The sequence below is a fragment of the Phyllobates terribilis genome, unplaced genomic scaffold (assembly GCF_046119375.1).
Source record: "Phyllobates terribilis strain yellow unplaced genomic scaffold, ASM4611937v1 Scaffold_5__5_contigs__length_657084704, whole genome shotgun sequence".
In the NCBI taxonomy this organism is placed as follows: domain Eukaryota; kingdom Metazoa; phylum Chordata; class Amphibia; order Anura; family Dendrobatidae; genus Phyllobates; species Phyllobates terribilis.
Genome location: NW_027362765.1, coordinates 512,318,975 through 512,391,063, shown reverse-complemented (window position 1 = coordinate 512,391,063; position 72,089 = coordinate 512,318,975).

Sequence of the window (72,089 nt, the reverse complement as noted above, 5' to 3'; positions counted from 1 at the left end):
CCCTCCAGCGTTTTTTTATTTTATTGCTGTAGTGGTGCTACTGGCGGTTTGGCGGTTTGTGACGGCTGCTCAAGTGTTTGCTGGAACGAGCCAAAGGTCACACTTCAATGCAAGTCTATGGGAGCCTCGTTTTTTGCAGGTTGTGATGTAACTTCTGATCCATCAGAAGTTCCCAGGCATTTAAAGCATCTTTTGATCTGTTTAATAGCAGCATGGGTATCTATGATGTAAATTTGGTTTGATAGATCCATGTTTGTCAGTTAATATATGATGATATTTAAAGTCTTTATTAGCATGGATTCACAGGTGTCCAAATTTTCTCACAAATACATTGACTTATATATTTTTTGAGAGAAAAGGGGTGGCTTAAAGAAGTTGTCCACTACTTTTATATTGATGCCCTATCCATAGCAATATTATTATTATAACAATATTTCCTTTTTGTAATGTGTACTGTAAATGTTTATATCTTAGTATTTCTTGTTCAATAAATCATTCAATCTATTTTGCTGTGCCTGTTAACATTAACCCTGGAACTGCCTTTTCTCACAAAAAACATGTGTTGACATGTTTTTTCTTACATACGGCGCTTACACTTTAACCTATAACATTGGGGGTGAAGGGTATGATCGTCTTCTAGCAATTCGGTTTACACAAAGCTAATGGGGAATGTGCCCAGCTTACACATTATCCTACAACCTTACAGAGAATCGAGCCGCTGTTAATAGGGAATGTGCCCAGCTTACACATTATCCTACAACCTTACAGAGACACTGTCGCCGAGCGCATGGTTAACTTTGTAAATATTAGCATTGAAATGTATTGTAACCTATAGATTTGCTTGTATAATGTTGTATTTTTAGATCTATTTACACCTTTTTCCATTTCTTGATTTGTGTATACCTCTAAGTGAATCTACAATAAATGTATATTTTTTTTAAACACTTTTATCACGTCATTATTATGAACACTACAGAATGCTACCATTAACCCTAGGGATCCTGGGGCTGCCTTTTCTCACAAAAACATGTCTTGACATGTTTTTCTTACATATGGCGCTTACACTTTAATCTACAACCTTGTGTGAAGGGCATGTGGGCTGTCATGGGGGACGTAACAGAGGCTGAACATGGGCTGCTTCCGGGGCAGGAACGGTACTGACGTAACAGATATTGACACACCTAGGGGCGGTAAGGGTTGGCTTCCGGGGGCGGGGACGGAACTGACGGAACAGGTATTGACACACACAGGGGCGGAGAATGGAGAGGGGAGGGGTTTAGACCAGAAGTGGAGGCGGAACAGATGCCAAAAAGGGGTGGGCACCTGTCAAAAACCAGAAGTGGGCGTGTTGACGAGAGGTGGGTGCTCTTACTACTCCTGTCAGGTATATATTATTGGAGGCAGCAGAATCTATGGGCTCCTGTCAGGTATATAGTATTGGAGGCAGCAGAATCTATGGGCTCCTGTCAGGTATATAGTATTGGAGGCAGGAGAATGTATGGGTTCATACCAGATACATATTATTGGAGGCAGGAGAATGTATGGGCTCCTGTGAGGTATATATTATTGGAGGCAGGAGAATGTATGGGCTCCTGTCAGGTATATAGTATTGGAGGCAGCAGAATGTATGGGCTCCTGTCAGGTATATATTATTGGAGGCAGGAGAATGTATGGGCTCCTGTCAGGTATATAGTATTGGAGGCAGGAGAATGTATGGGCTCCTGTCGGGTATATAGTATTGGAGGTTGCAGAATGTATGGGCTCCTGTGAGGTATATATTTGCTATTTATCATTTTTGGATGTGCTCTCCTGTGACCCCTGCTGCATATACATTGTTCATATATTGGGGCTATTTGGGTTCTCTGTCTTTTTAACCTCTTTTATTTTTTAATTACGTTCTGATTTTCTTCTTTTTTGTGATTTATTCTTAAAGGACCTTATTGGATTTCTTTCCTGATGTCCAGATATCAGATGCATCTGAACTCTTCTAACAACGATAAATTAAATATATATATCTCTTGGAGGAGTGATTTGCAACAATATATCTGTCTGTGCATCATGGTGTTTGTTATTTGTCTTTGTTTCATGTGTCTTATTTATGTGTATTTATTGTACCATTTTCTTTCTTTGCCCCCTCTTCACTTTTTTATTCCCCTTCTCGTATGTTTATATATATATATATATTTCTGCTATTATTATTTCTTATTTCTTGTCCCCAATTATCCTGCTGTACTCCTGTCTATATTCCCCTATATTTTTACACTGCATAACAGCCCCTATCAGTACGGAGCTGTATCTCTTTGCAGCGTCATATAGGGAACCGTCCTTGGAGTTCTACTGTGCTCATGCGCTGGGCGACTCGCTCCCCCTGCTCTCGCGTCGCCCATCTCCATGGCGCCGGCGCGTTAACCGGATGTCCTCCTGACACTTCCAGGTCGCGCCCGCGTCATGATGGGGGGGGCGGGACTCCGGGGGGCGCTGACTCTCCCAGTGTATGCGCCGCCTGTACCTCTCCGCTGATGGCCATCCTGAATCATCACATGACCCTACACGTGATGCCTATAGGGGGCGGAGCTATACATTTAAAAAGGTCCTTGTACCCTTGCCATTCACGCCTCTTGAAAAAGCACCCGCGAAACGCGCGTCGAGGCTGCCCTCTCTGACAGACACCGGCCCTCACTTGTCCCTAGCCACGTGTGATACTCTGGGGTGAGTTACCTATACCATGTACATGATATGCACTTAGCAATGGAGTTATTGTACAGGACTACGGTATATATGATATCCCCATATATTAAGTGTCACATTCTTTCTTACTCTGCTCTATTCTACTGTTATTTCCATTCTTTTTGATTATCTGGATTATTATTTTTTGGATCTGTTTGTCTGCATCTTACTGTTTTACCATCTATCTATGAATTTTTTAACATGAAATTATAATAAGCTTTTGTACGCCAAGATACTTGCCTTTTCTCCTGTTTTATTATATTTCGTTCAAGTTGGCTACATAATATGGGGTGTGAGTGGTTATTTATCCACACCACCCTATTTTGAATCTCTAAATGTGGGCTATTGTGTTTCTCATATATTATTGGAGGCAGGAGAATGTATGGGCTCCTGTCAGGTATATATTATTGGAGGCAGCAGAATCTATGGGCTCCTGTCAGGTATATATTATTGGAGGCAGCAGAATCTATGGGGTCCTGTCAGGTATATATTATTGGAGGCTGCAGAATGTATGGGCTCCTGTCAGGTATATAGTAATGGAGGCAGCAGAATGTATGGGCTCCTGTCAGGTATATATTATTGGAGGCAGCAGAATCTATGGGCTCCTGTCAGGTATATATTATTGGAGGCAGCAGAATCTATGGGGTCCTGTCAGGTATATATTATTGGAGGCTGCAGAATGTATGGGCTCCTGTGAGGTATATAGTAATGGAGGCAGCAGAATGTATGGGCTCCTGTCAGGTATATATTTTTGGAGCCAGCAGAATGTATGGGCTCCTGTCAGGTATATATTATTGGAGGCAGCAGAATCTATGGGCTCCTGTCAGGTATATAGTAATGGAGGCAGCAGAATGTATGGGCTCCAGTCAGGTATATAGTATTGGAGGCAGCAGAATCTATGGGCTCCTGTCAGGTATATAGTATTGGAGGCAGCAGAATCTATGGGCTCCTGTCAGGTATATAGTATTGGAGGCAGCAGAATGTATGGACTCCTGGCAGGTATATATTATTGGAGGCAGCACAATGTATGGGCTCCTGTCAGGTATATAGTATTGGAGGCAGCAGAATGTATGGGCTCCTGTCAGGTATATAGTATTGGAGGCAGCAAAATCTATGGGCTCCTGTCAGGTATATAGTATTGGAGGCAGCAGTATGTATGGGCTCCTGTCAGGTATATATTATTGGAGGCAGCAGAATCTATGAGCTACTGTCAGGTATATATTATTGGAGGCAGGAGAATGTATGGGCTCCTGTCAGGTATATACTATTGGAGGCAGCAGAATCTATGGGCTCCTGTCAGGTATATATTATTGGAGGCAGCAGAATCTATGGGCTCCTGTCAGGTATATAGTATTGGAGGCAGCAGAATGTATGGACTCCTGTCAGGTATATATTATTGGAGGCAGCAGAATGTATGGGCTCCTGTCAGGTATATATTATTGGAGGCAGCAGAATCTATGGGCTCCTGTCAGGTATATATTATTGGAGGCAGCAGAATCTATGGGCTCCTGTCAGGTATATATTATTGGAGGCAGCAAAATCTATGGGCTCCTGTCAGGTATACATTATTGGAGGCAGCAGAATGTATGGGATCCTGTCAGGTATATATTATTGGAGGCAGGAGAATGTATGGGCTCCTGTCAGGTATATAGTATTGGAGGCAGCAGAATCTATGGGCTCCTGTCAGGTATATATTATTGGAGCCAGCAGAATGTATGGGCTCCTGTCAGGTATATATTATTGGAGGCAGCAGAATCTATGGGCTCCTGTCAGGTATATAGTAATGGAGGCAGCAGAATGTATGGGCTCCAGTCAGGTATATAGTATTGGAGGCAGCAGAATCTATGGGCTCCTGTCAGGTATATATTATTGGAGGCAGCAGAATGTATGGGCTCCTGTCAGGTATATATTATTGGAGGCAGCAGAATCTATGGGCTCCTGTCAGGTATATAGTATTGGAGGCAGCAGAATGTATGGGCTCCTGTCAGGTATATAGTATTGGAGGCAGCAGAATCTATGGGCTCCTGTCAGGTATATATTACTGGAGGCAGCAGAATCTATGAGCTCCTGTCAGGTATATATTATTTGATAATCATGCCCATTGCCCAGCTCCCGCCATATGTCGATCGCCAGCCACATAAAACAAGGCAGCTGGGGGCTGGGATTTGCAGCATCTTAAGACCCAAGCGTTCTTGGCCCCCCAGGCTGAAAATCGCAGCCCACAGCCACCCATGAAAATGGCGCATTCATCATAGCACCATTTCCAGGTGCTTTACCCGGCTCTTCCAGCGGCCCTGGTGGTGAGTGGCACCCTGGGTAATAATAGGGTTAGTACTAGGCCAGCTTTGTATTATCAGCTGGTACTAAGCCCGAAATTTATGGTGTGACGCCAAATTAGTCATAGCCACCATGAATTTCTCGTAAATAGAAAAAAAAAAACACATTTAGGGACTCCATCTTTAACCCCTTAAGGACCAGAGCATTTTCCGTTTTTGCTTTTTCATTTTTTGCTCCCCTTGTTCCCAGAGCCATAGCGTTTTTATTTTTTGGGCAATATGGCCGTGTGAGGGCTTATTTTTTGCGGGACGAGTTGTACTTTTCAACGCAATTACTAGTTTTACCATATCGTGTACGGGAAAACGGGAAAAAATTCCAAGTGCGGTGAAATTGCAAAAAAAGTGCAATACCACAGTTGTTTTTTATAAATTTTTTTACCACGTTCACTGAATGCTAAAACTGACCTGCCAATCTTATTCTCCAGGTCATTTCGAGTTCGTAGACACCAAACATGTATAGGTTCTTTTATATTTAAGTGGTGAAAAAAAATTCCAAAATTTGGTAAAAAAAAATATATATATATATATAGCGCCATTTTCTAAGACCTGTAGCGTCTCTATTTTTCGTGATCTGTGGCTGGGTGAGGGCTTTTTCCTTTGTGCGCCGGGCTGACGTTTTTTATTTATAACATTTTGGGGTAGATCCGATGTTTTGATCGCCTGTTATTGCATTTTATTCCAATTTTTGCGGCAGCCAAAAAACGTAATTCTGGCGTTCAGAATTTTTTTCTCGTTACGCTGTTTACCGTTCGGATTAATTCTTTTTTTTATATTGATAGATCAGGCGATTCTGAACGCGGCGATACCAAATATGTGTATGTGGGTTTTTTTTTAAATATTTTATTTTGAATGGGGCGAAAGGGGGGGTGATTTAAACTTTTATATTTTTTTACATTTTTTTATATTTTTAAAAACGTTTTTGTTTCACTTTTTGCATGCTTCTATAGTCTCCATAGGAGACTAGAAGCTCAACTATCCGATCGCCTCTGCTACATACAGGGGATCAGTAGATCCCCAGCATATAGTAGAATTGGTCCTGTGCTATGAGCGCCGACCACTAGGTGGCGCTCATAGCGACCAGCTCATGACAAACACAGGGTTGTCATGCCCACCCATCGGTGACCCGCGATCACGTGAGGGGTAGCCGATGGGCGGGGCTTAGGACGCGCTTCCCGGAAGCGCGCGTTAAATGCTGCTGTCGGAGATTGACAACGGCATTTAACATGTTAACAGCCGCGGGTGGATCGCGATTCCACCTGCGGCTGTTGCGGGCACTTGTCAGCTGTAAGAATCAGCTGACATGTGCTCGGTTCAGTGCGGGCTCACCGCCGGAGCCCTCACTGAACCGGGGGAGGAGTCCTATGACGTACTAAGACGTCATGGGTTGCAATCCTCACTCCAACGTAATCCATAGGTCTTCTGTCTTCAGCTCGGCTACATCTTTGCCATGAGACAAATATGTCTGCTGACAGAGAAGATCAGACACAGAATGACACTGGAGCACTGTTACTGTGTAATGAGGCACTATGTTTCTTTTTTTGTCATGACATTTCATGTAGAAATCTTGTGAAAAGTGTGGATTGTGCTCTGGAAGTGATCAGTTATAGCTAACTTTGTTATTTTCTGCAGAGATAAGTCCTGCATAGAAGATGTGATGTATCGGTCTGCGGCAGATAAAGAACTTCACCTAGAGACATCACTGGTGAGTATGTGTATTACCTATACACATACACTGACACTATATACAGAGCTCCTGTGTATAATGTCACTGGTGATCACTGTATTACCTGTACACTGACACTATATACAGAGCTCCTGTGTATAATGTCTCCAGTGATCCCTGTATTACCTGTACACTGACACTATATACAGAGCTCTTGTGCATAAAGTCACTGGTGATCACTGTATTACCTGTACACTGACACTATATACAGAGCTCCTGTGCATAATGTCACTGGTGATCACTGTATTACCTGTACACTGACACTATATACAGAGCTCCTGTGTGTAATGTCACTGGTGATCACTGTATTACCCATACACTGACACTATATACAGAGCTCCTGTGCATAATGTCACTGGTGATCACTGTATTACCTGTACACTGACAATATATACAGAGCTCCTGTGCATAATATCACTGGTGATCACTGTATTACCTGTACACTGACACTATACACAGAGCTCCTGTGTGTAATGTCACTGGTGATCACTGTATTACCTGTACACTGACACTATATACAGAGATCCTGTGCATAATGTCACTGGTGATCACTGTATTACCTCTACACTTACACTATACACAGAGCTCCTGTGTATAATGTCACTGGTGATCACTGTATTACCTGTACACTGACACTATATACAGAGCTTCTGTGCATAGTGTCACTGGTGATCACTGTATTACCTGTATACTGACACTATATACAGAGCTCCTGTGCATGTCACTGGTGATCACTGTATTACCTGTACACTGACACTATATACAGAGCTCTTGTGCATAATGTCACTGGTGATCACTGTATTACCTGTACACTGACACTATACACAGAGCTCCTGTGCATAATGTCACTGATAATCTCTACATTATCTGTACACTGACTCTATATACAGAGCTTTTTAAAATTTTCATTATCAGTCACTATCTGGTGCCATTATGTGCCATGGTCATGGCGTGGCGGTATTTGTCCCTTGTATGTGGTATTATTCGGACAGTGACTATGTGGTGGTAATATGTGGTCTTCTCATGGTGTGGCAGTATATATACCTTGTACTTGATAGTATTTGATCACTATGTGGTGGTATGTGTTCTGGTCATGTTGTGGTGGTATTTCTCTCTTCTATATGGTATTATTAGTCTAGGTATAGTGGATTGTTGTCAGTCATTTGGTTTTTCGGATATTAAGAATGGGAACATTCTTTATTTGCAATACATATTAAATACTTGGATGTTTAACCTATCCCTGTGTTGTGACTACCACACAGCAGCAGAGATGCACGTCAGCTCAAGACGCAAACAATAAGCCGTCACACAGCCCCAGATCCAAAAAAATGAGAACACTACGGTGCGCAGAACATGGCGTGAAAAGTAGGATTTTTTTTCTTCAAACTTATGAATTTGTTTTCACTACTTAGATACCGGTAAAGGTATACAATTTGGTATCTACGAACTCGTACTGACCCGAGGCATCACACTGTCACGTCGGTTTTACCATATAGTGAACATGGTGACTAAAAAACCCAATAAACAAACGTGTAATTGCACTTTTTTTGCAATTTTACTGCACTTGGAATTTTTGTTGCCATTTCCCTGTACACAATATGGTAAAATAAATGATTGCATCTGAAAGTACAACTCGTCCCGCAAAAAAAATTGTCTTTCAGCAGCAGAAGGGAAGGAAGGGAGACACAGATTCTCTACTTCGTGGGTAGGCGGAGCCCCATAGGATAGTCACCTCAGATTGGAAAAAGACGACCGGCCCCTCCAGTATATAGGCTCCTCCTACTCCCATGTTCATCAGTCTTTTTATCTGAGGTCTCAGAGGATAGTCGCTGCTTCGGCAGCTCTTCAGAAGAGTTGTTATTTTCTATCCAGCGAGTCCTGGACCCCCCGTGGTCTAGAGGTCTCTGGGGGTCTCGGCGCTGCTGAGACCCCTGACCCTCCCCTGGCAGCTCTGTGTACCCCTTGAGGAGGTTCCCACTTATGCCTGCTGGCCCCGGGGGATACAGGGCGCTCCCTGGCGGAGGCGCACACCACACATCTGAGAGGGTCCCTGCGTGCTCCGCCATAGGGGGGAGCAAAGGGCCATGGCGCCACACATCCCTGAGGATCCCTGTGGCGTTCAGCCAGGTAAGTGCTCTTTGGTCTAAAGAGTATCTTTGACGGCTACGGCAAGTGTACTGCCTGTGTGTTTCTTGTCTATTTCAGACGCTGCCTTGACTGGGGAGCAGAGACGGAGGCCAGTAATTTTTATTTTTTATTTGCGCATGCTTTTTCGTTTTTGCTTCCTGCCTTCATTGAGGCAGGAAGCTCCCTGTATTGGCGCGCGTTTTCTTGCTTTTATTGACTTGCTTCCTGCCTTCATAGAGGTAGGAAGTTTTCTGCCCTCATTTTTGTTGTTTGAATAAGGCGGGGGCGTGGCCTAGCGGGGGCGTGGCTTAGCGTCTCCTGGCTTCCTGCCGTCATTACTTAGGCAGGAAGCGCTTGGTTGAGCGTGCGCTGGCGGTCCCTGCTTCTCCCTCCGGCGTCCAGCGGCGCCTCCTGCTCTCTGCTCCCCGTCCGTCCACACACTTAAGAGGAGCGGTCGCCGCAGTACCGGTGAGTCCCCTCTGCCTCTGGCAGGGGTTCTTTGTCAGTGCTGTCTCTCCAGGCTACCTATTAGGAGTCCTCGTGAGCACTGCCGCTTTCTCTCCTAAAGCTATTTACTTCACTGACCTTTTAGGCTGCGTAGTATTATAGTTGCTGTGATGTTAACCCCTTCTGAAAAAGTGGAACTTTAGGGGAAACACATGATGTTTAAGGGAGTTTCCCCCTATTGATTTTTTGCTTGGCATTTCTGGGGTAGCTCTTTTCTAAGGGTGAGCTTTAACCCTTCAGAGCCTGTCGCATATATATAAAAAAAATAAATACATAAAAAAATAAAAGTGAGTTTTGAAAACAGGCTGTGCAGCATTCACACTTTTTTGCCATCCTTGTTGTACATCCTGGCATCTGGTGTGGGTGGCATGTCGGATCAGGGGCCTGGGAGTGCTCATCGGTCTCCTGATCCTTTTCAGGTTCAGTCGCACGCCTCTGATACACTCAGGCCTTCTACTACATCAAGTTCAACGCTCAGTGATGTTAAGGTGGAGGCGCTCACTCGCTCCATTGATAGTCTCTCTAGTCTCCTGGGACAGTGGGTGTCAGCTAGATCACACCCAATACCACGAGGTAAAAAGCGCCGCAAGACTATGGTGGCGTTGTCTCCCTCGCAGAGCGCATCAGAGGCTTCGGATTCACCAACAGATTCGGTTGATGAAATTTCTGAGTCCGAAGAGGAGGATCAACAGGATCGCTCTGTTTCTCTTTCTGGTCGCATAGATGGGCTTATTAAGGACATGCGGGAAGTATTAGAGCTGTCTGAAGAGCCGACAAGACCGTCTAGGTCGGGCCGTCTGTATCAGAAGACGCGCCGTGTTCGTTCTACATTACCTGCGCATGAGGAACTTAACGAAGTGGTGGAGAAGGAGCGTCAGTGTCCGGATAAACGCTTCCGAGGAACGCGTTTTTTTGATGCCCTATATCCCTGTGCCAAGGAGATGGTTACTAATTGGGTTCCCTCTCCTGAGGTGGATATATCTCTGTCTCAGCTGACCAAGTCTTCCCTGCTTCCTGTTAAAGGGAGAGCCAATCTTCAGGATCCTTTGGACAGAAGATCGGAGTCAGCGGCGAAATCCATCTATGAAGCCGCGGGTCATGGTTTCCGAGCGGCCTTGGGGGCCATGTGGGCCAGTGAGGCTTCTCTGCGGTGGTTGGATCAGCTGCGTGCGGCGTGGCAGGATGGGACTTCGTGCTCAGAAGTGGAAAAGCTTTTTCAGCGAATGGAAGAAGCTATGTGTTATGGCAGAGATGCAGTACTGGACACTGCTTCAATTCTGTCCAGGGCTCAGGCTTCGGCAGTCACGATTAGAAGAGCTCTGTGGCTTAAACAGTGGACCGGGGATGCAGTATCCAAACAGGGATTGCTTAGTCTGGCATATAAGGGCGGTCAACTCTTTGGTTCAGATCTTTCGGAACTAATTGCCAAAGCTAAAGCTAAGGATGTTACTCTGCCTGGGAAAAAGGCAGTCGCATCCACAGCCAGCAGGACAGGGCCCGGCAGAGGTCTTCGGTCCTTTCGGGCCAGGGGACGATTCAGTCAGCCTTCTTGGAGATTGGGTCGTCCCTCATCCTCCAGCAGATCCGCCCAGAAATCTTGTACTCCTTGGAAGCAACGGTCCCGTCAGGACAGACGGGAGGTTGATAAAAAGTCCGCTAAGGCTGACTGACGCTAGGGATCCCCCCGAGGGCTCTCGGGTGGGAGGTCGTCTGCTACAATTCGGGTCGATCTGGGCATCCCACATAGCAGACGCCTGGGTGACACGGGTTATGTCGGCAGACTATTTCATAGAGTTTCATTCACTGCCTCCAGACAGGTTTCGTCTGACGGGCATTCCGTCCGTGCCAAGACTGGCTGCCGCACTGTTTCAGGAGGTCGACTCTCTCCTACAGCAGGGTGTGGTGGTTCAGGTTCCTCCGGAAGACCAGGGAAATGGTTTTTATTCCAACCTTTTTGTGGTCCCCAAAAAGGAGGACAAGTTTCGTCCAGTGCTGGATCTCAGGGATTTGAATATTTACGTCCGGACACGGAAGTTCCGCATGGAGTCTCTCCGATCGGTGATAGCGATCCTGTCGCAGTACGATTTCTTGGTGTCCATAGACATCCGCGACGCCTATTTCCATATCCCTATCGGCAGGGCTCACCAGCGTTTCTTGCGTTTCGCTATAGGTCAAACCCATTACCAGTTTGTGGCCCTGCCTTTCGGGTTGGCCTCAGCTCCCAGGGTTTTTACAAAAATTCTGGCTCCTCTCATGGCGCTTCTTCGAAGACAGGGGGTTACGATCCTCCCCTACCTGGACGACCTGTTCATAGTGTCTCCCACAGCGGAGGAGCCAATAGCGGCTCGCGATCTCTCCCTTCAGTACCTGATGGACTTCGGGTGGCTGATCAATTGGAAGAAATCGTCATTGGAGCCAGCACAGTCCATTCTTTTCCTGGGGATGCAGTTCGATACTGTTCGGGCAGTTGTGTCCCTGCCTCCTGTCAAACAGACGAACCTTCGTCTTCTGGTCCAGGCTATGAGGTCGGCGCTGTCAATGTCCCTTCGGGAATGCATGCGCCTTCTGGGTCAAATGGTGGCAACTATGGAAGCAGTACCATTTGCACAATTTCATTCCCGGGATCTCCAGAGCCTTATTCTGACCCATTGGGATCGATCGCTAACTTCTCTGGATCGCTCGGTCATTATCTCCCGCAGGGTGCGAGAATCTCTTGGATGGTGGTTGCGTCCGGAGACTCTATCCGTGGGGAAATCCTTCCTTCCTCCGAGATGGTCGGTGGTGACAACCGATGCCAGCCGGACAGGCTGGGGGGGGGAGTTTGGAACAACCTCTGGATTCAGGGAGTCTGGTCGCCAAAGGAGTCGTCTCTCCCGATCAACATTTTGGAGTTGAGAGCAATATTTCTCTGCCTCCAACATTGGACGGTCTTATTGAGCGGTCTACCGGTCCGGATCCAGTCGGACAACGCTACGGCTGTCGCGTACATCAACCACCAAGGCGGGACGAGGAGTTCCAGTCTCATGTCGGAGGTCTCTCGGATCCTGGTGTGGGCCGAGTCCAAAGTTCCAGCAATCTCTGCAATTCACATTCCAGGGGTGTTGAATATCTCGGCGGACTTCCTCAGTCGCGAGCAAGTGGACCCTGGGGAATGGAGTCTCCATCCAGAAGTGTTTTCTCTGCTGTGTTCCCGTTGGGGGACTCCTCAGGTGGACTTGATGGCATCCAGGCTGAACGCCAGGGTTCCGACGTTCATGTCCAGGTACAGGGACCCGGAGGCGGTGGCGGTGGATGCTCTAGTGGCCCCGTGGGGTCAGTTCAAGCTGATCTATGCGTTTCCGCCAATGTCCTTACTACCTCTGGTGATCCGACGGATCAAACTCGAAAGGGTATCAATAATTCTGATAGCACCAGACTGGCCGCGGAGGACATGGTATTCGACGCTGGTGTCTCTTCAGGCGGCACCTCCGTTTCCGCAGCCCCTTCGCCCGGACTTGCTCACTCAGGGGCCCATTCGTCATCCGGACCTGAGGTCCCTTCGTTTGACGGCGTGGCTCTTGAGACCGAGATCTTGACCCGTCGCGGTTTTTCGCCCGAGGTCATTGCTACCTTGCGGGCGGCCCGGAGTCCAGCTACGTCCAGGATTTATCATAGAACTTGGGAGTCTTTCTATTCATGGTGTTCTGGATCCTCAAGAAACCCGAGGGTTTTTTCCATCCCCAACTTCTTGGCCTTTCTGCAATCTAGTCTGGCCAGGGGTTTGGCAGTTAGTACGGTGCGGGGACAGGTATCTGCTCTTTCCGCACTTTTTAGGAAGGCTATTGCCTCTCGCAGGGATGTGCGCTCTTTTTTTCGCAGAGTCGCACGTCAGTTTCCGCCACGGAGGGCAGTTGTGGCTCCATGGCGGCTTAATCTAGTCCTGGAAGCCCTTCAGCATAGGCCTTTTGAGCCTATGGATTCTGCTAAACTTTCACTACTTTCTTGGAAGGTGGCCTTCTTGGTGGCAGTCGCCTCTTTGAGAAGGGTATCGGAATTAGCAGCACTTTCTTGCTCACCTCCTTTTCTGGAATTTTTTTCCGGATCGCGTGGTGCTTCGTACTCGTGAAGATTTTTTGCCTAAGGTAGTGTCACAATTCCACATTAATCAGGACATTGTGTTGCCTTCTCTTTGTCCAGGACCTAAGAATCCAAGGGAGCGGGCCTTGCACTCGTTGGACTTAGTGCGGGCATTGAAGTTCTATCTTACGATCACTCAAAGTTTTCGGAAGTCGGACTCTCTTTTTATAATTCCGGCAGGTCGTCGGCGTGGTCAACGTGCTTCCAAAGACACGATAGCTCGGTGGATCCGTTCAGCTATCCTGGAAGCGTACCGGCTCAAGGGCGAGCCTTGTCCGGTTAAAGTTAAAGCTCATTCCACGACAGCCATTGGCTCATCGTGGGCTTTTCGTCAGGGGGCCTCGGCAGCGCAGCTCTGCCGGGCGGCCACCTGGCGCTCCGTTCACACCTTTACTAAGTTTTATAAGGTGGACGTAAGTGCTTCAGCCGATGCGGCCCTGGGACGCAGGGTCCTGCAGGCGGCGGTAATTTAAGTTATCCCTTTACTTAGTTTTCCGTTATTTAGCGCGGTTTGCGCTCTTGCCTAAGTTTTGGGGTATGGAAGCTTCTGCCTCTATTTCCCACCCTTAAGTAGGTACTGCTTTAGGACGTCCCACGAAGTAGAGAATCTGTGTCTCCCTTCCTTCCCTTCTGCTGCTGAAAGCCGGATTTTGGTAAGAACTTACCTGTAAAATCCTTTTCAGCGAAGGAAGGAAGGGAGACACAGCACCCTCCCAGGGCAGAAGTGTTTTTTTGTGTTTCTAGATGCAGCGCGTCTCCTTCCTGATGTCGATCTTCTGGACTGGGTTTAGCGCTCTACGGCTCTCCTTCCAGTTTCGCCAGCTCTACACAATTGTCAGGTCCAATGGGGTATGCCTAAGACTGTGTGTTTCTATTACATAACCTGTTTTCTCTCATTTCTGAAATTTCAGAAGGGGATATGTTGTTCTGCTGGTTGGTCTGCTCTTCCTTAGCTTGTGTACGGACTGATGAACATGGGAGTAGGAGGAGCCTATATGCTGGAGGGGCCGGTCGTCTTTTTCCAATCTGAGGTGACTATCCTATGGGGCTCCGCCTACCCACGAAGTAGAGAATCTGTGTCTCCCTTCCTTCCTTCGCTGAAAAGGATTTTACAGGTAAGTTCTTACCAAAATCCGGCTTTCCTGCTGCTACAGACTTTTATATGACTACAATTTACATTCTGCTGCTTACGCAAACATTTTTGCAGTTTACAAGACACTTCTTACACTTGCTTGCACCCAGGTTTCATGTGAAAGAGTGTTCTCAAAGGTGAAAATTGTAAAAAAATCATCTGAGGTCTTCAATTGGACAGGAGCTTTTAGAGTCACTCCTTCTGTTGAACATTGAGTATGACATTTCAAGGAACTTAGACTATGATGACATTATTAATACGTATGCAATGTCATCTTCTGTTCTGAAAAAAATGCCCCCCTAGTGAACCTTGGCCTACCTCCTTTTACCTTGCTCCTGCTAGGCCGCAGTTCCGCCGGTGACGGTCTCCTTCAGGACCTGGCGTCGCACGCGTCTGACGTAAGCGCTCACTGGGGCTCCTTCCAGGAACCTGGCGCTGCGTTAGTGCGTGAGGCGGGGCTTGGGCTTTGCGCGCTTCCAGCGGTTACGCCCCTCTTCTTCCCGCGCGGCGACCCAGAAATGGCGGACAATGGCGGGAAACAGTGGCAATTGGCGCGAAACTTCACAGTATGCGACACAGTTCTTTAAGGCGCACAGTACCCGGTGACAACGTGCACGAAATCCTGCCGACTACGCCAAAGTTGACGCGCCCCCTGGGCCATGGGGTACCCGGTGCCGGGCCGGTCGATGCTGGGGGTTGTAGTTACAGTGGCGGTGACCCATTCCGTGACCCAGGGCGGTCAATCCAAGGGGTATTTATTTGTATAGGTGTTAATGTCCGACTACTCCACCTGGGGAATGCGGCCAATGGAGACCACCGCTGCGGAACAGTCCTCTGAAGCTGGTGGTTTTGCAGCCAGGGTGGTATAACTCCCCACAGGAAGAGTTAGCTTCAGGGCAGTGTGTGGATGATGGTAGTTGTGCAGGGTGTCAGTAATAACCAGAGAGTCAGTATAGTGCAGTCCCAGGGTCTTTACTGATGACAATTAGACAAGCCTGGACTGGAGTACTGGCTAGAAGTAAGAGTCCGGTCAGCCTGGAAGCAAACATAGAGTCCTCCTTGCCAGGTGGAGTTGTGGGCCTGCCCTTCTCACTATACTCTTTGGCTTTACTGATTGTAGCTGTGTTGTAGCCCACGTCCCTGAGTGTGACGTTCTGTGCTCACCCTTATGGCTGGCAGCCCGGGCTTTGTGCATGCGTCGCTCCTCCGTGGCGGTGCTGGTCCCTCTGTGCTGCTGAGCCTCCGGCGTCTGATGGGGCCAGGAGACCTGCAATCTCCTGCCCTACGGTATCTGCTGCTGGGCCTGCAGTGCCCCCACAGCCTCGGACTCCGGTGTCCGGTCCTCTGTGTATTTCATCTAGGACGAGCTTCCTCAGCTCCAGTCCCTAGCTCCTCTCTCCTCGAAGTCCTAAACTCCACTCCTCACACTAAGACTAACTAACCCCGCCCCCAGATCCCAGTTGCAAAGGGGAGGGGACTCCCCTTGCTGGTCTGGAGCCAGGAAAGTGTTGCATGCTTAGTATCCCTGACTAGGGGATCCCTGCTTGCTTCCAGGCATGGCATTACCTCTTTTGAGGGAGACAAAGCCACTATGGCAACCGGACCCCTAAGGTGCCACATAAGCTCTTGCAATATACAGTGGTGGGCAAAAGTATTGGCACCCCTGCAATTCTGTCAGATAATACTCAGTTTCTTCCTGAAAATGATTGCAATCACAAATTCTTTGGTATTATTATCTTCATTTAATTTGCTTGCAAGGAAAAAACACAAAAGAGAATGAAGCAAAAATCAAATCATTGATCATTTCACACAAAACTCCAAAAATGGGCCAGACAAAAGTATTGGCACCCTCAGCCTAATACTTGGTTGCACAACCTTTAGCCAAAATAACTGCAAACAACTGCTTCCGGTAACCATCAATGAGTTTCTTACAATGCTCTGCTGGAATTGTAGACCATTCTTCTTTGGCAAACTGCTCCAGTTCCCTGATATTTGAAGGGTGAACTCTCCAAACTGCCATTTTGAGATCTCTCCACAGGTGTTCTATGGGATTCAGGTCTGGACTCATTGCTGGCCACCTTATAAGTCTCCAGTGCTTTCTCTCAAACCATTTTATAGTGCTTTTGGAAGTGTATTTTGGGTCATTGTCCTGCTGGAAGACCCATGACCTCTGAGGGAGACCTAGCTTTCTCACACTGGGCCCTACATTATGCTGCAAAATTTGTTGGTAGTCTTCAGACTTCATAATGCCATGCACACAGTCAAGCAGTCCAGTGCCAGAGGCAGCAAAGCAACCCCAAAACATCAGGGAACCTCCGCCATGTTTGACTGTAGGGACCATGTTCTTTTCTTTGAATGCCTCTTTTTTTTCCTGTACAATCTATGTTGATGCTTTTTCCCAAAAAGCTCTACTTTTGTCTCATCTGACCTGAGAACATTCTTCCAAAACATTTTAGGCTTTCTCAGGTAAGTTTTGGCAAACTCCAGCCTGGCTTTTTTATGTCTCGGGGTAAGAATTGGGGTCTTCCTGGGTATCCTACCATACAGTCCCTTTTCATTCAGATGCCGACGGATAGTACGGGTTGACACTGTTGTACCCTCGGACTGCAGGGCAGCTTGAACTTGTTTGGATGTCAGTCGAGGTTCTTTATCTACCATCCGCATAATTTTGCGTTGAAATCTCTCGTCAATTTTTCTTTTCCGTCCACATCTAGGGAGGTTAGCCAGAGTGCCATGGGCTTTAAACTTCTTGATGACACTGCGCACGGAAGACACAGGAACATTCAGGTCTTTGGAGATGGACTTGTAGCCTTGAGATTGCTCATGCTTCCTCACAATTTGGTTTCTCAAGTCCTCAGACAGTTCTTTGGTCTTCTTTCTTTTCTCCATGCTCAATGTGGTACACACAAGGACACAGGACAGAGGTTGAGTCAACTTTAATCCATGTTAACTGGCTGCAAGTGTGATTTAGTTATTGTCAACACCTGTTAGGTGCCACAGGTAAGTTACAGGTGCTGTTAATTACACGAATTAGAGAAGCATCACATGATTTTTCAAACAGTGCCAATACTTTTGTCCACCCCCTTTTTTAGGTTTGGTGTGGAATTGTATCCAATTTGGCTTTAGGACAATTCTTTTTATGTTTTTTCATTGAAGACAAATTAAATGAAGATAATAATACCAAAGAATTTGTGATTGCAATCATTTTCAGGAAGAAACTGAGTATTATCTGACAGAATTGCAGGGGTGCCAATACTTTTGGCCACCACTGTATGAATGATTTAGAAAATATGTATAAAGGTTATTTACTAAGCCCATTTTGCTTCTGCAAATATTTTGGGGGAAAAAACAAGAACAGATCAGCTCTTTTCTAGTTCTGTTTTTTTACAAAAAAAAAGTAGTTGTAGAGCTACGTACAAGGATATTGTCAAGAGAAGAGGTTCATAGAGATGGTTATGTATATGTGACACCTAAACACATACAAGTAGAAGCACACGCACTTGATGGATATGATCAGCGAACCCTCATTATAAATGACACTATACAGTGTTTCTAAATAATGCTGCCACAATATTGTTGCCATACAACATCTTCTTGATCCTTTCATCTCTATAGTGTAGTGGTATTCTTCTCTCGCTAGGACCCAGCAGTGATCTCCACCTACTGCTGCTAATTGACACACCCTTGCTTGATATTTAAAAACCCTCAGTGTCTCCAGAAAGTTGCCGGTGATAGAACTATTTTCCCCTGCTCAGGCCTGGAGTACTAGCAGTCGGCTAGTTTCTTCTTGGAGTTTCTTGGTGGATTGTTGTCGTCTTCTCTGTGGTGTCTTCTCAAGCTAAGTGTATCCCCTTGGCTGTTTTCCTTGTTTGTCTTTAGTTGCAGTGGGGACTGACTAGTGCTCACTCCTTCCCCTCCCTGACTAGGGCCTAGCTCTAGGGACAGTTAAGGATTAGGTATCCTGCTCGGTGCTAGGCTATTTAGGGACGGTAGGGGAGTCAGGCTGTTGTAAGATCAGCCTCGGGGTCTCCACTCTCCCTTTTCCTAGTTGTTGGGCTTTCCCCCTTTTCCCATCATCGTACACTTGGTCCTCCCCTTACCTAGCGTGACATGGGGTCAGTAATGATAATGTCTGTAAAATGTTGTGGCATATGATGGCCATATATAAGTGAGCAAATAAATAAAATGAGGTGTGATACATATCACCCCAAGTTTTAACATATTCTGCCATTTACATAGGCCCAGGTGTAAAATTCATTTTTTTGACTATTGAAAGCCTTATGTAATACTCCTTTAGGGCTACAACGGTACACTAGGTGTTATGGGGGGTCTCACCTCTCTAGGGCGCAGTGCCTCCACCCGAATCTTGATTGGAGCTCTCTCTGGAACTGCAGAAGGACTGTTATCTTCTGCCAGGGACTGATTCGGGAAGCCCTTGCCACAGCTCAGTACACGCTCACAGGGAACAGGAGTAAAACCGTTTAACAGGTTTATTGCTATGCAGCAGAAATGAGGTGGATTTAAAGGAATAACATACAATACAAGTAACTGTGCTCTGTAAAAGTCATATACACATCACAATCTAATTCTACTCCGACCCTGCAAATATAACGTAGCAGGTTTCCCTTTTGTTTGAACTCAATCCAAAACATTGGGGCCCAGTTGCTGCAGATGCTGGCGCGCAAATTAGAACCGTTGATGCACATAGATGAATATTAATGTCAATAGCCTGGGTTGTAGTGTACTCACTGTAAATAGCGCTGGTAGAACCACAAGTCTCAGAAGGGCACTCACGGTGTGTCTCAAACGGTCGGATGGTTCTCTGGACACCAGCTGGGGGCGGCAGGATTCAGGTCTTTATACGGTGGGAGTGTCGGCAGAACTCTCCGAGTCCTTGATGTAACTTGCTTCAGAGGGTGACAAGGCCGCAATCTCTCCAGCAGCGCGGGTATATCAGAGGGGACGGCAACACTCTGCAGCGTAGAGGTATACAGATCCGCAGCGCTCCGTCCCTCACCACAAGTTGCCACACTCTTCTCCCTCTCAACTTTTGCTTTCACTTTCTGCCCAGCTCCCTCCCCCAAGTCCCTCCTCATCCAATCCATGCTCTCTCCTTCTATCCTTCCAGGCTGTGTCATCTGCCTGAAACAAGGGTCCCTGGGAATTGTAGTCCACTGCAGCTCAGGGGAAAAACTGTTAATGTCTGTAGGTCCCTGTTTAACAGCAGCTGCAAAGCTCTTCTTAGTGACTGTAAGCTCCAGTATACTAGTAGCTGCTCTGACAGTTCCCTGTGCATGTGTTACACTTAAAAAATGGTGAATCTAGTATATTTCCAGGTATTTCATTAGGTGAATTATTGAGTTAAGGTTTGGTTGCAGGTGTGAATGGAATGCACTTTATTGGTATGCAAAGTTCCCATTGTTTGCACCCTTTCTCACATTAAGAGGTCTTTGTTACCACAGGTCTCTGTTTAAGATGCTAAATAAGAGTGTGATGAATATGGAAATAAATGTATACATCAGGTGGGGTCTCAGCTGAAACAACTGGTTGATAAGGAAGTGGCACCACCATTTTGTTTGAATACTGTATGAAGAGGAGGCACAACCTGGTCATTAAAATCTTCTTTAATTAGTACTGTCAGACTTTATGTCACCAGGTAGGGGGAGCTCGGATAACTGTAGACACCAAGGTTTGTAGCTTTTATGGGCAATAGTGTGAAATACATTTAATCCTTTTTTTTTTTTACTTTAATCCCTTCCCATTCTTTGATGTCTTATGTCACAGGCAGGTGGAACTTAATAATACTAGTCAAACTGTTGCGACAGTCGCATTGTGCAGGCTCAGGAGCTGAACTTGTGCTTGAAGGAGTGGGTGTCAGCTGGTATATACAGCTGAGACCCCAAAGTAAATGCCGGGGTCCGTGCTAGTGTGGTGCCCCTGCGGGTTCAGTCACCACAGCGGTACTGCATCTCACCCAGAGGTGTGGTATCTCACTCTCAGGTAAGGATAGCGTGCTGCCCGGGACCCTAACACCTGCATCCAACACTACACTACTCCAGACCGGCAGCAGGAGCAAGATGCGTCGCTCTCCTGCTGAGCCCTGTCCCTGGCTGGAGTGCGGGGAACCAAATAAGGGGGAACCATGTAGTGGGTGTGGGTGGAGGAAGAAGTACAGAGGAGCACTTGTTAGGAAGATATAAAAGGGGGAGCCATCTTCAAAGAGTCCAGTCCAGTCAGAGAGGAGAGAGTGTGTGGAGCAGGAGCTCAGCAGGAGCTCTGCTCAGGAGGAGGGCCCAGTGAGAAAGGCCCAGGACAGACGGAAGAGAGAGAGGAGCAGGAGAAAGGCTCCAGGAAAGTAGAAAGGATCCTAGGGGCACGGGCAGTGCTGATGCCACCCGTGCGCCCGAGTCTTCAGAGGAGCAGAAGGATCAGGTCGCAGAGAGGGGACCGGCCCCTAAACTAGCAGAGTTCTTTAAGCCTCAACTAGATAACCGGAGGGTGCAGCATTTCAGGTGCTGCCGCCAACAGCCACATCTAACTCACCAAAAAGGTGGCCATAGAGGACCCAGGGGACAGAGAAGACGTCGCCCGACAAGGTCCGTGGTCACTGGCTTGGGACACTGGGTGTGAGGTGCAGGGAGACGGTCAGAAGGAACACACAGAAGGGGGTCCCGTTATGTACTCCGGAGGTACCTGAGGGTTTGCTGAACCCCTCCCTGAGTAAGCACAGGACGGCGTGGGAAGTTATCCTGGCCTGGTAACTTGGAGTCTAAAACTGAAGACTGCATCCCACTGTCTCTGCGAATTATTACTGTGCCATCATTCCCTGCACTACACTGCACAGCAACATCTAATAAAATCACCACTTCCTGCCCTGGAGCTAAGCTCTACCTGTGGAGAGCCAAACCAACTCTGCTGCATTATCAACAGCTCCAGAGGATTTGCTCTGCAGCGGCTGCTCCCTTCAGCCGCATACCACAGGTGGCGTCACGAGCATTATATAAAAACTATAAATCCCCTGCAAATATCCCCTTTTATTGACCGCCCTGGGTCATTGACCGGGTCACCACAACTATGACATCTCCCCTAGCAATGACCGGCCCGGCTACCAAGTACCCCATGGCCCAGGGGGCACGTCACTAGCACCTATATTGACACTTTAACCCCTTTACCCCCGAGGGTGGTTTGTGCGTTAATGACCAGGCCAATTTTTACAATTCTGACCACTGTCACTTTATGAGGTAATTATTCGGGAACGCTTCAACGGATCCCCCTGATTCTGAGACTGTTTTTTCGTGACATATTGTACTTCATGATTGTGGTAACATTTCTTCGATATCACTTGCGGTTATTTGTGAAAAAAACGGAAATTTGGCGAAAATTTAGCAATTTTCAAAATTTTAATTTTTATGCCCTTAAATCAGAGAGATACAGTACAGACCAAAAGTTTGGACACACCTTCTCTTTTAAAGGTTTTTCTGTATTTTCATGACTATTAAAATTGTACATTCACACTGAAGGCATCAAAACTATGAATTAACACATGTGGAATTATATACTTAACAAAAAAGTGTGAAACAACTGAAACTATGTCTTATATTCTAGGTTCTTCAAAGTAGCCACCTTTTGCTTTGATGACTGCTTTGCACACTCTTGGCATTCTCTTGATGAGCTTCAAGAGGTAGTCACCGGAAATGGTTTTCACTTCACAGGCGTGTCTTGTCAGGTTTAATAAGTGGGATTTCTTGCCTTATAAATGGGGTTGGGACCATCAGTTGTGTTGTGCAGAAGTCTGGTGGATACACAGCTGATAGTCCTACTGAATAGGCTGTTTGAATGTGTATTATGGCAAGAAAAAAGCAGCTAAGTAAAGAAAAATGAGTGGCCATCATTACTTTAAGAAATGAAGGTCAGTCAGTCTGAAAAATTGGGCAAACTTTGAAAGTGTCGCCAAGTGCAGTTGCAAAAACCATCAAGTGCTACAAAGAAACTGGCTCACATGAGGGCCGCCCCAGGAAAAAAAGAGTCACCTCTGCTTCTGAGGATAAGTTTATCCAAGTCACCAGCCTCAGAAATTGCAGGTTAACAGCAGCTCAGATTAGAGACCAGGTCAATGCCACACAGAGTTCTAGCAGCCGACACATCTCTACAACAACTGTTAAGAGGAGACTTTGTGCAGCAGACCTTCATGGTAAAATAGCTGCTAGGAAACCACTGCTAAGGACAGGCAAAAAGCAGAAGAGACTTGTTTGGGCTAAAGAACACAAGGAATGGACATTAGACCAGTGGAAATCTGTGCTTAGGTCTGATGAGTCCAAATTTCGAGATCTTTGGTTCCAACCACCGTGTCTTTGTGCGACGCAGAAAAGGTGAACGGATGGACTCTACATGCCTGGTTCCCACCGTGAAGCATGGAGGAAGAGGTGTGATGGTGTGGGGGTGCTTTGCTGGAGACACTGTTGGGGATTTATTCAAAATTGAAGGCATACTGAACCAGCATGGCTACCACAGCATCTTGCAGCGGCATGCTATTCCATCCGGTTTGCGTTTAGTTGGACCATCATTTATTTTTCAACAGGACAATGACCCCAAACACACCTCCAGGCTGTGTAAGGACTATTTGACCAAGCAGGAGAGTGATGGGGTGCTACGCCAGATGACCTGGCCTCCACAGTCACCAGACCTGAACCCAATCGAGATGGTTTGGGGTGAGCTGGACCGCAGAGTGAAGGCAAAAGGGCCAACAAGTGCTAAGCATCTCTGGGAACTCCTTCAAGATTGTTGGAAGACCATTTCCGGTGACTATCTCTTGAAGCTCATCAAGAGAATGCCAAGAGTGTGCAAAGCAGTCATCAAGGCAAAAGGTGGCTACTTTGAAGAACCTAGAATATAAGACATATTTTCAGTTGTTTCACACTTTTTTGTTAAGTATATAATTCCACATGTGTTAATTCATAGTTTTGATGCCTTCAGTGTGAATGGACAATTTTCATAGTTATGAAAACACAGAAAAATATTTAAATAAGAAGGTGTGTCCAAACTTTTGGTCTGTACTGTATGTCACACAAAGTAGTTAATAAATAACATTTCCCACATGTTTACTTTACATCAGCACAATTTTGGAACCAACATTTTTTTTTGTTAGGGAGCTATAAGGGTTAAAAGTTGACCAGCGATTTCTCATTTTTCCAACAAAATTTACAAAACCATTTTTTTAGGGACCACATCACATTTGAAGTCACTTTGAGAGGTCTTTATGACAGAAAATACCCAAAAGTGACACCATTCTAAAAACTGCACCTCTAAAGGTGCTCAAAACCACATTCAAGAACTTTATTAAACCTTCAGGTGCTTCACAGGAATTTTTGGAATGTGGAAGAAATCACATTCATCATCATCGATCGTCATCATCGATCGCTCCAATCCGAGCAGGCTGGGGCTTCTATTACATCACAGGGGGTCATGGGGAGATGACAGGCCTGTTACCGCGCGGTCCCGCTGTGATCGGTGCGATCGATTAGATCGGCGATCGCACTGATCCTAGCAGTTTGGGGAGAGGGCTGGGGTTACTAGGCAACAGCCTAGGATCGGTGCTCTTAGGAGCACCGATCCTAGGCTGCACATCACTGTTTCCGGCAATCTGATTGCCGGAAACAGTGAGAAATGCTGTGATTGGCTGTTCATAATTGAACAGCCAATCACAGCGATCGTGGGTGTGAAGGGTCGGTGACACCCCCTGAGATGCCGGCGCCATCTACCCTAAGGTAAGATGGCACCGGAATCTTAATGCTATCACCGCGACTTCGGTCGCGGTGCCGCATTAAAGATAGGGCGTATTAATACGTATCTGGTCCATAAGGCTCAGGGCACACATACGTATTAATACACCCTATGTCGTAAAGGGGTTAAAGTTGTATTCCTATCTTGTCCATTTCTGGCAAATACGCAGGACATAATTTTTTATAAGTGATTTTATTGCAAAAAAGTACTAAAATATAAATGAACTATACATGTTTTGTCTCACTGTGTCCATAAGAACCCAAAATACAAAATAAATAGGTTGTTTATTCTGTACAATGAGAACATGAAAAAACAAATCCAGAATTGCTGTTTTTTTGTTACCTTCTCTCACATAAAAGTGGAATAAAAATGCGATCAAAAAGGCACCTGTGACGATGAAGCGTAAATTCTTAATTATGCCAGACATACTTTCTGATGGCAAGAGAAGCATACCTTTATTTTTATGTTGACTCTTTAATCTGTGCTCTTCTTTAGTTGATTAACACAGACTATTATTTGTATAACCCTGAATGTTATATGTTCTTTGATTCTGAAACAATGATATGTATTTACAAGTGCCTCTGTGATACAAACTATGTAAATAGATTAGCTAGAACAAGGAATGTTTTCTAGATATGTTAAATACCATTGTAAGGTGTTTGCCAGTCAATCTTGGGGGATGTGCTGTGGATACTCAAGCCTTGTGAAATAATATCATCCCTAATTCTTAACCTGTGGATGTGTATTTAAGAAGCGACATGTGTTTCTGAGACAGAATAAGACTTGGGACAGAGAATCAAAGAACATCAGAAAGACCTTAGAAGGAAAATGAGAGACATCATTCAGGAAAGCAGATGGATTACGTGGCATCCAAAGAGACACAGATTTGTATTCTACATGATTCTAGTCTAAAGATATGGCCCTGACTGGAAAGATTTAGATCTCCTCAATTAACCATCAGAGAGACCATGGATACTTTTAGGGAGACAAGGAGAGGACGAAGAAGTCACCTGGCGCCATGGATAAGTTGTTTTGGGGTTGCTAGGAGGGGCTCACCGGTTGCTTAGAACCCATGGAGACATTGGGATTTGCCAGGAGGGACGCACTGGTCATCTGACCCCATGGAAACTCTCGGATAGGCCAGGTTGGGACCCTCGGGTCTCCTGACCTTGTACCTCGATGGACTGCTAGCTTCCTAAGCTTGCCGCTACCTTCTCTCTGAGGGCCCACCAGAAGCGGGGGGCCACTGGTTGAGGTAGTCGGCCCTGGAAGTCTCCAAAGTTACAGCTGTTCTATCCCAGGTGGGCGGAGAAGGAAGGGTGAGACTGTGTAATGTTGCACCATCTTGGGCATTTGCTGGGACTGTTCTTTGTGTTTATTGTCCGCTTTGTGGTTCAATAAAATATTGTCACGCTGTTTTACCCTCACCCTGCGTTGTCTGAGTAGCGTTACCCCCACGGAAGACCACGGGTCCTCACAGCACCTATACTCCAAAATAACAACAATAATAAAAAATACAACTCGTCCCGAAAAAAATAGGTTCAACTTCTCATACAAATTTGTTAACAGAAAAAATAAGTTATGGCTCTCCATATATGGCAATGTAAAATTGTTTTGTTTTTGAAAATGTATTATTTTCATGCAGACATCATAAAACATAAGTAAATGGTGATTTTATGTTAATTGTACTGACCCACAGAATAAAGTTAATATGTAATTTATATGAAATGGTCAATGCTGTAAAAAATAAACCTTAAGTGGGGAAAAATGTATATTTTCACCATTTGCCATGTGCCGCGTATTTATCTCTTGAACTTACTTTTAAGTTAAAAAAAAAAGATCACCGCATCCCTTGATAAATGTCGTGAGGGGTGGAGGGATATTGTGAAAAAGCACAATCATTATTAAAAATACATAAGATTAAAAGATCATTAAAATCATTAAAAATAAAAATACATAAGATTAAAAACCTGATGATAAATGAATCTATGCAGTAAAAAAAGGGTGGGACAGATAGAGTCCTTGTATGCGTAAAGCTGGGTATAAATAGAGATACAAATAGGATTAAATCATTACAAGAATAAACGATCTGTGTATAAATGTGTTTAAAAAATACTCGTTCTGTTAAATGTCTGGTTGACAACACAAAGAAAATAATGGGACCTATAGTGTCAAGTCATAATTATCAATGGCAGGCTCAGACTGAGGGCTCGTCCACAAGACCGCTTAACATGGCCGAGTGCTGTCCGATGTTTTATCAGATGGCACTGTCCCACAGTATAACATTGGTCAGAGTGCTAACTAGTGTTTTTTTTCTCATGCCGATTTTGCATACAAGTCTATGGACTTGTATGACATCAGTGTGAAACATTGAACTGCACTCGGATGTCATCTGAGTGCAGTCCAATTACCACGGACTCAGACAAGGGAGAAGATGGAGAAATTATGTACTCTGTCTACTCTGCACCTGTGATACAAATCTCGCATGAGACAGAATCGGATCGCACTAAGTTGACACTCAGGTCAATCTCTGACAGAGTTTGATCCAAGTGACATCTGGTTTTATGATTTTTTAAATCTAATATATTTTTAATGAAGTTTGCAATTTTTACATTATACTCATATCTCTTGGCCACTTTTGAAAACCATTCCAGCAAGATTGGCGCTCCTATCTTTCTGCGTCCAAAAAGTGGTATGTGACCACATATAAGATGTTGCCGTTCTTGGGAGAAATTGCATAATAAAATACAGTGTATTTCATTAATTTTCCTCTTTTAAAAATGAACAGTTTTGATCTAAATCTGCATAATTTAACTCTCACCTTCCTCATCATCAAGGATACCTCACGAGGTGAGATTTTGCATGATGCTCCAGATCAATGTCGATTGACAGTCATTTTCTATTTCTTCCATTTTCTTTACTCATTGCACCAACAATTGTCTCCTTCTCACCCAGCGTCTTACTTATGGTTTTGTAGCCCATTCCAGCTTTGTGAAGGTCTATGATCTTGTTCCTGACATCATTAGAAAGCTCTTTGGTCTTGCCCATGTTGTAGAGGTTAGAGTCTGACTGATTAATGGAGTCTGTGGACAGGAGTCTTTTCTACAGGTGACTATGTAAGACAGCTGTCTTTAATGCAGGTAACCAGTTGATTAGGAGCATCTAACTGGTCTGTAGGAGCCAGAACTCATAATGGTTTGTAGGGGATTAAATACTTATTTCTCACTGCAAAATGCAAATAAATTATGCAAATAAATTTATCTAATTTATACAATGGGATTTTTTCTTGATTTTTTTTGGATATTCTCTCAATGTTAAAATTAACCTACCCTTAAAATTATAGACTGTTCATGTCTTTGTCAGTGGACAAACTTACAAAAACAGCAAGGGATGGAATAATTCTTTCCTTCACTGTATTTAGATTTCCCTGCTCTGATATATTTCTTTTTCTCATTTTGTTTGATTTTTCAATTTAAAAGCATAAAACAGAAGAGCAGCGTATTCTTACCACAGGAGCAGCTATGTTATGAAGGGGTTGTCTCATCATAAATGGGTACAATTTTAAAGCACTTGAAAAAAGCAAAAGCAATTTTGCAATTTGCTTGTTATTAAAAATCCTCTCCAAGAATGGAGTCATTTTTAAGTATTATTGCTTACAGCTGAGGAGTAACTAATCTACTAGGCAAGGAGCAATTCTGAAGCTCGCTGGATTGCTGGATCAGGACAGGTTCAGGACCACCCAGCTCCTCCAATGCTGTAAGACAAGGATGACTTTGCTTGCAGAAACGAAGAGCACACAGTCCGACAACAACGCCACAACCTCCGCACAAAAGGAAGCTGGGCAGCAGGGAAACGGTGAGCTCCTGAGGTGAAGAAAACCTTTAAGGCCAGTGCACAAGAGCCAAGGAGGCCATATGGAGGGTCTGGGTATAAGCTTCATGCGTTTTGTCTACACCGTGAGCTGGCTCTTTGCTGGAAGGATTTTCCTAGATTCCAGTAGTGGTAACAAGTCCACCAGTAATTCACAAATAGTGGTATACCGTACTGCTTCCCATCATCACTAGAAGAGCACATCATTAGAGAAAAAAACGCATGACTCACTTTTCTAGTAACTGACAGCTGCAGCCAATCACTAGCTGCACTGGTTCTCTGACTTCGTAAAAAAGTAGGCATCACTTCAGGAGTCGTCACCGATCTCCGAAGTGGACTGCGCTTGATGTGCGAGGGCAGTGTAGGGAGAGTATGCCACCATTTTTTATTTTAAGCACATTCGTGCCTTATATTTTTATTACTGTAACAGCAACCTATTTAATATCAATTTAATTGAACCAGTGTTATGTAAAAATGAAGAGTTGTTCTATAACACTCCTAATATTTTCCTTTTGTATATATTTAGCCTACAGAAACAATGTGTCACATTTTAGACAGAGGTTAGTACCCAGCTTTTCCAGTCTGCATAATGCCAGATCTGCCCAGGTAGTCATTTATAAGTCATTAACTCTTCTTTTATAATAGTGTGACTAGTCTGGTTGCTATTGGTGACTAAGCCCCACCCCTTCCGAGACTTTCACGTTCAGCAGTGATGGAACACTCACATACATCTGCTGACATCACAGTGAGTGTGACATCACCGGCACAGTGACATCACATTCCACAAAGTTCCATAAACAACTGACTGCAGCCATTGAGCTTTAGTTGTAGTTGGCTTTGACTACAATATACGTGTGGATTGCATTTAGTAATTTTACATACGTTTTTTGGATAATTGCCCTGTTGTTGCCTGATGCAACATGGACTTTAAAGGGAAAAGAAAGAGAAAAAGGAAAGAAACACCAGATGGAGAAGACACTGGAAATAACCAGGAACCTCCACCAAAGATAAGGAAGATGGACTCCAAAAAATCTGGGCAGGATGGTCAAATATTACCTGACAATGAGGGAACCCAGAATATTTCCTTCCTAGACACTGTACGAAACAGATGTGACAAGTTTGTGGGATACATCACAAATCAAGCTGATACCAATCTACAAAAGCTGAGAACAAGAGAGAGGAAAAGAGAGACTGTGGGTCCAACCAGGATCATTAACACGAGAGGTAATGAAAGTGCAGCAGAAGAGAAGAGAACTGGGAGAAAAAGGAAACATCAGGAAGATCCAGCCACCAGTCAAGATGACATCTCAGGTGAATTTAGAGGCCCCAGTAGCAAAAAAATAAAGACCACTGTCCCTCTCACCAGGGATAAGTTTATCTGCCATGGCATACTTGGAGAAGGGAGTTATGGGAAGGTTGTACTGGCCACGGATAAGATACGGAAACAAAGTGTGGCCCTTAAAATCATAAAGAAGGAAAGCCTTATCTCCTTCCCTGAATGCCTTGTTGAGCACCATGTCCTGAAGCTTAGCCGCAACAGCAGATTCTTAACTCATTGCCATGCCGTGTTTCATACTGAAAACCATGCCTATTTTGTCACCGAGCTGGCCAGTGGAGGGGATCTGCATGACTATATATATAGTACCATTCCCCTGAAGGAACCTGTAACCTTTATAGCAGCAGAAATCGTCTGTGGCCTACAATTCCTGCACAGCAATGACATCATTCACCGGGACTTAAAACCGGATAACATCCTGCTGACTGGTGACGGCCACATAAAGATTACTGATTTTGGACTATCTCTTTATGAGTTTGATAAGAGATTTAATGCCAGAGATTTCAGTGGAACACCTGGGTATGGCGCCCCAGAAATGATCATGGGAGACGCTTATGATGAAGGTGTAGATTGGTTCGCCTTTGGAGTCATATTGTACAACATGATTTTCCAAGACTCACCATTTCCAGGAGACACCACTGAAGAGATTGAGAGAAATGTCATCTACTCTGAACCATCATATGAAAACCTCACTGACCACGATGCTGTGGACATTATGTCCAAACTACTCTGCAAAGACCATTATGTCCGGCTAGGGGTTAATGGAAAAATCAGAAAACACCCCTTATTTTCAAATCTAAACTGGACAGACATAGAAACAGGGAAAGCGCCATCTCCAGTTATTATAAGAAGGAACATGAATGTCAGCATGAGACAGCAGATCCCAGCACCACGCAGTGAAGACCTGAACGAGACAATTCCGGCTGAAGAACAGAGGATTTTTACGAGTTTCCCATTTGTGGCTTCAGAATGGAGCACAACTTACCACTAAGCGGAGAAACGGCATAATACCATCTAATCCTCCTGTATCTTGACTTAAGACTATCTACTTTGGGGTGTGTGGCACCTCATCCCGTATCCCGCATATTCTTAATATGTAACAATAAATTTTGCTTGTTTTAATTCATCCTTTGGTTCTTTGGAGCATTTTTCTATTTTTTTCCTGTGTATATACAGTGTATATATGTACAGGTCATGTGTATATATAAAAGTCATGTATATATAATGTGTAGGTCACGTGTATGTGTGACACCCCAGGGGTCTGGTTGCCACAGTGATAGAGATATTACGTCTGAGAGCAGGTGGGAGGTCCTTTGGTCAGGGATCCTGTGCATGCCACACCTCCTGCCCAGTCTTGGGAGGGGAAGGACTTCCCCTATATAAACCCGGGGCTGAGGCAGGGTGAGTGAAAAAAGAAGACAGTACAAGAGTAGAGAAGAGAAGCAGCATAGCAAGAAACATCAGGAGCTCTGTGGGGAGCAGTGTTACAACGAGTCAGGGGCTGGCAGCTGCAGAGCTCGCCCTGACTGAGAAGATTTCTAACCGGACCCGGAGTCCGAGGCTGTGGGGACTAACTCCTACCCAGCAGCAGAAACCGTCCGGCAGAGGATTTCAGGTCCTCTGGCCCAGAAGCCCGAAGGCACGGTCACACGCGTGGGACCAGCACCGCCATCGTGGAGCGGAAGCCATTAGAAGGCCCCGAGTCACCGGCCATACGGGTGAGCACCACACGGTACACTCAGGGACGTGGGCTACTTATTCCCGCCTCTAGCAAGGTAGCCAGAAGAGTACAGTTAGTTGGGAAGGCCTACAACTCCGCCTGGCCAGGGGAAATCCCATCTGCTCAAGGACTGACCAGGCCCCTATCACTAGCAAGTACTCCGGGAGGGTCTTTCTTTGTCACCAGTAAAGACCCTGAACTACACCGCACCGTCTCTGAGTGGTTCCTGCTACCCTCATCATCCACGGCGGCTGCCCTGAGGCCATACCCCTCCCGTTGGGGGTTATACCATCCACGCTGCACCATCCTTCCACCGGCCTCAGCGGTCTGCCCTGCAGCGGCAGCTCCATAGCTGCATTCAACGGGTGGCGTAGTCACCAACCATCTACTGCTAGTACATCGCCGCTCAGTTTGACTCCCTGGGCACGGACCGGGTCGCCGCCACGAGACTACAACCCTCAAGAGATCCGGCTCCGGGTAAGCTCCCGCGTGCGCAACGCAGCGCGACATAGGCCCAGGGGCGCGTCAACTTTGGCGTAGTCGGCAGGATTTCGTGCCCGCAACCACCGGGTACTGCGTGCCTGAAAAGCAAAGACTGTTCAAACTTACCAGTGGTGAAGATTCCCGCTATCCGTGGAGGTTTCCCGCCATCTGGCGCCATCTTCTACCTTCTTCCCGCCATCCGCGAAGTTTTCCCGCCATTGGACGCCATCTTCAGGACGCCGCGCGGGAAGAAGAGGGGCGTGGACTCCGAAAGCGCGCGAGAACTGAAGCCCCGCCTCACGTCCGGACGTTGCGTAAGGTCCTGGAAGGAGCCCAGCAGACGCCGACGTCACCGGAGCGCGACGGAAGGTCCTCAACCCTGACGATCCACTGCGGAGCCGCGGCCTACGGAACAGGATCATCGCAAGGTAGGCCACGGTCCACTAGGGGGGAGGAAGATGTCGGATACGGAGGAGAGCTTCACTGCCTCAACCCCCGCCAGCGCCACCGCTGCTGCAGTTATGCCCTTCACCATGCCCTATATCCCGGGAGCAGCTTGGCTACCCCAGTACTCAGGGGAGTCACATACCCTGCATGACTTTAGAGAAAAGCTGGATAGCCTCTTCCAGGTGTACCCCCTCACAGAAGAGCAAAAAGTGAGCATCCTGGTGGCCCAACTAACTGGGGCAGCCAAAAGGGAAGTAAAATCCTGGCCACCTGGGAGGAAGACTGTCGCAGGGATACTAACCCGGCTGAAGGACACCTTTGATACCCGCACCTCAGCCGAGATTAAGCTTAGATTCTACGGGTGCAAGCAGAGAGCGCATGAGAGTATAAGGGACTATGCACTAAACCTACAAGAGGCCCTGAGGGCCATAAAGCAGACCGACCCTGATGGGGTGGGAAACGAGGACAGGCTGTTGACTGAACAATTTATAGAGGGTTTATATTGCAATGCCCACCGAACCCAGTTGCGGGCAATGGCCTTACAGGATCCCCATCTGGACTTTGCACAGTTCAAGGACAGAGCCATCCGGGTGCTCCGAGAACCGGCACCGGGTGGCGTTGTGACCCACAGGCGCCCAGCTATCACTTACCACCAGGAGGCGGCGCCCTTGTCGGCAGGGCCTGTGGGAGCTGATGCGCAGGCTTTGGACAATGACCCGGCTCCAGACCTACGCCATCAGGTCCAAGAGCTAGCTAAGAGCGTTGCTGCGCTAACCCGAACTGTGCAGTCTTTACAGGTTTCCACCCCAGGGAAGATCCAGCTGGCATCCGGACCGGAGGACAGCCCGTGGCGTCGACCAAGGAGGACCCCACCGGCCAGAGGAAGACCCAGTGACCGATACAGCGAGGACGGACGACCCATCTGCCGCCGCTGCAATCAACCCGGACATATGGAAAGGTACTGTTCTTTAAACGGGCACAACCTGGGGTAGAGGGCCAACCCCCAGGAAAAAGATCACCAGGCCCATCGAACTGGCACGACAGATATGTGGGAGGACGTCCAGTCTTGCCTGTGGTACTGGATGGCATTCCCATGAGTGCCCTACTGGACACCGGGTCACAGGTCACCACCATCCCGTACGTGCTCTTTAAGCAGTACTGGCAGACTATTTCATAGAGTTTCATTCACTGCCTCCAGACAGGTTTCGTCTGACGGGCATTCCGTCCGTGCCAAGACTGGCTGCCGCACTGTTTCAGGAGGTCGACTCTCTCCTACAGCAGGGTGTGGTGGTTCAGGTTCCTCCGGAAGACCAGGGAAATGGTTTTTATTCCAACCTTTTTGTGGTCCCCAAAAAGGAGGACAAGTTTCGTCCAGTGCTGGATCTCAGGGATTTGAATATTTACGTCCGGACACGGAAGTTCCGCATGGAGTCTCTCCGATCGGTGATAGCGATCCTGTCGCAGTACGATTTCTTGGTGTCCATAGACATCCGCGACGCCTATTTCCATATCCCTATCGGCAGGGCTCACCAGCGTTTCTTGCGTTTCGCTATAGGTCAAACCCATTACCAGTTTGTGGCCCTGCCTTTCGGGTTGGCCTCAGCTCCCAGGGTTTTTACAAAAATTCTGGCTCCTCTCATGGCGCTTCTTCGAAGACAGGGGGTTACGATCCTCCCCTACCTGGACGACCTGTTCATAGTGTCTCCCACAGCGGAGGAGCCAATAGCGGCTCGCGATCTCTCCCTTCAGTACCTGATGGACTTCGGGTGGCTGATCAATTGGAAGAAATCGTCATTGGAGCCAGCACAGTCCATTCTTTTCCTGGGGATGCAGTTCGATACTGTTCGGGCAGTTGTGTCCCTGCCTCCTGTCAAACAGACGAACCTTCGTCTTCTGGTCCAGGCTATGAGGTCGGCGCTGTCAATGTCCCTTCGGGAATGCATGCGCCTTCTGGGTCAAATGGTGGCAACTATGGAAGCAGTACCATTTGCACAATTTCATTCCCGGGATCTCCAGAGCCTTATTCTGACCCATTGGGATCGATCGCTAACTTCTCTGGATCGCTCGGTCATTATCTCCCGCAGGGTGCGAGAATCTCTTGGATGGTGGTTGCGTCCGGAGACTCTATCCGTGGGGAAATCCTTCCTTCCTCCGAGATGGTCGGTGGTGACAACCGATGCCAGCCGGACAGGCTGGGGGGGAGTTTGGAACAACCTCTGGATTCAGGGAGTCTGGTCGCCAAAGGAGTCGTCTCTCCCGATCAACATTTTGGAGTTGAGAGCAATATTTCTCTGCCTCCAACATTGGACGGTCTTATTGAGCGGTCTACCGGTCCGGATCCAGTCGGACAACGCTACGGCTGTCGCGTACATCAACCACCAAGGCGGGACGAGGAGTTCCAGTCTCATGTCGGAGGTCTCTCGGATCCTGGTGTGGGCCGAGTCCAAAGTTCCAGCAATCTCTGCAATTCACATTCCAGGGGTGTTGAATATCTCGGCGGACTTCCTCAGTCGCGAGCAAGTGGACCCTGGGGAATGGAGTCTCCATCCAGAAGTGTTTTCTCTGCTGTGTTCCCGTTGGGGGACTCCTCAGGTGGACTTGATGGCATCCAGGCTGAACGCCAGGGTTCCGACGTTCATGTCCATGTACAGGGACCCGGAGGCGGTGGCGGTGGATGCTCTAGTGGCCCCGTGGGGTCAGTTCAAGCTGATCTATGCGTTTCCGCCGATGTCCTTACTACCTCTGGTGATCCGACGGATCAAACTCGAAAGGGTATCAATAATTCTGATAGCACCAGACTGGCCGCGGAGGACATGGTATTCGACGCTGGTGTCTCTTCAGGCGGCACCTCCGTTTCCGCAGCCCCTTCGCCCGGACTTGCTCACTCAGGGGCCCATTCGTCATCCGGACCTGAGGTCCCTTCGTTTGACGGCGTGGCTCTTGAGACCGAGATCTTGACCCGTCGCGGTTTTTCGCCCGAGGTCATTGCTACCTTGCGGGCGGCCCGGAGTCCAGCTACGTCCAGGATTTATCATAGAACTTGGGAGTCTTTCTATTCATGGTGTTCTGGATCCTCAAGAAACCCGAGGGTTTTTTCCATCCCCAACTTCTTGGCCTTTCTGCAATCTAGTCTGGCCAGGGGTTTGGCAGTTAGTACGGTGCGGGGACAGGTATCTGCTCTTTCTGCACTTTTTAGGAAGGCTATTGCCTCTCGCAGGGATGTGCGCTCTTTTTTTCGCAGAGTCGCACGTCAGTTTCCGCCACGGAGGGCAGTTGTGGCTCCATGGCGGCTTAATCTAGTCCTGGAAGCCCTTCAGCATAGGCCTTTTGAGCCTATGGATTCTGCTAAACTTTCACTACTTTCTTGGAAGGTGGCCTTCTTGGTGGCAGTCGCCTCTTTGAGAAGGGTATCGGAATTAGCAGCACTTTCTTGCTCACCTCCTTTTCTGGAATTTTTTCCGGATCGCGTGGTGCTTCGTACTCGTGAAGATTTTTTGCCTAAGGTAGTGTCACAATTCCACATTAATCAGGACATTGTGTTGCCTTCTCTTTGTCCAGGACCTAAGAATCCAAGGGAGCGGGCCTTGCACTCGTTGGACTTAGTGCGGGCATTGAAGTTCTATCTTACGATCACTCAAAGTTTTCGGAAGTCGGACTCTCTTTTTATAATTCCGGCAGGTCGTCGGCGTGGTCAACGTGCTTCCAAAGACACGATAGCTCGGTGGATCCGTTCAGCTATCCTGGAAGCGTACCGGCTCAAGGGCGAGCCTTGTCCGGTTAAAGTTAAAGCTCATTCCACGACAGCCATTGGCTCATCGTGGGCTTTTCGTCAGGGGGCCTCGGCAGCGCAGCTCTGCCGGGCGGCCACCTGGCGCTCCGTTCACACCTTTACTAAGTTTTATAAGGTGGACGTAAGTGCTTCAGCCGATGCGGCCCTGGGACGCAGGGTCCTGCAGGCGGCGGTAATTTAAGTTATCCCTTTACTTAGTTTTCCGTTATTTAGCGCGGTTTGCGCTCTTGCCTAAGTTTTGGGGTATGGAAGCTTCTGCCTCTATTTCCCACCCTTAAGTAGGTACTGCTTTAGGACGTCCCACGAAGTAGAGAATCTGTGTCTCCCTTCCTTCCCTTCTGCTGCTGAAAGCCGGATTTTGGTAAGAACTTACCTGTAAAATCCTTTTCAGCGAAGGAAGGAAGGGAGACACAGCACCCTCCCAGGGCAGAAGTTTTGTGTGAAATGATCAATGATTTGATTTTTGCTTCATTCTCTTTTGTGTTTTTTCCTTGCAAGCAAATTAAATGAAGATAATAATACCAAAGAATTTGTGATTGCAATCATTTTCAGGAAGAAACTGAGTATTATCTGACAGAATTGCAGGGGTGCCAATACTTTTGGCCACCACTGTATGAATGATTTAGAAAATATGTATAAAGGTTATTTACTAAGCCCATTTTGCTTCTGCAAATATTTTGGGGGAAAAAACAAGAACAGATCAGCTCTTTTCTAGTTCTGTTTTTTTACAAAAAAAAAGTAGTTGTAGAGCTACGTACAAGGATATTGTCAAGAGAAGAGGTTCATAGAGATGGTTATGTATATGTGACACCTAAACACATACAAGTAGAAGCACACGCACTTGATGGATATGATCAGCGAACCCTCATTATAAATGACACTATACAGTGTTTCTAAATAATGCTGCCACAATATTGTTGCCATACAACATCTTCTTGATCCTTTCATCTCTATAGTGTAGTGGTATTCTTCTCTCGCTAGGACCCAGCAGTGATCTCCACCTACTGCTGCTAATTGACACACCCTTGCTTGATATTTAAAAACCCTCAGTGTCTCCAGAAAGTTGCCGGTGATAGAACTATTTTCCCCTGCTCAGGCCTGGAGTACTAGCAGTCGGCTAGTTTCTTCTTGGAGTTTCTTGGTGGATTGTTGTCGTCTTCTCTGTGGTGTCTTCTCAAGCTAAGTGTATCCCCTTGGCTGTTTTCCTTGTTTGTCTTTAGTTGCAGTGGGGACTGACTAGTGCTCACTCCTTCCCCTCCCTGACTAGGGCCTAGCTCTAGGGACAGTTAAGGATTAGGTATCCTGCTCGGTGCTAGGCTATTTAGGGACGGTAGGGGAGTCAGGCTGTTGTAAGATCAGCCTCGGGGTCTCCACTCTCCCTTTTCCTAGTTGTTGGGCTTTCCCCCTTTTCCCATCATCGTACACTTGGTCCTCCCCTTACCTAGCGTGACATGGGGTCAGTAATGATAATGTCTGTAAAATGTTGTGGCATATGATGGCCATATATAAGTGAGCAAATAAATAAAATGAGGTGTGATACATATCACCCCAAGTTTTAACATATTCTGCCATTTACATAGGCCCAGGTGTAAAATTCATTTTTTTGACTATTGAAAGCCTTATGTAATACTCCTTTAGGGCTACAACGGTACACTAGGTGTTATGGGGGGTCTCACCTCTCTAGGGCGCAGTGCCTCCACCCGAATCTTGATTGGAGCTCTCTCTGGAACTGCAGAAGGACTGTTATCTTCTGCCAGGGACTGATTCGGGAAGCCCTTGCCACAGCTCAGTACACGCTCACAGGGAACAGGAGTAAAACCGTTTAACAGGTTTATTGCTATGCAGCAGAAATGAGGTGGATTTAAAGGAATAACATACAATACAAGTAACTGTGCTCTGTAAAAGTCATATACACATCACAATCTAATTCTACTCCGACCCTGCAAATATAACGTAGCAGGTTTCCCTTTTGTTTGAACTCAATCCAAAACATTGGGGCCCAGTTGCTGCAGATGCTGGCGCGCAAATTAGAACCGTTGATGCACATAGATGAATATTAATGTCAATAGCCTGGGTTGTAGTGTACTCACTGTAAATAGCGCTGGTAGAACCACAAGTCTCAGAAGGGCACTCACGGTGTGTCTCAAACGGTCGGATGGTTCTCTGGACACCAGCTGGGGGCGGCAGGATTCAGGTCTTTATACGGTGGGAGTGTCGGCAGAACTCTCCGAGTCCTTGATGTAACTTGCTTCAGAGGGTGACAAGGCCGCAATCTCTCCAGCAGCGCGGGTATATCAGAGGGGACGGCAACACTCTGCAGCGTAGAGGTATACAGATCCGCAGCGCTCCGTCCCTCACCACAAGTTGCCACACTCTTCTCCCTCTCAACTTTTGCTTTCACTTTCGGCCCAGCTCCCTCCCCCAAGTCCCTCCTCATCCAATCCATGCTCTCTCCTTCTATCCTTCCAGGCTGTGTCATCTGCCTGAAACAAGGGTCCCTGGGAATTGTAGTCCACTGCAGCTCAGGGGAAAAACTGTTAATGTCTGTAGGTCCCTGTTTAACAGCAGCTGCAAAGCTCTTCTTAGTGACTGTAAGCTCCAGTATACCAGTAGCTGCTCTGACAGTTCCCTGTGCATGTGTTACACTTAAAAAATGGTGAATCTAGTATATTTCCAGGTATTTCATTAGGTGAATTATTGAGTTAAGGTTTGGTTGCAGGTGTGAATGGAATGCACTTTATTGGTATGCAAAGTTCCCATTGTTTGCACCCTTTCTCACATTAAGAGGTCTTTGTTACCACAGGTCTCTGTTTAAGATGCTAAATAAGAGTGTGATGAATATGGAAATAAATGTATACATCAGGTGGGGTCTCAGCTGAAACAACTGGTTGATAAGGAAGTGGCACCACCATTTTGTTTGAATACTGTATGAAGAGGAGGCACAACCTGGTCATTAAAATCTTCTTTAATTAGTACTGTCAGACTTTATGTCACCAGGTAGGGGGAGCTCGGATAACTGTAGACACCAAGGTTTGTAGCTTTTATGGGCAATAGTGTGAAATACATTTAATCCTTTTTTTTTTTTACTTTAATCCCTTCCCATTCTTTGATGTCTTATGTCACAGGCAGGTGGAACTTAATAATACTAGTCAAACTGTTGCGACAGTCGCATTGTGCAGGCTCAGGAGCTGAACTTGTGCTTGAAGGAGTGGGTGTCAGCTGGTATATACAGCTGAGACCCCAAAGTAAATGCCGGGGTCCGTGCTAGTGTGGTGCCCCTGCGGGTTCAGTCACCACAGCGGTACTGCATCTCACCCAGAGGTGTGGTATCTCACTCTCAGGTAAGGATAGCGTGCTGCCCGGGACCCTAACACCTGCATCCAACACTACACTACTCCAGACCGGCAGCAGGAGCAAGATGCGTCGCTCTCCTGCTGAGCCCTGTCCCTGGCTGGAGTGCGGGGAACCAAATAAGGGGGAACCATGTAGTGGGTGTGGGTGGAGGAAGAAGTACAGAGGAGCACTTGTTAGGAAGATATAAAAGGGGGAGCCATCTTCAAAGAGTCCAGTCCAGTCAGAGAGGAGAGAGTGTGTGGAGCAGGAGCTCAGCAGGAGCTCTGCTCAGGAGGAGGGCCCAGTGAGAAAGGCCCAGGACAGACGGAAGAGAGAGAGGAGCAGGAGAAAGGCTCCAGGAAAGTAGAAAGGATCCTAGGGGCACGGGCAGTGCTGATGCCACCCGTGCGCCCGAGTCTTCAGAGGAGCAGAAGGATCAGGTCGCAGAGAGGGGACCGGCCCCTAAACTAGCAGAGTTCTTTAAGCCTCAACTAGATAACCGGAGGGTGCAGCATTTCAGGTGCTGCCGCCAACAGCCACATCTAACTCACCAAAAAGGTGGCCATAGAGGACCCAGGGGACAGAGAAGACGTCGCCCGACAAGGTCCGTGGTCACTGGCTTGGGACACTGGGTGTGAGGTGCAGGGAGACGGTCAGAAGGAACACACAGAAGGGGGTCCCGTTATGTACTCCGGAGGTACCTGAGGGTTTGCTGAACCCCTCCCTGAGTAAGCACAGGACGGCGTGGGAAGTTATCCTGGCCTGGTAACTTGGAGTCTAAAACTGAAGACTGCATCCCACTGTCTCTGCGAATTATTACTGTGCCATCATTCCCTGCACTACACTGCACAGCAACATCTAATAAAATCACCACTTCCTGCCCTGGAGCTAAGCTCTACCTGTGGAGAGCCAAACCAACTCTGCTGCATTATCAACAGCTCCAGAGGATTTGCTCTGCAGCGGCTGCTCCCTTCAGCCGCATACCACAGGTGGCGTCACGAGCATTATATAAAAACTATAAATCCCCTGCAAATATCCCCTTTTATTGACCGCCCTGGGTCATTGACCGGGTCACCACAACTATGACATCTCCCCTAGCAATGACCGGCCCGGCTACCAAGTACCCCATGGCCCAGGGGGCACGTCACTAGCACCTATATTGACACTTTAACCCCTTTACCCCCGAGGGTGGTTTGTGCGTTAATGACCAGGCCAATTTTTACAATTCTGACCACTGTCACTTTATGAGGTAATTATTCGGGAACGCTTCAACGGATCCCCCTGATTCTGAGACTGTTTTTTTGTGACATATTGTACTTCATGATTGTGGTAACATTTCTTCGATATCACTTGCGGTTATTTGTGAAAAAAACGGAAATTTGGCGAAAATTTAGCAATTTTCAAAATTTTAATTTTTATGCCCTTAAATCAGAGAGATACAGTACAGACCAAAAGTTTGGACACACCTTCTCTTTTAAAGGTTTTTCTGTATTTTCATGACTATTAAAATTGTACATTCACACTGAAGGCATCAAAACTATGAATTAACACATGTGGAATTATATACTTAACAAAAAAGTGTGAAACAACTGAAACTATGTCTTATATTCTAGGTTCTTCAAAGTAGCCACCTTTTGCTTTGATGACTGCTTTGCACACTCTTGGCATTCTCTTGATGAGCTTCAAGAGGTAGTCACCGGAAATGGTTTTCACTTCACAGGCGTGTCTTGTCAGGTTTAATAAGTGGGATTTCTTGCCTTATAAATGGGGTTGGGACCATCAGTTGTGTTGTGCAGAAGTCTGGTGGATACACAGCTGATAGTCCTACTGAATAGGCTGTTTGAATGTGTATTATGGCAAGAAAAAAGCAGCTAAGTAAAGAAAAATGAGTGGCCATCATTACTTTAAGAAATGAAGGTCAGTCAGTCTGAAAAATTGGGCAAACTTTGAAAGTGTCGCCAAGTGCAGTTGCAAAAACCATCAAGTGCTACAAAGAAACTGGCTCACATGAGGGCCGCCCCAGGAAAAAAAGAGTCACCTCTGCTTCTGAGGATAAGTTTATCCAAGTCACCAGCCTCAGAAATTGCAGGTTAACAGCAGCTCAGATTAGAGACCAGGTCAATGCCACACAGAGTTCTAGCAGCCGACACATCTCTACAACAACTGTTAAGAGGAGACTTTGTGCAGCAGACCTTCATGGTAAAATAGCTGCTAGGAAACCACTGCTAAGGACAGGCAACAAGCAGAAGAGACTTGTTTGGGCTAAAGAACACAAGGAATGGACATTAGACCAGTGGAAATCTGTGCTTAGGTCTGATGAGTCCAAATTTCGAGATCTTTGGTTCCAACCACCGTGTCTTTGTGCGACGCAGAAAAGGTGAACGGATGGACTCTACATGCCTGGTTCCCACCGTGAAGCATGGAGGAAGAGGTGTGATGGTGTGGGGGTGCTTTGCTGGAGACACTGTTGGGGATTTATTCAAAATTGAAGGCATACTGAACCAGCATGGCTACCACAGCATCTTGCAGCGGCATGCTATTCCATCCGGTTTGCGTTTAGTTGGACCATCATTTATTTTTCAACAGGACAATGACCCCAAACACACCTCCAGGCTGTGTAAGGACTATTTGACCAAGCAGGAGAGTGATGGGGTGCTACGCCAGATGACCTGGCCTCCACAGTCACCAGACCTGAACCCAATCGAGATGGTTTGGGGTGAGCTGGACCGCAGAGTGAAGGCAAAAGGGCCAACAAGTGCTAAGCATCTCTGGGAACTCCTTCAAGATTGTTGGAAGACCATTTCCGGTGACTATCTCTTGAAGCTCATCAAGAGAATGCCAAGAGTGTGCAAAGCAGTCATCAAGGCAAAAGGTGGCTACTTTGAAGAACCTAGAATATAAGACATATTTTCAGTTGTTTCACACTTTTTTGTTAAGTATATAATTCCACATGTGTTAATTCATAGTTTTGATGCCTTCAGTGTGAATGGACAATTTTCATAGTTATGAAAATACAGAAAAATATTTAAATAAGAAGGTGTGTCCAAACTTTTGGTCTGTACTGTATGTCACACAAAGTAGTTAATAAATAACATTTCCCACATGTTTACTTTACATCAGCACAATTTTGGAACCAACATTTTTTTTTGTTAGGGAGCTATAAGGGTTAAAAGTTGACCAGCGATTTCTCATTTTTCCAACAAAATTTACAAAACCATTTTTTTAGGGACCACATCACATTTGAAGTCACTTTGAGAGGTCTTTATGACAGAAAATACCCAAAAGTGACACCATTCTAAAAACTGCACCTCTAAAGGTGCTCAAAACCACATTCAAGAACTTTATTAAACCTTCAGGTGCTTCACAGGAATTTTTGGAATGTGGAAGAAATCACATTCATCATCATCGATCGTCATCATCGATCGCTCCAATCCGAGCAGGCTGGGGCTTCTATTACATCACAGGGGGTCATGGGGAGATGACAGGCCTGTTACCGCGCGGTCCCGCTGTGATCGGTGCGATCGATTAGATCGGCGATCGCACTGATCCTAGCAGTTTGGGGAGAGGGCTGGGGTTACTAGGCAACAGCCTAGGATCGGTGCTCTTAGGAGCACCGATCCTAGGCTGCACATCACTGTTTCCGGCAATCTGATTGCCGGAAACAGTGAGAAATGCTGTGATTGGCTGTTCATAATTGAACAGCCAATCACAGCGATCGTGGGTGTGAAGGGTCGGTGACACCCCCTGAGATGCCGGCGCCATCTACCCTAAGGTAAGATGGCACCGGAATCTTAATGCTATCACCGCGACTTCGGTCGCGGTGCCGCATTAAAGATAGGGCGTATTAATACGTATCTGGTCCATAAGGCTCAGGGCACACATACGTATTAATACACCCTATGTCGTAAAGGGGTTAAAGTTGTATTCCTATCTTGTCCATTTCTGGCAAATACGCAGGACATAATTTTTTATAAGTGATTTTATTGCAAAAAAGTACTAAAATATAAATGAACTATACATGTTTTGTCTCACTGTGTCCATAAGAACCCAAAATACAAAATAAATAGGTTGTTTATTCTGTACAATGAGAACATGAAAAAACAAATCCAGAATTGCTGTTTTTTTGTTACCTTCTCTCACATAAAAGTGGAATAAAAATGCGATCAAAAAGGCACCTGTGACGATGAAGCGTAAATTCTTAATTATGCCAGACATACTTTCTGATGGCAAGAGAAGCATACCTTTATTTTTATGTTGACTCTTTAATCTGTGCTCTTCTTTAGTTGATTAACACAGACTATTATTTGTATAACCCTGAATGTTATATGTTCTTTGATTCTGAAACAATGATATGTATTTACAAGTGCCTCTGTGATACAAACTATGTAAATAGATTAGCTAGAACAAGGAATGTTTTCTAGATATGTTAAATACCATTGTAAGGCGTTTGCCAGTCAATCTTGGGGGATGTGCTGTGGATACTCAAGCCTTGTGAAATAATATCATCCCTAATTCTTAACCTGTGGATGTGTATTTAAGAAGCGACATGTGTTTCTGAGACAGAATAAGACTTGGGACAGAGAATCAAAGAACATCAGAAAGACCTTAGAAGGAAAATGAGAGACATCATTCAGGAAAGCAGATGGATTACGTGGCATCCAAAGAGACACAGATTTGTATTCTACATGATTCTAGTCTAAAGATATGGCCCTGACTGGAAAGATTTAGATCTCCTCAATTAACCATCAGAGAGACCATGGATACTTTTAGGGAGACAAGGAGAGGACGAAGAAGTCACCTGGCGCCATGGATAAGTTGTTTTGGGGTTGCTAGGAGGGGCTCACCGGTTGCTTAGAACCCATGGAGACATTGGGATTTGCCAGGAGGGACGCACTGGTCATCTGACCCCATGGAAACTCTCGGATAGGCCAGGTTGGGACCCTCGGGTCTCCTGACCTTGTACCTCGATGGACTGCTAGCTTCCTAAGCTTGCCGCTACCTTCTCTCTGTGAGGGCCCACCAGAAGCGGGGGGCCACTGGTTGAGGTAGTCGGCCCTGGAAGTCTCCAAAGTTACAGCTGTTCTATCCCAGGTGGGCGGAGAAGGAAGGGTGAGACTGTGTAATGTTGCACCATCTTGGGCATTTGCTGGGACTGTTCTTTGTGTTTATTGTCCGCTTTGTGGTTCAATAAAATATTGTCACGCTGTTTTACCCTCACCCTGCGTTGTCTGAGTAGCGTTACCCCCACGGAAGACCACGGGTCCTCACAGCACCTATACTCCAAAATAACAACAATAATAAAAAATACAACTCGTCCCGAAAAAAATAGGTTCAACTTCTCATACAAATTTGTTAACAGAAAAAATAAGTTATGGCTCTCCATATATGGCAATGTAAAATTGTTTTGTTTTTGAAAATGTATTATTTTCATGCAGACATCATAAAATATAAGTAAATGGTGATTTTATGTTAATTGTACTGACCCACAGAATAAAGTTAATATGTAATTTATATGAAATGGTCAATGCTGTAAAAAATAAACCTTAAGTGGGGAAAAATGTATATTTTCACCATTTGCCATGTGCCGCGTATTTATCTCTTGAACTTACTTTTAAGTTAAAAAAAAAAGATCACCGCATCCCTTGATAAATGTCGTGAGGGGTGGAGGGATATTGTGAAAAAGCACAATCATTATTAAAAATACATAAGATTAAGAAATCATTAAAATCATTAAAAATAAAAATACATAAGATTAAAAACCTGATGATAAATGAATCTATGCAGTAAAAAAAGGGTGGGACAGATAGAGTCCTTGTATGCGTAAAGCTGGGTATAAATAGAGATACAAATAGGATTAAATCATTACAAGAATAAACGATCTGTGTATAAATGTGTTTAAAAAATACTCGTTCTGTTAAATGTCTGTTTGACAACACAAAGAAAATAATGGGACCTATAGTGTCAAGTCATAATTATCAATGGCAGGCTCAGACTGAGGGCTCGTCCACAAGACCGCTTAACATGGCCGAGTGCTGTCCGATGTTTTATCAGATGGCACTGTCCCACAGTATAACATTGGTCAGAGTGCTAACTAGTGTTTTTTTTCTCATGCCGATTTTGCATACAAGTCTATGGACTTGTATGACATCAGTGTGAAACATTGAACTGCACTCGGATGTCATCTGAGTGCAGTCCAATTTCCACGGACTCAGACAAGGGAGAAGATGGAGAAATTATGTACTCTGTCTACTCTGCACCTGTGATACAAATCTCGCATGAGACAGAATCGGATCGCACTAAGTTGACACTCAGGTCAATCTCTGACAGAGTTTGATCCAAGTGACATCTGGTTTTATGATTTTTTAAATCTAATATATTTTTAATGAAGTTTGCAATTTTTACATTATACTCATATCTCTTGGCCACTTTTGAAAACCATTCCAGCAAGATTGGCGCTCCTATCTTTCTGCGTCCAAAAAGTGGTATGTGACCACATATAAGATGTTGCCGTTCTTGGGAGAAATTGCATAATAAAATACAGTGTATTTCATTAATTTTCCTCTTTTAAAAATGAACAGTTTTGATGTAAATCTGCATAATTTAACTCTCACCTTCCTCATCATCAAGGATACCTCACGAGGTGAGATTTTGCATGATGCTCCAGATCAATGTCGATTGACAGTCATTTTCTATTTCTTCCATTTTCTTTACTCATTGCACCAACAATTGTCTCCTTCTCACCCAGCGTCTTACTTATGGTTTTGTAGCCCATTCCAGCTTTGTGAAGGTCTATGATCTTGTTCCTGACATCATTAGAAAGCTCTTTGGTTTTGCCCATGTTGTAGAGGTTAGAGTCTGACTGATTAATGGAGTCTGTGGACAGAAGTCTTTTCTACAGGTGACTATGTAAGACAGCTGTCTTTAATGCAGGTAACCAGTTGATTAGGAGCATCTAACTGGTCTGTAGGAGCCAGAACTCATAATGGTTTGTAGGGGATTAAATACTTATTTCTCACAGCAAAATGCAAATAAATTATGCAAATAAATTTATCTAATTTATACAATGGGATTTTTTCTTGATTTTTTTTGGATATTCTCTCAATGTTAAAATTAACCTACCCTTAAAATTATAGACTGTTCATGTCTTTGTCAGTGGACAAACTTACAAAAACAGCAAGGGATGGAATAATTCTTTCCTTCACTGTATTTAGATTTCCCTGCTCTGATATATTTCTTACTCTCATTTTGTCTGATTTTTCAATTTAAAAGCATAAAACAGAAGAGCAGTGTATTCTTACCACAGGAGCAGCTATGTTATGAAGGGGTTGTCTCATCATAAATGGGTACAATTTTAAAGCACTTGAAAAAAGCAAAAGCAATTTTGCAATTTGCTTGTTATTAAAAATCCTCTCCAAGAATGGAGTCATTTTTAAGTATTATTGCTTACAGCTGAGGAGTAACTAATCTACTAGGCAAGGAGCAATTCTGAAGCTCGCTGGATTGCTGGATCAGGACAGGTTCAGGACCACCCAGCTCCTCCAATGCTGTAAGACAAGGATGACTTTGCTTGCAGAAACGAAGAGCACACAGTCCAACAACAACGCCACAACCTCCGCACAAAAGGAAGCTGGGCAGCAGGGAAACGGTGAGCTCCTGAGGTGAAGAAAACCTTTAAGGCCAGTGCACAAGAGCCAAGGAGGCCATATGGAGGGTCTGGGTATAAGCTTCATGCGTTTTGTCTACACCGTGAGCTGGCTCTTTGCTGGAAGGATTTTCCTAGATTCCAGTAGTGGTAACAAGTCCACCAGTAATTCACAAATAGTGGTATACCGTACTGCTTCCCATCATCACTAGAAGAGCACATCATTAGAGAAAAAAACGCATGACTCACTTTTCTAGTAACTGACAGCTGCAGCCAATCACTAGCTGCACTGGTTCTCTGACTTCGTAAAAAAGTAGGCATCACTTCAGGAGTCGTCACCGATCTCCGAAGTGGACTGCGCTTGATGTGCGAGGGCAGTGTAGGGAGAGTATGCCACCATTTTTTATTTTAAGCACATTCGTGCCTTATATTTTTATTACTGTAACAGCAACCTATTTAATATCAATTTAATTGAACCAGTGTTATGTAAAAATGAAGAGTTGTTCTATAACACTCCTAATATTTTCCTTTTGTATATATTTAGCCTACAGAAACAATGTGTCACATTTTAGACAGAGGTTAGTACCCAGCTTTTCCAGTCTGCATAATGCCAGATCTGCCCAGGTAGTCATTTATAAGTCATTAACTCTTCTTTTATAATAGTGTGACTAGTCTGGTTGCTATTGGTGACTAAGCCCCACCCCTTCCGAGACTTTCACGTTCAGCAGTGATGGAACACTCACATACATCTGCTGACATCACAGTGAGTGTGACATCACCGGCACAGTGACATCACATTCCACAAAGTTCCATAAACAACTGACTGCAGCCATTGAGCTTTAGTTGTAGTTGGCTTTGACTACAATATACGTGTGGATTGCATTTAGTAATTTTACATGCGTTTTTTGGATAATTGCCCTGTTGTTGCCTGATGCAACATGGACTTTAAAGGGAAAAGAAAGAGAAAAAGGAAAGAAACACCAGATGGAGAAGACACTGGAAATAACCAGGAACCTCCACCAAAGATAAGGAAGATGGACTCCAAAAAATCTGGGCAGGATGGTCAAATATTACCTGACAATGAGGGAACCCAGAATATTTCCTTCCTAGACACTGTACGAAACAGATGTGACAAGTTTGTGGGATACATCACAAATCAAGCTGATACCAATCTACAAAAGCTGAGAACAAGAGAGAGGAAAAGAGAGACTGTGGGTCCAACCAGGATCATTAACACGAGAGGTAATGAAAGTGCAGCAGAAGAGAAGAGAACTGGGAGAAAAAGGAAACATCAGGAAGATCCAGCCACCAGTCAAGATGACATCTCAGGTGAATTTAGAGGCCCCAGTAGCAAAAAAATAAAGACCACTGTCCCTCTCACCAGGGATAAGTTTATCTGCCATGGCATACTTGGAGAAGGGAGTTATGGGAAGGTTGTACTGGCCACGGATAAGATACGGAAACAAAGTGTGGCCCTTAAAATCATAAAGAAGGAAAGCCTTATCTCCTTCCCTGAATGCCTTGTTGAGCACCATGTCCTGAAGCTTAGCCGCAACAGCAGATTCTTAACTCATTGCCATGCCGTGTTTCATACTGAAAACCATGCCTATTTTGTCACCGAGCTGGCCAGTGGAGGGGATCTGCATGACTATATATATAGTACCATTCCCCTGAAGGAACCTGTAACCTTTATAGCAGCAGAAATCGTCTGTGGCCTACAATTCCTGCACAGCAATGACATCATTCACCGGGACTTAAAACCGGATAACATCCTGCTGACTGGTGACGGCCACATAAAGATTACTGATTTTGGACTATCTCTTTATGAGTTTGATAAGAGATTTAATGCCAGAGATTTCAGTGGAACACCTGGGTATGGCGCCCCAGAAATGATCATGGGAGACGCTTATGATGAAGGTGTAGATTGGTTCGCCTTTGGAGTCATATTGTACAACATGATTTTCCAAGACTCACCATTTCCAGGAGACACCACTGAAGAGATTGAGAGAAATGTCATCTACTCTGAACCATCATATGAAAACCTCACTGACCACGATGCTGTGGACATTATGTCCAAACTACTCTGCAAAGACCATTATGTCCGGCTAGGGGTTAATGGAAAAATCAGAAAACACCCCTTATTTTCAAATCTAAACTGGACAGACATAGAAACAGGGAAAGCGCCATCTCCAGTTATTATAAGAAGGAACATGAATGTCAGCATGAGACAGCAGATCCCAGCACCACGCAGTGAAGACCTGAACGAGGCAATTCCGGCTGAAGAACAGAGGATTTTTACGAGTTTCCCATTTGTGGCTTCAGAATGGAGCACAACTTACCACTAAGCGGAGAAACGGCATAATACCATCTAATCCTCCTGTATCTTGACTTAAGACTATCTACTTTGGGGTGTGTGGCACCTCATCCCGTATCCCGCATATTCTTAATATGTAACAATAAATTTTGCTTGTTTTAATTCATCCTTTGGTTCTTTGGAGCATTTTTCTATTTTTTTCCTGTGTATATACAGTGTATATATGTACAGGTCATGTGTATATATAAAAGTCATGTATATATAATGTGTAGGTCACGTGTATGTGTGACACCCCAGGGGTCTGGTTGCCACAGTGATAGAGATATTACGTCTGAGAGCAGGTGGGAGGTCCTTTGGTCAGGGATCCTGTGCATGCCACACCTCCTGCCCAGTCTTGGGAGGGGAAGGACTTCCCCTATATAAACCCGGGGCTGAGGCAGGGTGAGTGAAAAAAGAAGACAGTACAAGAGTAGAGAAGAGAAGCAGCATAGCAAGAAACATCAGGAGCTCTGTGGGGAGCAGTGTTACAACGAGTCAGGGGCTGGCAGCTGCAGAGCTCGCCCTGACTGAGAAGATTTCTAACCGGACCCGGAGTCCGAGGCTGTGGGGACTAACTCCTACCCAGCAGCAGAAACCGTCCGGCAGAGGATTTCAGGTCCTCTGGCCCAGAAGCCCGAAGGCACGGTCACACGCGTGGGACCAGCACCGCCATCGTGGAGCGGAAGCCATTAGAAGGCCCCGAGTCACCGGCCATACGGGTGAGCACCACACGGTACACTCAGGGACGTGGGCTACTTATTCCCGCCTCTAGCAAGGTAGCCAGAAGAGTACAGTTAGTTGGGAAGGCCTACAACTCCGCCTGGCCAGGGGAAATCCCATCTGCTCAAGGACTGACCAGGCCCCTATCACTAGCAAGTACTCCGGGAGGGTCTTTCTTTGTCACCAGTAAAGACCCTGAACTACACCGCACCGTCTCTGAGTGGTTCCTGCTACCCTCATCATCCACGGCGGCTGCCCTGAGGCCATACCCCTCCCGTTGGGGGTTATACCATCCACGCTGCACCATCCTTCCACCGGCCTCAGCGGTCTGCCCTGCAGCGGCAGCTCCATAGCTGCATTCAACGGGTGGCGTAGTCACCAACCATCTACTGCTAGTACATCGCCGCTCAGTTTGACTCCCTGGGCACGGACCGGGTCGCCGCCACGAGACTACAACCCTCAAGAGATCCGGCTCCGGGTAAGCTCCCGCGTGCGCAACGCAGCGCGACATAGGCCCAGGGGCGCGTCAACTTTGGCGTAGTCGGCAGGATTTCGTGCCCGCAACCACCGGGTACTGCGTGCCTGAAAAGCAAAGACTGTTCAAACTTACCAGTGGTGAAGATTCCCGCTATCCGTGGAGGTTTCCCGCCATCCGGCGCCATCTTCTACCTTCTTCCCGCCATCCGCGAAGTTTTCCCGCCATTGGACGCCATCTTGAGGACGCCGCGCGGGAAGAAGAGGGGCGTGGACTCCGAAAGCGCGCGAGAACTGAAGCCCCGCCTCACGTCCGGACGTTGCGTAAGGTCCTGGAAGGAGCCCAGCAGACGCCGACGTCACCGGAGCGCGACGGAAGGTCCTCAACCCTGACGATCCACTGCGGAGCCGCGGCCTACGGAACAGGATCATCGCAAGGTAGGCCACGGTCCACTAGGGGGGAGGAAGATGTCGGATACGGAGGAGAGCTTCACTGCCTCAACCCCCGCCAGCGCCACCGCTGCTGCAGTTATGCCCTTCACCATGCCCTATATCCCGGGAGCAGCTTGGCTACCCCAGTACTCAGGGGAGTCACATACCCTGCATGACTTTAGAGAAAAGCTGGATAGCCTCTTCCAGGTGTACCCCCTCACAGAAGAGCAAAAAGTGAGCATCCTGGTGGCCCAACTAACTGGGGCAGCCAAAAGGGAAGTAAAATCCTGGCCACCTGGGAGGAAGACTGTCGCAGGGATACTAACCCGGCTGAAGGACACCTTTGATACCCGCACCTCAGCCGAGATTAAGCTTAGATTCTACGGGTGCAAGCAGAGAGCGCATGAGAGTATAAGGGACTATGCACTAAACCTACAAGAGGCCCTGAGGGCCATAAAGCAGACCGACCCTGATGGGGTGGGAAACGAGGACAGGCTGTTGACTGAACAATTTATAGAGGGTTTATATTGCAATGCCCACCGAACCCAGTTGCGGGCAATGGCCTTACAGGATCCCCATCTGGACTTTGCACAGTTCAAGGACAGAGCCATCCGGGTGCTCCGAGAACCGGCACCGGGTGGCGTTGTGACCCACAGGCGCCCAGCTATCACTTACCACCAGGAGGCGGCGCCCTTGTCGGCAGGGCCTGTGGGAGCTGATGCGCAGGCTTTGGACAATGACCCGGCTCCAGACCTACGCCATCAGGTCCAAGAGCTAGCTAAGAGCGTTGCTGCGCTAACCCGAACTGTGCAGTCTTTACAGGTTTCCACCCCAGGGAAGATCCAGCTGGCATCCGGACCGGAGGACAGCCCGTGGCGTCGACCAAGGAGGACCCCACCGGCCAGAGGAAGACCCAGTGACCGATACAGCGAGGACGGACGACCCATCTGCCGCCGCTGCAATCAACCCGGACATATGGAAAGGTACTGTTCTTTAAACGGGCACAACCTGGGGTAGAGGGCCAACCCCCAGGAAAAAGATCACCAGGCCCATCGAACTGGCGCGACAGATATGTGGGAGGACGTCCAGTCTTGCCTGTGGTACTGGATGGCATTCCCATGAGTGCCCTACTGGACACCGGGTCACAGGTCACCACCATCCCGTACGTGCTCTTTAAGCAGTACTGGAATGACTCGGATATTACCCGCTACCCTGACGACGACTTGAGTATCATCGCCAGCAATGGCCAGCCCGTGCCACAGATCGGATTTAAAGAGGTGACCATCAAAATCGGTAGAGTCGAACTGGCAGCACAGGGACTGATCATTGTAGACATTGACAAACATGAGAGCCACCCAAAAATAACTCTAGGAACTAATGTAATTGAAAATTGTCTTGCAGAGGTGATTTTCCTTCTACAGCAGGTTGCCAAGAACGCCAGCTCCGGCGAGCAGCGAGTGCTCCAGAAAGAGATCCGGGCACTGATGCGACGGCAACAGGTGGAACTCTCCGGCGGTGAGATTGGTAGCGTAAGAATGTGTGACCCTTTCCCTATTGCCATGCCCCCAAAAAGTGAAATGATGATTTGGTGCCGGGCAGCTATTGGTCTGAGAGGTAGAGATTACCAGGCAATGGTAGAACCAGTTTACTCAGACAGTAGACCCACCATTTTGACAGCACGGGGGGTGGCCAATGTACGCCATGGGAGGGTGCCTGTTCGCATAATCAATATCGGGGAGAGGGAAGTGTACCTGCCCCGGTATGCCACGCTAGCAAAATTATATACCATCAACCAAAACTCTATACAGTCTGTGGAACCCTTGCCTCCATCTCACCCGGAGGAAGGTAACGGCTCTAAGAAAGTAATGGAGGATTGGTGTCAGCAACTACACTTGGGAACTGACTCCACTCCCTCCCACCAGAAACAGGGAGTCTACCGGGTGGTTCAAGAGTATGAGAGAGTGTTTAGTAAACACCCGTTAGACTTCGGGCGAGTCAAGGGGGTAGAACACCGCATCCCCACGGGAGATCATCCTCCCATAAAAGAGAGGTATCGACCCGTACCCCCTGCACATTACCAACATGCCAAGGGGATGCTTAGAGACATGAAGGAGGCTGGGGTAATCCGGGATAGCTGTAGCCCCTGGGCAGCCCCGCTAGTTTTAGTCAAAAAGAAAGACAACACCATGAGGATGTGTGTAGATTACCGGAAAATCAACCGTATCACACACAAGGATGCGTACCCCTTACCAAGGATAGAGGAGTCATTGGCTGCTTTAAGGTCTGCTAACTTCTTCTCTACCTTGGATCTCACTAGCGGGTACTGGCAGGTTCCTGTAGCAGAGGCGGACCGGGAGAAGACCGCATTCACCACCCCGATGGGACTTAGCGAGTTCACCTGCATGCCGTTCGGACTCTGCAACGCCCCAGGAACCTTCCAACGATTAATGGAGTGCTGTCTGGGCCACAGAAACTTCGAGACGGTCCTGTTGTACCTGGACGATGTCATCGTATACTCCAAAACTTATGAGGACCATCTGAAACACCTGGCGGAGGTGTTCGAAGCTCTGGCGAGTTACGGCCTAAAGGTGAAACCCTCCAAGTGTCACCTCCTGAAACCAAAGGTGCAGTACCTGGGACACGTGGTGAGCGCTGACGGAGTGGCTCCCGACCCCGATAAGATCACCGCAATTAAGGGATGGCCAAGCCCCTCCAGCGTAAAAGAAGTGCGGCAGTTCCTCGGGTTGGTAGGCTACTACCGAAGGTTTATTCCCGGTTTCACCAAAAAGGCAGCGCCTATGCAGGACCTCCTGATAGGCCAGTCCCGGAAGGCCAAGAACCAGAAGCCGCCCTTCAAATGGGAAGAGCTAGAAGAAGAGTCCTTCCGCCAGCTGAAGATGGCCCTCACGGGGGATGAAATCTTGGCGTACCCGGATTATAGCCAGCCCTTCATCCTCTACACCGACGCCAGTAACATCGGGCTAGGAGCCGTACTGTCCCAGATCCAGCAGGGGAAAGAACAAGTAATCGCCTACGCCAGCCGAAAACTGCGACCCACCGAAAGGAACCCCGAGAATTATAGCTCATTTAAGCTAGAGTTCCTGGCCGTGGTATGGGCAGTCACTGAGCGCTTTAAGCATTACCTTGCTTCTTCCCGGTTCACCGTGTACACGGATAACAACCCGTTGACACACCTGGACACGGCAAGACTCGGTGCCCTGGAGCAGAGGTGGATGGCCCGTCTGTCCAACTACGAGTTCATAATCAAATATCGGGCAGGGCGCTCCAATACTAACGCGGACGCCCTGTCCAGGATGCCCAACCTGCCGGACGAAGGAGAAGATCCGGAGGGACTAGAAGAAATTGAACTCCCTGCGTTCCACCGTCATGGGACTATCCAGTATTCCCACCGGGTAAGGAGTAAGCAGGCTGCTACGTTGAACCCCTTACCTCACTACAACTGGGCGGAAACGCAAGACAGCGACCCTGCCGTCCGACTGGTGAAGGAGATGCTGACTCGGCCGGAGGCTCGCCTTGAACCAGACGCTCCGGAGGAAGCCAAACAACTATGGGCAGAGAAGAGTCGACTGTTCCTTTACAAAGGGAAGTTGTGCCGCAGAATGGTTAACTCCCGGACGCATGAATTACTCTGGCAAGTAGTGGTGCCACGAAGAGACGCAGCCATGGTGATGGAGGCATACCACGACGGAGCTGGACACTTCGGGTGGAAGAAGCTGGAGTTCCTGCTGCGCGAGCGATTCCACTGGGTAGGCATGAGGGGAACCATTGAGAAGTGGTGCAGAGATTGTGGCCCGTGCAACCTGAGAAGGAAGGACCGCGCCAGCCAGAAGACTCCCCTGCAGTCCATCGTCACCCGGCAACCGTTGGAACTGGTAGCCTTGGATCATGTAAAACTGACCCCAAGCAGAAGTGGCTACGTCTACGCGTTAACCATCGTGGATCATTACTCCCGGTTTCTGGTTGTCGTCCCCGTCAAGGACTTAACGGCTCAAACAGCAGCTAGAGCCTTCCAGCAGCACTTTTGCCGTCCACACGGGTACCCGGACCAAGTGCTGACGGACCAGGGACCTGCCTTTGAAGCGGAGGTCTTCCAGGAATTCTGCAATCTGTATGGCTGCCGGAAGATAAGGACGACACCCTACCATCCGCAGACTAATGGACTTTGTGAAAAAATGAACCAGGTGGTAATGGATCTTCTAAAAACGTTGCCCCTGGAAGAACGCAGTCTGTGGCCTGAAAAGTTGCCCGATCTGGTGGACCTATACAACCACATCCCGGTAGGTTCCACCAACTGTACCCCGGCTTACCTAATGAGGGCAAGACCTGGTAAGTTACCTGTTGACCTGGAAATGGGAGTCCTGACACCCGAGGACACTTCACCAGAAACAGACTGGGACACAGAGAGGCAGCAGCAGTACCGGAGAGTACAGGAGAGCGTGGAGCGAAGTCTCTGTCAGGCTAGGGAAAGACAAGAGAAAACTTACAACCAGTATGCTCCCGCTGTTCCCCTGGTACCCGGAGAGCAGGTCTTGAAGAGGAAGAGACGGCTCCACAAGTTGGACGACCAGTGGGAGAAGGACCCGTACACCGTACTGCCCTCAAGCCACGAAAACCCGAAGGTCTGTACCATCAGTAAAGACGGAGGGGAAACCACAGCCATTGTATCCCGGGACCACCTGAAGAAGTGTCCCGAACAACTGAGGAACCCTGAAGAGGAACAAGAAGACCATCGACCCGTAGAGGAAAGGGAAGATATGGTTAGTACCGTGCTCGGGGACTTCCCTCGGTCTTGGACTCAAGTCAATGGTGCAGTTGTGGTACCCGTACTCACCTTCCTCCAACCATCATCCCAAGAACCTACGGAGCAACCGGTAGAGCTGGAAGAACAGCCGGTCCAGGAGGCAGAAGACTCTACACAAGCAGACCCGGAAAATCAACCCTCTGCTTATAGTGAGCCTACCATACCCCTAGTGAGCCAGAGGGCCCATAGACAGCTGCCCAGTTTACCCTTGACAGCTCCTACACCCTGTAGTTCAGGGCCAGACAGTCAGCTCCGTAGGTCCACTAGGGCCACTAGAGGCCAGCTACCCGCACGTTGGAGGATCTAAATGTTTAAGCTATCTTATAATGTTTACTTGTTTATAGTTGCTTGTGTATAATTTTGTGTTTCTAGTTCTTTTTAGGAGTCCTTGGTGGATTTACCGGGAATCCTTGTACATAGTTGGAGCGTAACCCAGGATGGACTAAAGACTGTTAAGGACTCGGGGCAGGACAGGCCCCTACCTGGTTACGTCTCCCTGTTTTGGTGAAATGGACACCTTGCTTTTCAAAACTGCACCCGGTTGCGGACACGCCGTAACCATCTTATGTGTTTTTCTTATTGTATTGTTATTGTTATACCTTGTTATGTTTTCCTAAAAAAAAAAAAAAAAAATATGTTTAGTCCCGGAGTACTAAATTTCACTAGGGGGGAATGTGACACCCCAGGGGTCTGGTTGCCACAGTGATAGAGATATTACGTCTGAGAGCAGGTGGGAGGTCCTTTGGTCAGGGATCCTGTGCATGCCACACCTCCTGCCCAGTCTTGGGAGGGGAAGGACTTCCCCTATATAAACCCGGGGCTGAGGCAGGGTGAGTGAAAAAAGAAGACAGTACAAGAGTAGAGAAGAGAAGCAGCATAGCAAGAAACATCAGGAGCTCTGTGGGGAGCAGTGTTACAACGAGTCAGGGGCTGGCAGCTGCAGAGCTCGCCCTGACTGAGAAGATTTCTAACCGGACCCGGAGTCCGAGGCTGTGGGGACTAACTCCTACCCAGCAGCAGAAACCGTCCGGCAGAGGATTTCAGGTCCTCTGGCCCAGAAGCCCGAAGGCACGGTCACACGCGTGGGACCAGCACCGCCATCGTGGAGCGGAAGCCATTAGAAGGCCCCGAGTCACCGGCCATACGGGTGAGCACCACACGGTACACTCAGGGACGTGGGCTACTTATTCCCGCCTCTAGCAAGGTAGCCAGAAGAGTACAGTTAGTTGGGAAGGCCTACAACTCCGCCTGGCCAGGGGAAATCCCATCTGCTCAAGGACTGACCAGGCCCCTATCACTAGCAAGTACTCCGGGAGGGTCTTTCTTTGTCACCAGTAAAGACCCTGAACTACACCGCACCGTCTCTGAGTGGTTCCTGCTACCCTCATCATCCACGGCGGCTGCCCTGAGGCCATACCCCTCCCGTTGGGGGTTATACCATCCACGCTGCACCATCCTTCCACCGGCCTCAGCAGTCTGCCCTGCAGCGGCAGCTCCATAGCTGCATTCAACGGGTGGCGTAGTCACCAACCATCTACTGCTAGTACATCGCCGCTCAGTTTGACTCCCTGGGCACGGACCGGGTCGCCGCCACGAGACTACAACCCTCAAGAGATCCGGCTCCGGGTAAGCTCCCGCGTGCGCAACGCAGCGCGACATAGGCCCAGGGGCGCGTCATATGTATAATGTGTATGTGTATATTGTGACAAAAAAAATCAGATTAAGAAACAATTCTATTTTTTTAACCCCATAGTGACCACCAATACGTCTTTTTACGGACCTGCGATATAAGAGATTAGCATCCCCCGACAGGTGACAATCCTGCAGCTATCAGCTGTACACTATAGCTAACAACTTGCTGCATCAGCCACGATCAGGGTTGGCACTGATTATGGCCATTTAACCCCTTAAATGCTGCTGCCAATAGTGACTACGGCATCTAGATGGTTAACAGAGTTTGGGGGCTCCCTCTTTAACTACATTGGCACCCTGAGATCTTGACCGTGCGGTCCTGATGTTCGCCATGGCAGTCGAATAATGGCCTTAGAGCCTGCCGCGTATAGTGGCCTGTTCAGAAGTTATTAAAATGAAGGTGGTGAAAATAAACTTTTTCATTCCTGTTATGCCACTTTGCATTAATTCCTGAAAAGCACCTGAAGGGTTAATGAACCACCTGAAAGCAATTCAATTTTTAATACGGGGATGCGGTTTTTAAAATGGTATCACTTTTGGGGGGATTTCCAATATATAGGACCCTCAAAGTAATTTCAAAACTGAACAGGTCCCTATAAAAATAAGTTTTGTAAATTTCCTTGAAAATATGAAAAATTACTGCTCCATTTTTAACCCCTTTAAAGCCCAAGACGTACTGATACGCGTCTGTGCCCTGGGCTTTAAGAGCCTGAGCCATATTAGTACGTCATCGCGATCGCGCGTGCACACAGGCTGTGCGGGCGCGATCGCCGCCGGGCGTCAGCTGATTGTCACAGCTGACACCTGGTACTATGTGCAGGGAGCGGTCCCGCACCACTCCCGGCACATTAACCCCCTCAATGCTGCAATCAAAGTCGATCTCAGCATTGCGGTGGCTAAGAGGAGGTGATCGGTATACTCACCTCCTCTTCCAGCCTCCAGCGCTGTCTGCCGTGGCTTCCAGGATGTTGTCATGACGACCCGATGTCGTCATGACAACATCCGGGTCACCAGACAGCAGGAAGAGTTTTTTGGACATGTGCAGTGCATCTCCAAACTAACTTCTCCCTGTCCAGCGCTGACAGCCTGCATGGCACAGGGATGGTACTCCTTTCCTGTGCCATGCAGGCGATCAGAGAAAAAAAAGTGAAAGTCCCATAGTGGGACAAAGTAAAAAAGTATAAAAACTCCGAGAAAGTGAAAAAGAAATTAAAAAAAATTGTAAGAATATAAAAAAAAAATAAAAAAATAATCCACTAAAAATAAAAATATAATGTACCCATCAATAAATATTATTATGAAAAAAAAGCAAAAAAACAATAAAAGTACACATATTTGGTATCACCGCGTCCGTAACGACCTGACCTATAAAACTTTTCCACTAGTTAATCCCTTCAGTGAACACGGTAAAAAAATAAAATAAAAAACAAAGCAAAAAACAATGCTTTATCATCATACCGCCAAACAAAAAATGGAATAACATGCGATCAAACAGACGAATATAAATAAAAATGGTACCGCTGAAAACGTCATCTCATCCCGCAAAAAACAAGCCATGACATGACTCTGTAGGCCAAAATATGGCAATGCAAAAACTAGATTTTACAAAATATGTGTCTTTTAGTGTGTGACAGCTGTCAATCATAAAAACCCGATATGATTCTGGCATCACTGTAATCGCACCGACCCGAAGAATAAAGTAATCTCATCACTTATACCGCACGAGGAACAGCGTAAAAAATAAACGCTAGGGCTGGGGTTGGGGTTGTGCAAATGTTAGGGTTGGGGTTGTTTTTTATTTCAAAAGTTCAAAAAAAAAAAAAAAAAAGGATGACGATATGGCAACTAGTGTTGAACGCAAGTGCTCGCTACTTGAGTTTGCATCGGGTGCTCGGGTATGCACTGAGTATCGCGGGTGCTCCGCCCCATATTCTTCGCGGCCAAAAAATCCTCGCGGGGATTGCCTGCCATGCACGAGCGATCCCCGCATGTTTTTTTTGGGGTGTCTAATAACCGTGAAACATGCAGGCGGGGACTCGAGCATTTCACTTGCGCACCCGTGATACATGGTGCATACCTGAGTACCCGATGCAAACTCAAGTAGCGAGCACTTGCGCTCAAGAGTAATGACAACTTATTCAATATGATGACCTAATGTTATCAAATTCTGTGTCGTACCTCTGGGTTGAAAATGTTCACTATACCCCTTAATAAAATCCTTGAGGGGTATAGTTTCCAAAATGGGGTCACTTGTGGGGGAGCTCCACTGTTTAGGCACATCAGGGGCTCTCTTAACGCGACATGGTGTCCGCTAACAAATTGAATGGAAAATCGTCTCAAATTGTTAGCGGACACCATGTTGCGTTTTGAGAGCCCCTGTGTGCCTAAACATTTGAGCTCCCCCATAAGTGACCCCATTTTGGAAACTAGACTACCCAAGGCACCTATCAAGATGCATAGTGAGCACTTGGAACCCCTAGGTGCTTCACAAATTGATTCGTAAAAATGAAAAAGTGTTTTTTTTCCACTTTTTCATTCTTACGAATCAATTTGTGAAGCACCTGGGGGTTCCAAGTGCTCACTATGCATCTAGATAGGTGCCTTGGGTGGTCTAGTTTCCAAAATGGGGTCACTTGTGGGAGAGCTCAAATGTTTAGGCACACAGGGGCTCTCCAAACGCGACATGGTGTCCGCTAACAAATTAGAACCATGTCGCGTTTGGAGAGCCCCTGTGTGCCTAAACATTGGAGCTCCCCCACAAGTGACCCCATTTTGGAAACTAGACCCCCCAAGGCACCTATCTAGATGCATAATGAGCAATTGGAACCCTCAGGTGCTTCACAAATTGATTCGTTAAAATGATAAAGTGGGAAAAAAAATACTTTTTCATTTTTACGAATCAATTTGTGAAGCACCTAGGGGTTCCAAGTTCTCACTATGCATCTAGATAGGTGCCTTTGGGGGTCTAGTTTCCAAAATGGGGTCACTTATGGGGGTTTCCACTGTTTAGGCACATCAGGGGTTCTCCAAACGCAACATGGCGTCCACTAATTATTCAAGCAAATTTTACAATCAAAAAGTCAAATGGCGCTCCTTCCTTTCCGAGCCCTGCCGTGCGCCCAAACAGTGGTTTTTCCCCACATATGGGGTATCTGCGTGCCCAGGGGAAATTGCACAACAAATTTTGGGGTCCATTTTTTCTTGTTACCCCTGCGAAAATAAAAAAAATTGAGTCTAAAGTAACATTTTTGTGAAAAAAGTTAAATGTTCATTTTTTTCTTCCACATTCCAAAAATTCCTGTGAAGCACCTGAAGGGTTAATAAGGTTCTTGAATGTGGTTTTGAGCACCTTGAGGGGTGCAGTTTTTAGAATGGTGTCACTTTTGGGTATTTTCTGTCATAAAGACCTCTCAAAGTGACTTCAAATGTGATGTGGTCCCTAAAAAAATGGTTTTGTAAATTTTGTTGGAAAAATGAGAAATGCCAAGAGTGTGCAAAGCAGTCATCAAAGCTAAAGGTGGCTACTTTGAAGAACCTAGAATATAAGACATATTTTCAGTTGTTCCACACTTTTTTGTTAAGTATATAATTCCACATGTGTTAATTCATAGTTTTGATGCCTTCAGTGTGAATGTACAATTTTCATAGTCATGAAAATACAGAAAAATCTTTAAATGAGAAGGTGTGTCCAAACTTTTGGTCTGTACTGTATCTCTCTGATTTAAGGGCATAAAAATTCAAATTTTGAAAATTGCAAAATTTTCAAAATTTTCGCCAAATTTCCATTTTTTTCACAAATAAACACAAGTGATATCGAAGAAATTTTACCACAATCATGAAGTACAATATGTCACGAAAAAATATTCTCAGAATCAGGGGGATCCGTTGAAGAGTTCCAGAGTAATTACCTCATAAAGTGACAGTGGTCAGAATTGTAAAAATTGGCCTGGTCATTAACGTGCAAACCACCCTCGGGGGTAAAGGGGTTAAACCTTCTAAAATGTTAACAAAATAAAACATTTTTACATATTACAAATGGTGCTGATGGAAAGCAGACATGATTGAAATGTAATTTATTATTGCTTTCTGTGGTATGACTATCTGGATTAAAGGGATAATCATTAAAAGTTTGAAAATTGCAATTTTTTGTAAATTTATATCAAATTTCTGATCTTTTTATAAATAAGGAATGATGCCATACGGATGGCAAAATCGATAAAAATCATCCAAATTTTTTCCACTATTTTTTTTCACACTCGTGTAGCCCCGACCTTACAGTGATCCCAGATGTGTTTAGTTTTTTTATGCTTTGCTACTTTTGCACACTATGAACATTTTTTTTAGGAAATATAATTTGATTTCCTCTAAATGACACAGTCACTATTGACTCTATTACATCCAGTGGGTTGAACGGCCGAACTCCAACGATGGTCATGAGGAAACAAACAAACAATCAAACTGAGCTTTTACTCACCCGGGGTCCAGCATTGCTTTTTGCTGCTCCAGACATTTTTAATCAGCTGCATCTTCATGTCAACTGCGCTGCAGCCAATCACTGAGCTCTGTGGTACTGCCAAATTAAATGGGGCATTCTTATAATAAAGAGGCACAAAAGGGGCATTATTAGGTATGGAGGCACAGAGGCATACATCCCAACTGTGAAAGTTAGGAAAGAGTGACACAAACTATGTAGCAATCCACAGTTTTATTTTACACTAAGCCACTTCCCTAACCTTGGTCAATCGTTTATGTGTGCCTACACAGAAATATTCCTCCTAGTGAACTCATTAATTCTTAACCTGTGGAAGTGTATTTAAGAAGGGACATGTGTTTCTGAGACAGAATAAGACTTGGGACAGAGAATCAAGGAACTTCAGAAAGACCTTAGAAGGAAAATTAGAGGCATCATTCAGGGAAGTAGATGGATTGCATGGCATCCAAAGAGACACAGATTTGTATTCTACATGATTCTAGTCTAAAGATATGGCCCTGACTGGAAAGATTTGGATCTCCTCCATTAACCATCAGAGAGACCATGGATTCTTTTAGCGAGACCAGGAGAGGACGAAGAAGTCACCTGGCGCCATGGATATGTTGTTTTGGGGTTGCTAGGAGGGGTTCACCGGTTGCTTAGAACCCATGGAGATATTGGGAGTTGCCAGGAGGGACCCACTGGTCATCTGGCCCCATGAAAACTCTCGGATAGGCCAGGTTGGGACCCTCGGGTCTCCTGACTTTGTACCTCGATGGACTGCTAGCTTCCTAAGCTTGCCGCTACCTTCTCTCTGTGGGGGCCCACCAGAAGAGGGGGGCCACTGGTTGAAGTAGTCGGCCCTGGAAGTCTCCAAAGTTGCAGCTGTTCTATCCCAGGCGGGCGGAGAAGGAAGGGTGAGACTGTGTAATGTTGCACCATCTTGGGCATTCGCTGGAACTGTTCTATGTGTTTATTGTCCGCTTTGTGGTTCAATAAAATATTGTCACGCTGTTTTACCCTAACCCTGCGTTGTCTGAGTAGCGTTAACCCCACAGAAGACCACGGGTCCTCACAGCACCTATACTCCAAAATAACAACAATAATAAAAAATACAACTCGTCCCGCAAAAAAATAGGTTCAACTTCTCATACAAATCTGTTAACAGTTATGGCTCTCCATATATGGCAATGTAAAATTGTTTTGTTTTTGAAAATGTGTTATTTTCATGCAGACATCATAAAACATAAGTAAATGGTGATTTTATGTTAATTGTACTGACCCAAAGAATAAAGTTAATATGTAATTTATATGAAATGGTCAATGCTGTAAAAAATAAACCTTAACTGGGGAAAAATGTATATTTTCACCATTTGCCATGTGCCGCGTATTTATCTCTGGAACTTACTTTTAAGTTAAATAAATAGATCACCGCATCCCTTGATAAATGTCGTGAGGGGTAGAGGGATATTGTGAAAAAAAACAAACATTATTAAAAATACATAAGATTAATAGATCATTAAAATCATTAAAAATAAAAATACATAAGATTAAAAACCTGATGATGAATGAAACTATGCAGTAAAAAAAGGGTGGGACAGATAGAGCCCTTGTATGCGTAAAGCTGGGTATAAATAGAGATACAAATAGGATTAAATCATTACAAGAATAAATGATCTGTGTATAAATGTGTTTAAAAAATACTCGTTCTGTTAAATGTCTGTTTGACAACACAAAGAAAATAATGGGACCTATAGTGTCAAGTCATAATTATCAATGGCAGGCTCAGACTGAGGGCTCGTCCACACGACCGCTTAACATGGCCGAGTGCTGTCCGATGTTTTATCAGATGGCACTGCCACACAGTATAACATTGGTCAGAGTGCTAACTAGTGTTTTTTTTCTTATGCTGATTTTGCATACAAGTCTATGGACTTGTATGACATCAGTGTGAAACATTGAACTGCACTCGGATGTCATCTGAGTGCAGTCCAATTACCACAGACTCAGACAAGGGAGAAGATGGAGAAATTATGTACTCTGTCTACTCTGCACCTGTGATACAAATCTCGCATGAGAGAGAATCGGATCGCACTAAGTTGACACTCAGGTCAATCTCTGACAGAGTTTGATCCAAGTGACATTAGCATAATCGTCCAGATTCTCTTGCATGAGAGAATCGATGGCCATGTGAGCGAGCCCTGACCCACAGGGGAACATGTAAGTCCCCCGGGGGTCCCGTATGCAGGAGTAAGTAACGTACCCCCTAACATGAGCAGTAGTTGGCCCAATACATTTGATTCACTATGTCCAGACAAAATGTAGCTGAAAAATGAGCTCCCATAGTCAATATTACTGGTGGGCTCTTGCCACTTAAGTCCAACACTAACAGGTAGTAGCTTAAAGTAAAAATAGTGATAGCCTGGAAAATTATTTCATAATTAACATAAAACCACCAACAACATGGACACAGGATGCCCAACTCACTTACTGTGTTTCGCACAAGAAGCTACATCAGGATCTAAGTTTATGGATTCATTCTAAATCTGGTTTTATGATTTTTTAAATCTAATATATTTTTAACGAAGTTTGCAATTTTTACATTATACTCATATCTCTTGGCCACTTTTGAAAACCATTCCAGCAAGATTGGCGCTCCTATCTTTCTGCGTCCAAAAAGTGGTATATGACCATATATAAGTGTGGCACCCCAGGTCTGGTCGCCACAGTGGCAGCAATGTCATGTCTGAGAGCAGGTGGGAGGTTCCCTGGTTGGGGACAATTAGCAAGCAGCACCTCCTGCCTCAGTCCAGGGAGGGGAGAAATCTGCCCTTTATAAACTGGATCTTGGGCGGGGTTAGAGAAACAAGTGAGAGACAAGCCAGACTCTAGTTCCAGACAAGTTGCAGATAGGGACAGGTCAACAGCAGGCTGAGGAGTCCCTGTAGGCAGAGGAGAAACACAAGGCCAGGAGGGGAGCCAGCAGAGCTCGTCCTGGCTAGAGACTACAAGGCCGGACACTGGAGTCCGAGGCTGTGAGGGTTATAAGCCCAGCAGCAGAAAACCATCACGCAGGGGACTTCAAGTCCTCTGGCCCAAGGAAGCCCGGAGGCTCAGCCACACGAGAGGGACCACTACTGCCCCGGAGGGGTGAGAAGCACGGAAGGCCCGAGTCGCCAGTCATACGGGTGAGAACAACACGGTACACTCAGAGACGTGGGCTACCACCACACTACAGCGGGATAGCCAAGAAAGAGTGAAGTCAGCACGGTAGGCCTACAAACTCCCCCTGACCAGCGGGATTTCCCAGTTGCTCTCAGACTGACCAGGCCTCCATTGTTAACCTGTATTCCGGACGGGTCTCTTCATACCACCAACAGTAAAGACCCTGACTTGCATGACAGACTCCGTGTGGTTACTGCTGCTCCCGCGCACCATCACCACCAACATCCCTATTTACTGCCCTGAGGCTATACTCTTCCCGTGGGGAGTTATACTATCCTCTGCTGCACCCACAACACCGGCCTCAGCGGTCTGCCCTGCAGCGGCGGTTCACTCTGACCGCAATCCACGGGTGGCGTAGACGGACATTTAACCACAAAACCCTATAAATAGACCGCCATTTGGGTTGACACCCTGAGCCACGGGACCGGGTCCCTGCCACGCAAGGACTACGACCCCCAGCATCCACAACGGGTCCGGTTACGGGTATCCCCACACACACACGGCCCAGGGGGCGTATCAACTTTTTTTGCGTAGTCAGCAGGATTTCGTGCCCGCCACCAACGGGTACTGCGTGCCTGAAGAAAGACTGTAATACTTACCTTGGTGGAGTTTCCCGCCATCCGCAGCCGTTTCCCGCCATCCGCAGCCATTTTCCCGCCATCGGGTGCCATCTTTGGGACGCCGCGCGGGAAGAAGAGGGGCGTGGATGACGAAAGCGCGCGAGAACTGGAGCTCCGCCTTACGCACGGACGCTGCACAAGGTCCTGAAGGGACGCGACGCAAGGTCCTCAACCCCGATGGTCACCTGCGGAGCCGCGGCCTACAGAAGAAAAGCAACGGAAGGTAGGCCACGGTTGACTAGGGGGGAGGAAGATGTCGGAAGCGGAGGGAACCAGCATGGCCACTGCCGCAGTAATGCCGTTCACGATGCCTTACATCCCCGGAGCGGCCTGGTTGCCCCAGTACTCAGGGGAGTCGCATTCCCTGAGCGACTTTAAAAAGAGACTCTATAGCCTATTCAAAGTATACCGCCTGATGGAGGAACAAAAAGTGAGCATACTGATAGGAAGTGAAGGAGATTTTAGCCCGTCTAAAGGACACTTTTGATACCCGCACCTCAGCAGAGATCAAAATGAGATTTTATGGGTGCAAGCAGCGGGCCCAAGACAGTATAAGAGACTATGCTTTGAATTTGCAAGAGGCCCTGAGAGCCATTAAGCAGGCAGACCCTGACAGTGTGAGGAATGCAGATAAACTGCTGACTGAACAATTCATTGAGGGTCTGCTGTCCAGCGCCCACCGAACCCAGTTACGCCTGATGGCCCTGCAGAGCCCTGAGTTAGACTTTGCACAGTTTAAGGACAGAGCCATCCGGGTACTCCGAGAACCCGCACCCGGTGGCGTTGCGGCCTCCAGGCGCCCTGCTATCACTTATTACCAGGAGGCGGCGCCCCAGTCTACAGAACCTGCAGGAGCTAATGCACAGACTATGAATAGTACCCCGTCTACAGACCTGCACCATCAGGTCCAAGAACTGACCAAAAGCGTTGCCGCACTAACCAGGACTGTGCAGTCGTTACAGGTATCCTCTCCAGGAAAGATCCAGCTGGCTACCAGTCCGGAGGACGTCCCGTGGCGCCAACAGAAGAGGATCCCACCGTCCAGAGAGAAGCCAATGGACCGCTACGACCAGGATGGACAACCCATCTGCCGCCGCTGCAGCCAGCCAGGACATATTGCGAGGTACTGTAATTTAAACGAGCCCAACCTGGGGCAGAGGGCCAACCCCCAGGCGTAAGATCATCAGGCCCGTCAAACTGGCGTGACAAGTTTGTGGGGGGACGACCAGTCTTGCCTGTGGTACTGGATGGCATTCCCATGAGTGCACTGTTGGACACCGGGTCACAGGTAACCACCATCCCCTATGTTCTTTTCAAGCGGTACTGGAATGACACGGATATTACCCACTACCCAGATAATGACTTGAGCATCATCGCCAGCAATGGTCAGCCCGTGCCGCAGGTGGGGTTCAAGGAGGTGACCATCAAAATTGGTAAAGTTGAACTGCCGGCGCAAGGACTGATTATTGTGGACATTGACCGTCGTGAAAGTCACCCTAAAATAACCTTGGGTACTAACGTTATTGAAAATTGTCTTTCAGAGATAATTGTTATATTACAGCAGTTTGCAATGAATGCCAGCTCCAGCCAGCGGCATGTCTCACAGAAAGAGATCAGAGCCCTGATGAAGCGGCAACAGTTGGAACTGTCTGGTGGTGAGATTGGTAGCGTTAGGATGAGCAACCCGTTCCCTATCGCCATGCCCCCAAAAAGTGAAATGATGATCTGGTGCCGGACTGCAATCGGGTTAAGAGGTAGAGACTACCAAGCTATGGTAGAACCCGTTTACTCGGACAGTAGGCCCACCATTTTGACAGCACGGGGGGTGGTCGATGTACGCCATGGGAGGGTACCAGTCTGCATCCTAAACATTGGGGAAAGAGAAGTATACTTGCCCCAGTATACCACTCTAGCCAAATTATTCACCGTTAACCAGAACTCTGTAAAGGTCGTGGAACACTTGCCTCCATCTCAACCAGAGGAGGGTAACGGCTCCAAGAAACAAATGGAGGACTGGTGTCAGGAACTGCATGTGGGCACCGACTCCATTCCCTCACACCAAAAACAGGGAGTCTACCGAGTGGTTCAGGAGTACGAAAGAGTTTTTAGCAAACACCCGCTAGACTTTGGGCAAGTAAAGGGGGTAGAACACCAAATCCCCACAGGAAACCATCCACCCATAAAAGAGAGATACCGGCTTGTACCCCCTGCACACTATCAGAATGCCAAGGGTATGTTACGAGAAATGAAGGAGGCTGGGGTGATCAGGGATAGCTGTAACCCCTGGGCAGCTCCTCTAGTTCTTGTAAAAAAGAAAAAAGAAAAATGGCACGATGAGGATGTGTGTAGATTATAGAAAGGTCAACAGAATAACACACAAAGATGCGTACCCGTTACCTAGGATAGAGGAGTCTTTGGCTGCATTAAAATCTGCTAACTTCTTCTCTACTTTGGATCTCACTAGCGGGTACTGGCAGGTTCCTGTAGCAGAGTCGGACAAGGAGAAGACTGCCTTCACCACCCCGAAGGGTCTCAGTGAATTCAACTGTATGCCGTTCGGACTCTGCAACGCACCAGGGACCTTCCAGAGGCTGATGGAGTGCAGTCTGGGGCACAGGAATTTCGAGACGGTCCTACTCTACCTGGACGATGTCATCGTGTATTCCAAGACCTATGAAGACCATCTAAAGCACTAGGCAGAGGTGTTCGATGCCCTGGCAGGCTTCGGCCTAAGGTAAAACCCTCCAAGTGTCATCTACTGAAGCCAAAAGTACAGTACCTGGGACACGTGGTGAGTGCTGACAGAGTAGCCCCAGACCCCGACAAGATCACGGTGATTAAGGACTGGCCAAGACCCTCCAGCATAAAGGAAGTGCGACAGTTCCTCGGGTTGGTAGGCTACTACCGAAGATTCATCTCCGGGTTCACCAAAATGGCAGCCCCTATGCAGGACCTCCTGTTAGGTCAGTCAAAGACTAAAAGTCAGAAGCCGCCTTTTAAGTGGGACAAGCTGGAGGAGGAGTCTTTCCGCCAGCTGAAGATGGCCCTCACGGGGGATGAGATCCTGGCCTACCCTGATTACGGCCAGCCTTTTATCCTCCACACCGACGCCAGTAACGTGGGGCTAGGAGCCATACTGTCCCAGATCCAGCAGGGCAGAGAACGGGTAATTGCTCATGCTAGCAGAAAGCTGAGACCCACAGAGAGAAACCCTGAGAATTATAGCTCCTTCAAGCTAGAGTTCCTGGCAGTGGTGTGGGCGGTCACCGAACGCTTCAAGCATTACCTGACTTCTTCTAAGTTCACTGTGTACACGGACAACAACCCGTTGACACACCTGGACACTGCAAGATTTGGTGCCCTAGAGCAGAGATGGATGGCCCGGCTGTCCAATTATGAATTTACCATCAAATACCGGACAGGGCGCGCAAATGCCAACGCAGATGCATTGTCCAGAATGCCTCACTTGCAGGATGGGGGAGAGGATCCAGAAGAACTGGAAGAAATTGAACTCCCTGCATTCCACCATCATGGGGTCACCCAGTGTTCCCACTGCATAAAGGAGAGGTGCTCTGCCACCGCTACGTTCAATCCTTTACCCCACCACGGCTGGGCAGAGACACAAGATAGTGACCCCGCAGTCCATCTGGTGTAAGAAATGCTGACCCAGGCTGATGCCTGCCTTGATTCAGATGCTCCAGAAGAGACCAAACAGCTGTGGAAGGAGAGGAGAAAGCTGTTTCTCTACGAGGGGAGGCTGTGCCGCAGACCCGTCAACTCTCGAACACACGAGCTGACCTGGCAGGTAGTGGTCCCAAGGCGGGATGCGGCTATGGTCCTAGAAGCATACCATGACGGAGCAGGGCACTTTGGATGGAAGAAGCTGGAGTTCCTGTTGCGTGAGCGGTTCTTCTGGGTAGGCATGAGAGGGGCTATAGAGAGATGGTGCAGAGACTGTGGCCCGTGCAACCTAAGAAGGAAGGACCGCGCCAGCCAGAAGACTCCCCTGCAGCCCATCATCACAAAACAGCCCCTTGAGCTGGTGGCCCTGGACCACGTAAAGCTGCCTCCAAGCAGATCGGGATACGTCTACGCCCTCACAATCGTAGATCACTACTCCCGGGTTCCTAGTTGTGGTCCCTGTCAAAGACCTAACAGCTCAGACGGCCGCCAGAGCCTTTCAGCAGCATTTCTGCCGCCCACACGGGTATCCAGAGCAAATGTTGACTGATCAAGGCCCAGCGTTCGAGGCCGAAGTCTTCCAGGAATTCTGCAACCTGTATGGCTGCAAGAAGATAAGGACAACGCCTTACCACCCCCAAACCAACGGGATGTGTGAGAAAATGAATCAGGTAGTAATAGACCTGCTCAAGACGTTGCCTCTGGAGGAATGCAGCCTGTGGCCTGAGAAACTGCCGGATCTGGTGGACTTGTATAATCATATCCCAGTGGGTTCTACCAACTGCACCCCAGCTTACCTAATGAGAGCAAGACCTGGTAAGCTGCCAATTGACCTGGAGATGGGAGTCCTGACACCCGAGGACACCTCAGCAGAAGCAGACTGGGATACAGAACGACAGCAGCAGTACTGGAAAGTACAGGAGAGTGTGGAGCGAAGTCTGTCTCAAGCAAGGGAGAGGCAAGAGAGGAATTACAACCAGCATGCTCCTGCTGCTCCCCTGGTACCTGGAGAGCAGGTCTTGAAGAGGAAGAGACGGCTCCACAAGTTGGATGACGAGTGGGAGAAAGACCCGTACACCGTACTGCCCTCAAGCCATGAAAATCCAAAGGTATGTGTCATCAGTAAGGATGGAGGAGAGACCACAGCCACTGTCTCCAGAGACCACCTGAAGAAGTGTCCCGAGCGGCTGCAAAGTGCTGATGAAGACCAATATAGCCCTCAACCCACAGAGGAAAGGGAAGAAATGGTCAGTACAGTGCTCGGAGAATTTCCCCGGTCCTGGACACAAATCAACAATGCTATAGTGGTACCCTTCCTTACCTTTCTCCAGCCAGCCCCTCAAGGGCCTGCAGAAGAGCAAGTAGTGTTGGAAGAGCAAGTGGCCCCGGAGGCAGAAGAGTACATACCAGCAGCTCAGGAGAATCAACCCTCTGCTGGTAGTGAACCTGCCATGCCCGTGGTGAGCCAAAGAGTACGCAGAAAGCTGCCCAACCTACCCGTAACATCTGCAAACACCTCTAGTGCAGACACGAGCACACCCAGTACACAGGGTGTGGAAACAGGGGACCCGAGTAGAGTACCACCAGACAGTGGGTTACGTAGGTCCACCAGGAGCACTAAAGGTCAAATGCACGCTCGCTGGAGAATCTGAATGCAAAGTATATATATACCTGTATATTGCAAATGTTTTATGTTTGTTGCCTGGTTACTAATTATGTTTTTCTAGTTACCCGACAGGGTTCATGGACTAACAGGTTATGGACAATGAATAACCGGAACTGTATCTTGTACATAGTTGCACCTGGGAAGGTGCCCTCTTTTGAAGACGACCACAGAACACAAAACCCGTGGAGGTGGCTGAAGACGTGGTCCAGCTCGGGATCATCAAAGCCCTGTAGCCACCCCAGGGCCTACGTGGAGGGTTTGGAACGGGTCCCTTAAAGTGCATCTTGGGTGACAAGGACACCTGGTTACGGGAGCGCCGTGATCTAAAAAGGCTAAACTTCTTGTATATATGTTACTGTATTGTTATTACCTGTTGTGTTTTTGCAAAATGTGTTTAGTCCCGGAGTACTAAATTTCACTAGGGGGGAATGTGGCACCCCAGGTCTGGTCGCCACAGTGGCAGCAATGTCATGTCTGAGAGCAGGTGGGAGGTTCCCTGGTTGGGGACAATTAGCATGCAGCACCTCCTGCCTCAGTCCAGGGAGGGGAGAAATCTGCCCTTTATAAACTGGATCTGGGGCAGGGTTAGAGAGACAAGTGAGAGACAAGCCAGTCTCTAGTTCCAGACAAGTGGCAGATAGGGACAGGTCAGCAGCAGGCTGAGGAGTCCCTGTAGGCAGAGGAGGAACACGAGGCCAGGAGGGGAGCCAGTAGAGCTCGTCCGGGCTAGAGACTACAGGCCGGACACTGGAGTCCGAGGCTGTGAGGGTTATAAGCCCAGCAGCAGAAAACCATCACGCAGGGGACTTCAAGTCCTCTGGCCCAAGGAAGCCCGGAGGCTCAGCCACACGAGAGGGACCACTA